Raw genomic sequence first — 72,089 nt, 5'->3', positions numbered from 1 at the left:
GTTCACCAGATTACGAGTCTACCGCTCTTAACCACTACACCACACTGGCTCTGAGCACCACACTGGTAAGAGCCACATCTATTGATCCACCCATCTTGACCTCTGGCTCCAACAACCACCAGCATGCAACCCCTGCAAGTTTGACCATGAGGATTTAAAAAGAGCGTTCACTTTTTATCTGAAGAAGTGTGCATGCACACAAAAGCTCGTACCAATAACAAACTTAGTTGGTCTCTAGGGTGCTACTGGAAGGTTTTTTTAATTATTATTTTGGTTCTCACACCTGTTTTTCTCATACCTTTCACAGCAGCCTTTGCCCAAGATGCTTGGTCTTAATTTCATGTTGATATGTTTTGTTTTCCTTCCGTGACTATTATATATATATGCCTTTGTGATTATGACCTGATTTAAGGATGTGAATTACAAAAATAAATCTATTTCAGTCGCCAAAATCCATCTGTCATACTGTTTCAAGGTGTACGTGACAGTCCAGAGGATCATCACAGGACGTCCACTTCTAAGAGAGAAGCAATTATAACAACTATAATTACCATTTTCCTGGTATTATCATTATTATAACAAAACTGGGAGGTGTAACTGACAGGCTGCCAAAAGAAGATGTACAATTAGACGTGAAATATCTATGGAACCTGCAGCAAGTTGCCACATCACAGAGGGTAATGTAAGGACAATGCTGATTGAGACAAGCTCATATTTGAGGTTACTTTGATCAGCGATCGCCAAACAAATGACTTGAGGGAAACTAACAAAAACGCAAAAATAAGTAGGGCTGTCAAACAATTAAAGAATTATTAAATCACTTGCCTTTTAACCAGATCAATTTATTTTATGTAAATAATTTTGCATATTAGCTTTGAAGTGACTTTGAGATACTGAAGACAGAAGGAAATAATGCATCACTTGAAGTCACCATTCAATTAGAAGAAAAGTCTATGCCCCCCCCCATTTCCTATTAAAGTAATGAGGCTTAAGAAGGAAAAAACTTGCTCCCTTAACACCCAGCCTCCCTGATTAAAATTGGCTCCCATTTATAAATTAGCTGAAGCTTGCACCAATTAAGCTACCAATTTCTCACAGGAGAGTTCTGGTCAGTGATCACACAGTTAAAATATGGACTTAGCTCTTTATTACCAAAAACATGACCACCACAGACTTGGTTGAGTGTCATGCCTAATGAGCAGAGCAGCTCATTCCCAGTTGTCTTCTTCCATGAAAATTAGTTGACAAGACAGAAGAAGAAGAAGAAGAAGAAGAAGAAGAAGAAGAAGAAGAAGAAGAGGAGTTTGGATTTGATATCCCGCTTTATCACTACCCGAAGGAGTCTCAAAGCGGCTAACAATCTCCTTTCCCTTCCTCCCCCACAACAAACACTCTGTGAGGTGATTGAGGCTGAGAGACTTCTGAGAAGTGTGACTAGCCCAAAGTCACCCAGCAGCTGCATGTGCAGGAGCAGGGAAGCGAACCCGGTTCCCCAGATTACATGGTACCTCAGGTTAAGTACTTAATTATTTCCAGAGGTCCATACTTAACCTGAAACTGTTCTTAACCTGAAGCACCACTTTAGCTCATGGGGCCTCCTGCTGCCACCACGCCGCCGGAGCACAATTTCTGTTCTCATCCTGAAGCACTATTTCTGGGTTAGCGGAGTCTGTGACCTGAAGCGTATGTAACCCGAGGTACCACTGTATGAGTCTACTGCTCTTAACCACTACACCACACTGGAAAGTTCTCGCCTCTGCATCAGGGCTTTCCCCTGGCAATTGGAGACTGTGCCTGCATGCCACCAACCTATTCTCTGCCCTTTTTATACCTCTTCCGGCTCTGGGAGACAAGGGGGGGGGGGAGAGAGCTTGTCACAGCAGGAGGAGGAGACAACCGTGTCTTTTCACCAGCCTGACTCATCTCTGCCTCTTGGCCTCTCTCTTCTCCTTCAGCTTCTGCCTCTGATTCTGGACTGCTCTCTGCCACAAACTCTCCCTGCTCACTAAGCCCTGTTACCCCTTCAGCTTCCAACACCTCCTTTTCCCAGTCTTCTCCCTCTTCTCCTTCTGCCCAGTCATCATCATCGTCCCACCACCCCTCCCTGGGCCCTGAGCCTTCTTCCCTTGGGGTTTCCCCAGCTGGTTCTTCCCATCATTCCTCTGCATCCAACCAGTCCATGACAAATTAAACCCTTTAAAATCCGAAGCCTTAAAACACAGTATTGTCAGATGGAGCATGTGGAAGGGATGACAGCTGTTTCGGTAATTCTCAAATGTTACTTAAATATACAATATATGGAATCAAATACTAATGATGGACAAGATGAAGTCCATTGTGTTCTAAACAAAAAGAAGGGGGAATGTGTTTTCCAGTTGCAAACATCTGTGCCTATTCCAGATATCCAATTTTTTAAAAAAAAATGCTTTATTGAACTTAGAAAAAAACATAACACAAAATCAAAATTATCCATATCCCATGTGATCTTAGATGGGTTAGGATGGGCATATAATTAAGCCAAGTGGTCACATGCATCAGTTTGGATACTGGCTACTGAAGTAAAGTGAAGCTACCCAGTTCTCACTTCTCAAACCAATATATGAAGCCAAACACAGCTGCCTTTGACATTTGCATTTTTCTGAATTTTGCGGTGCAGTTCTTGAATCAGACCATGTGTAGGAAAATGCACATTTTAGAGGAAAGTGTTCATAAAAATGCATGCATTTAGTAAAAATAACATACCAAAATACTTTGTATTAGAGAAACTCAGTTGCAAAATGTTCATGCAAGTCAAAGCTGCATTCAAAAATATGTATATTAGGAAAAAATTGCACAAAAATGCTGACTCCTTGTTTCTGGTTTCCCTGAGTATTTTTTAGCTTGTGGAACAAATTGCAAGAGACTTGTATTTATTTTGCTGTTGTAGTTGCTGTTTAGATTGTACAAAATTCAAGAAATTACTTTTTTAAAAAAAATGCAGAATGCTGAAGAACCATGGAGAACTGAATTTAAGATTGGAAAATATGAGAAACTGAAATCGGGAAGTTTGTATTCCCCTAACTATAGAGTACTAACAACATAAGACATGTATTGCCTGCGGGGATCATGTATAGAAAGAAAACAAAGCAATTCATAATAGAAATATTTTGGCAACAAAATCACTATAGAACAAGAATTCAGATCAGTAAAACATGTAGCAAGCTAAGTCTCTGAAAGTGCAGACATATTTCTTTTAGGGACCCTGTAAGTGGTATATAGTTGATGGATTACTGGTCAACATGTCTGTCTCAAGGAATCTTCACCAGAAGCCAAATTCCACACAAAACCTCAGCGACCAACATCAAAAGCCAAATGTCATATAATGCATCAAAGATACATACATATTAAATTTCATGTGCTGATATGTATCAGCACCCGCTCTGCAGTGTCCTGACACAATTTATTGGCGAGTAACCAAACAACATCTCTGTGATTTCACTCTATATGTAAACCTTTTTTTAAAAAAAAAAACTGTTTGAGAGCCCCAAGAGCACAGCTTCTTCAAGGAGCGACAGCAAAAAAAAGGCAGCTAGCATCCAAAGTCAATAACCACAATCCCTGCTCCATGCCTCTCTGTAAAGCAAGTTTTAGGGGTGGAGCAGGAATGCCGACTTGACAGTGTTTCTGGCAAGCTCTCGGCATTTTAGCACTTTTGCAAAGGCATCTGGTAAACAAACAATAAGCCGTCAACGGCTGTGAGATGTAAAGCGCTGGGAGTGCAAAGGAGGCAGAATCCCACTTGAGTGATGCCTCCGAAGATTGTCCAAATATAACTCTCCGCAGTTGAAGTCTAATGTAAGCAAGAGCATTAGAGAACATTTGCTTTTGTAGTTGGGGGACCCACTTTTGGACTCATTGTAGTGTTATCACTCAGCTGTTTTGGATTACAATAAAATGGAGCAGTACCCAGTGCCAGGCCCAGCTAACAGGTGGGGCATATTTATTATTCCTTCCTTAAAAGAGAAATCCTGTTTGGAATGGGAATGCAAACTTCGCTCAAGCCTTTCACCCACAGTGACTTAAATAGTTTGATTTGGAAATGAGCCCCTCTTGAGTGTTTATAAAGATCTACGTGGAAAAAGAACAGCTCTGTCATGGGGAATTATCAGTTTAGGCAGGTCTACAACATTAAGATGATGAATCAGGCAAGTTTCGTGGTTTCAAAAGCTAGTGCTGTGTTAAAATAAATTCGCGTGCATTTCCCCAAAGCCATTCACTACCAATTAACGAGAGGCAAAACTGCATTTCAAAATCATCAAAGTGTGGTTTTGGCATGCTTAATTTATCTTTTTGAGGTGATTGAGGTGTGTTTGTGAGTGTCCTTCCCTTCATTCTACAAATGATCTCGCCGATGGTTAAGGATCCCCCCCCCCCATGACACAAATTAAATAGGGTGATCGCCCAAGGTTGCCATTTTAGGGTGTTCTATGGCCCATTAGTTCCTGTCTGGGCTTTTGGACATATCCCTACTCCTGGACTCATTTATCGAGTTACTCTGAATTTGATCCCACCCACCCCTAGCTTAAACTAAAGATCCAACCCAATGCCCTTTTTCCACCCAAATTTGGGACAATTGCTATCAGGGACAGAAAAGCCTGGCAGCCCAAATTCACCTGCTGGCAAATTCCTCCCTGGCTCTATATATGGCACCCAATTAATTCCACAGCTATACAAATGCACTGTCTGCTTAGCTCCAGGCAGGGCCAACAACATAAAGGGTGAGAAGGTCCAATTTCCACTGTGCCACATGCCTGCAGTGCAGGAAACTTTTATGCTGTGGCAGCAGGCCTGATGGAAGACTGGCTGCAACAGGTCTGCCGCCAGAACAGTTCTCCCCCCACAAAGGCCATGACTGCCCTGTTTGAATTTTACAGTTTTGGTGGGCAATCCTGCCCTCAGCTGAGGCCGACAGTGATGTCAACTGGCCATGTGGGCAAGACTTTCTCCACACAGATCCAGTTCCCCCACATCTGTGCCGGGCCACAATTGCCGTCTGCAAATGAGAAGCAGTCTTTAGCAGTTCTGGCAGAATGTTATTAGATCTCATAAGGCCTGATTTACATAGTCAGGAAAGTACAAAGCACCGCCTTCCTATAAGTGCACCTGAGGAACACAGACAATAAAGTGCCAAATATTGATTACAGTCAACTATCAGACATTGATAAGATGCATAGTTATAGCTGATTGTATGGAGATAGATATTGTATCTGCAATGAAGAATTTGCAGAGGGTTTAGGGAGGCAACTCTGTTTCGGTTCTCCCCTGAACAGCACAATTTGATCCAAGAATCTAATCTTTCTCCAACTTCATTGTGATTCAATACTTGGCACAAAATAAGAAAAATAGAGCCAAACCAGTTTGGGGTCTTTGCAATTTCGGGAGGGAAATGATTATTTATTCAGATGAAAAGTTCTTTTCTTCAAAAACTCTATGATTTGATAAAAAGAATAACCATACCTAGTAATAATTCAGGACTGCTCTAATTCAGCCTCAATAACCTAAACCTGTCAGTCTTTAGCATTTGGTACTTGGATCTCCATTCTTCCAACAATAATGTCATTAAGAATTACGCTAGGAATGTGATTAGGTACATTGCTATCCTCCTTTGAGGAACAACTTGACCTTTTTACTTAAGTAATAGGTCTTCAAATCAGAACAACATGCTCAAAGTTTAAACAAAAGCTGGATTTCATCCAGGGTTATCTTCCAGTTGTCTCAGCATTGCATCTTTTTCTTGGAAACCCAATTCTGTGAAGAATATAGTGAATACTTTCACACCATGAAAGATGGGATTGGGAATGGCATGGAACAGAGGCTCCCAAGGCTGATTTCTTACTGTTAATTCTATTAACATGGGGCATGATGGCTGAGTAGCAGATGGACAACAAAATAGGGGGACCTGTGTCCCTCCAGATGGACCACAACTCCCATCATTCCCAACCGTGGGAATGCTTGTCTGGGGCTGATTGGAACTGAAGTTCAACAACAGCTAGAAGGTCATGAGTTTTTCACTGGGTAAAGGGACTTTATTGGCTGAGGGAGCCAGTGTACAGCTTCCGGGTCATGTGGCCAGCATGACTAAGCCGCTTCTGGTGAACCAGAGCAGTTCACGGAAACGCCGTTTACCTTCCCACCGGAGCAGTACCTATTTATCTACTTGCACTTGACGTGCTTTCGAACTGCTAGGTTGGCAGGAGCTGGGACCGAGCAACGGGAGCTCACCCCGTCGCAGGGATTTGAACCGCTGACCTTCTGATCGGCAAGTCCTAGGCTCTGTGGTTTAACCCACAGTGCCACCAGCGTCCCAAGTTTTTCACTACAGGTATGTAAATAAGTCCAGATTCCCTTCTTACGTCAACTTTCCATAGAATAATAGAATTGAAGAGTTGGAAAGAACCCCGAGAATAATCTAGTCCAACCCCCCGCAATGCAGGAATCTTTTGCCCAACATGGGGCTTGAACCCATGTCTTATGCTCTACTGACTGAGCTATCCCAGAAATTCCCTTACCAACTCAAGTACTTTCTGATATTAGCACAAATTCGCCTGAGACAGCAAAAGCACAGGGGTTGTCAAATGCAAGCCTGTGTTTGGTCAGGTCACAGATTGTGCAGACTTGCTTTAGCATTTTCAGTGTCCAGGCTTGAAAGGGAGAGTGGAAGAAGGGCAGTAATTTGAGTCCGCTCCATATTCTGTTTGTAAAATGAATCAGGCTTTTCTTAACTGTTTCTCTGAAGATAGGGAGCTGCAACCACATTTTACGTGAGGACAAGGATTCAAAACCTGCGTAGAAAATTCTTTGATTCAGGACTATTTGTGTTTCCTAAAAGTAAATAAGTGTTGCCCCTTCCCCATCTCAGCTCACAAAAAGTACAAGGTGGTAATTTGTATTACTGGCTTATGGGGGGAGGGCCTTGAATGTATGCCAACAGCAAGGAGCCAATATTCATTTGCCATATTTCTTTACAAGTTTACAGCTGAGTTTAGCAGTTAGCAGAGTGCAGATAAAAGGGGAAAGATTAATGATGGGGACCACATGGCCTTTAAAGACTGGAATATATGGCTCTTGGCTCCACACAACATGGCATTTACACAGACTCTTGACATGGGTTTTGATTCAGAGACATTTCAACAAGTTGGTTTTCTCAGTACAGGTCAGGTTGGCAAGGAAGAATCCAATGTATAATTTATACACGCCCATTAAAATGTGGCAACTTGTGAGGAGCAAAACATGATTTTACCACCTAATTTATGGGGGTACCATAAGAGCCTTCTTTCACTAATGAGTTACTAATGAATTGTTTTCAATTTGTATATATTTTTTTATATTTTAAGCCATATTGTGTGTCGCCTAGTGCCTCATTACATGATTACATATAACAAACACAACTCTTGTTCTTCACTTGGTTTACTGTACAGTGGTACCTCGGGTTAAGAACTTAATTTGTTCCGGAGGTCTGTTCTTAACCTGAAACTGTTCTTAACCTGAGGTACCACTTTAGCCTCCTGCTGCCGCTGCACCACCGCCGTGTGATTTCTGTTCTCATCCTGAAGTAAAGTTCTTAACCCGAGGTACTATTTCTGGGTTAGCGGAGTCTGTAACCTGAAGCGTCTGTAACCCGAGGTACTTCTGTATGTCCCTTTACTCTACACAGCCCACCCTGAACTGCCTGCCTCCAAGAAGCTCAGACCATCTCTCATATGCTTTCAAGCAGTTTCCCATCCCGGGAACCTAGGAAGCTAGGCCTGCCTGATCAGCTGCAGCTGCATCAAACTACAGTGGGACCTGCGGTGTACGGTGCTCCCACCAGCCCATCATATCCTTTTCCAGGATATTCCATTCCATTCCACCTTAGTGGCGTAGCATGGACAGGGGTGGGCACAGGGGTGGTTGCCCTGGATGCCAAATTGTTAGAGGCACAAAAGCTCAACACTTGGTGCTGTCTCAGTACAGCTGTTCACTTCCTTTGCTGGGCTCTGTTGAAAACAGCTTCTCCATGCGAACCAGGAAGTGGCCTCTCCAGACAACAGAACAACTCTTCTTTTCTTATCTCTGAGGCTGTGATCGACCATCTCTCTACTCCCTTCCTCTGAGATGGATGTGTGTCAACCTTCCAAGTTCTGATGGATATCCCCTTCAGACCACAGAAGAGAGACACCCATTATCAGGAGATGACCACGTACGCATTGATGGAACATCACATTGATCAACCAGAAGAACTGACTAACTGATTAACATCTGCATGATAAAGGAATGATTGTCCAGCAGCCATGATAATATCTAAAATTATCATTTATTTAATTGTTTTATTTATTTATTTTTTGCTTCAGACATCTTTTTGAATTCATCTGTTCAGCAGTATGGTGACAGGAGATCATACCCTATTGAAAAACACACTGTGACAGAAATTTATCTCCAGCCATGTTGTTCTAGGTATGGGAAACCTGTGGGCCCTCAGATGCTATTAAATTCCAAGTCCCATGAGCCCCAGAGAGCTTGGCCAATGGGTCAGGGATGATGGTAGCTGCAGCATCTGGAGAGCTACAGGTTCCCCATCCCTGCTGCGTCCTGAGATCAGTTGACCACACACTTGAATGGGCATTGCATCTGCCATGACTTCATCTGTTTGGCCAGTCACTGCCCATTCCTTAGTTTACAATATTCCTTAAATAATGATAATAATAAAAACCCAACCCTCTTAAGGAACACCAAAACGCTTGGATAATACAGTAGAGAGCTTTGTGAATGTTTCATACACCATCAAATTCAAATCTTATTGCCTTCCTTTGTTTGTTTTTATAGTATTCTACTATTTCAGAAATACTCATAAATTGTCCTATGTTATTGCGCCAGGAACGAGCCACCCCCCCCCCCCTTTTTAAAAAAAGTCCTGTGGCTTCTTCCAACCACAAAACAGAAAAAGACACTTCCCAAAACACACAAACAAGATATAGGATTATTTTTTTTAGGAACACTTCTGATTTTTATGAGATTAGAGGGTAGCACAGAATGGTTTGGAGGGGAAAGAGAGGCCATTTATCATAGGAAAGTGGACTGAAAATATTGGGGAAAAATTCATAATGGTGACGCCACATGTCCTTCCTGATTTATCACTAACATAATATCCTGCTCTTACTTTTGAATTTAAGATTTAAAGATCTTAAACACAGGCTAGTCAAGCTTGCTCTGAATGCATGCTGATCAATGAGACTTACTCCTAAGACTGCAACTCCATGCAGATATAATTTTGAGTCTTCATCTTTGGCGACCACTCGTAGCTGAGTAAGATTGTCTTCCATAAACACGGTTTTAACAATGAGTCCATAAGTGACTGTGGAGGCCAATTCTGGACCCACACATCCTTCCACAGTGGGGACATTGCTTTCCAGGTGGGAGTTGATCATGGTGTGGATTTGCCAAGCATGCCTTCCTCTTAGCACATTTCTCCCTTGTGTCCTGAGTTCAAGTGTTTTCAAAGCTCATGACACCTTTGGTAAAGGCTGTTCTCCAGTTCAAGCACTCGCAGGCAAGTGTTTCCTAATTGTTGGCGTTTCTACTACATTTTTTTTAGATTTGCCTTGAGACAGTCTTTAAACCTCTTTTGTTGACCACCAGCATTGCGCTTTCCATTTTTAAGTTCGGAATAGAGTAGTTGCTTTGGAAGATGATAATCAGGCACCCGCACAACATGACCAGTCCAACAAAGCTGATGTTGAAGAATCATTGCTTTGGCAATGGTGATCTTTGCTTCTTCCAATACATTAGTTCACCTGCCTTCCCAAGTGATGTGTAATTTTTTTTGGAGTCACCGTTGATGGAATCTTTCGAGGAGTTGGAGATGGTGTTTATAAGTGGTCCATGTTTCACAAGCGTACAGTAAGATGAGTAAGCCCCAGTCAAAGCTGTGAGACCTACAGCTAACTCACATGGCTTGGTGCAGAAGCCAATCCCAGCTGAGTTCAGTTATGCTTACTCCCAAGTAAGCATGCTGGCTGGGGCTGATTAGAATTATGGTCGAAAACATGTGGAGAGCACCGGGTTGTGGAAAGCTGATCTAAGTACTAGTAGCATCAAGCACAGCTTTACATCTCTGTTTCAAAAGTACTTTTGAAATTCATGTTATCTGGAGGGCTGGTGAACATTCATCACTTGATGGCTGCTGGTGAACATTCATCACTTGATGGCTGCTTCATCATCAAGTGATGACTTGCCTACGGCGAACAAAGAACTTCTATATCACCCACTGCCATCTTAAGCCCTTTGTTTCCAATAGAGTTTATCTTTAATAGAGTTAATTCAGCTTTAGTTTAAGAAATGTATAGTAATCAAGGGCAGAGCAGTCAGGCACATTCATAATACGGACAGTTCTGACGAGAAGGAGATGAAGACAAAATGAACAAACAAACATGGGACATCAACAGCTTTGGGGTTCATATATAAAATTCCATTTAAATGAGGTTCTGTTTAAATGAGAGTTCAGAAATTAGAATGTTTTGGCCTTTGAATGCCTCAGCAGTGCTCATCAACCCTCTTCTGAATGCTCAGTTTGTTTGCCTCCTGTTGACCTCAGTTATTTAAATCATCTCTGTGTGTCTAAAATTATAAAACATGATCGCCGTGACATACGGTTCAGTGGGAGCCACATGTCTGCAGTTCAAGGCCTCTTTGTTGTTAAAACTTTCAGCACATGCATTTTCTGAATCAGAGAGAGCAAAAAAGCAGTATAAAACCGCAGAACCTACACAAACCTATTCTGAGTTTCCACAAGGACCTTTAATTCAATATTACATATAAAGAAATGGCTAGGCCCATACAGTCTCAGAACTGCAGAAGAAAAACCCTGCTAAATTTCCCCACTTTCTCATCAAACCATAAAGCAGCTTAGTGAAAATAAGCGTTTCCATAAGACTGGTTGTCAATATACACACACATACATATATAATATACATCTACATGGAGTCTTGTAGCTAATGTGCTGCATTTTGGCACAGAATCAAAATAAACTTTGCAGCAGTTTTGCCTGCTGTGCTTGATTTTCTCCAGTGCTGAAAATACTGTATTTGTATTCTTTTTCACTCAGTTGTGGTCTGAGCTTCCTTTGCCCAATTAAATCAAACATTCAGCGATTCAAGCATTCTAGAACACATTGAAGCCTGACTTGTGGTGGCTTAGATTACACCGTTTTAATTATCCACATTGGTTCATCTAGCATGGAAAACAACAGTATTGGAGAAGAACAATCAAATGTGAAACCCAAGGTAGAATTGAAACCCAAGAGGTGAGAGGGGGTTGTACAGTCCTAAATTGGTAAAAGAAGAAGTTGTGTGTGCAATCTGTTTATGAAAAATATGGGCATAAGGGTTTTATTTCATTTGTCAAAGGAGGTTTCATTACCCAAAGGAGTGCTTCTCCTCTTTCTTCTTTGACTAAGGCAGTGTGCACACTAAAATACACGCTATGTAATTTTTCTCAGTCTGGAAACATTTTTGCTTGTCCTCAACATGCTGCTTTCAATCTAGATTGATTCTAGAACCTTCTGTCCACAAAAGAGGGGTTGGGTAATTAATTGGGTTAGCCATATCTTTTCCTCCCTGCAAATGCTCCAGGTGAATGAAGAAGTAAGTTGCGATTGCCATATTGATGTACGCCCATGCACAACATCTCTGGACAAGAGTGGATACCCATTCCCTGGGCTGTGTACATCTGTCTAGAAAAGGAGACACTGCAAGGTAATGCAAAACCAATCAGGAATGAGCTTATGTTTTCAGAATGAAAACAGTAGATGACACTTAATCAATATAATTGATGGTGTGGAGATCTGCTAGAGGGTCTGGTCCCCTTGCTACTCATCTGAGGAAACCTCAGGTTTGTGATCTGGGAAGAGTTGAACTCTGATACAGGCATAATATGCTGGCTCACTGAAGCAATTAACATAACTAATAATAATGATTGCCAAACATTTCATTTGCAGCCCTGAACTCAAGGTGAGTTACTTCTTACCATTTTCTATCCATCAAATTCCCTTTGTTGCATTGTCCATCCTGCAAGGTATTTACGTTTTTTCACCCTGGGGTTCAGAGATATAGCTTGGTGTTTGCAACTGTTAGTCTGTAAGGATATTGATTTCTTTAAAATAAGCGATAAGGTGCTTTCAAACTGCCATGGCAAAGCACTTTCTCCTTAGGGTCAAATCCCTATGGCCACTTACAGAGCTTTGAAAGCTTTTAGACAGCTGAGAAATTGGCAGCTTTTTCCATGGACTATTCCACCATTTTCAGCTAATGGCATACAAGGTTTTGGATTCCTCTGTCCTCTCAGCACTCACATAATGGCGCTTTTCTTTACCTCACCAGACCTTCTCTTTCTCGGCCTTCTATTAAAATTGAACAAATTTATAATTTTCATTTAGATATATCACATAAATTTGACTTTAAAAGGTGGTGCAAAACAGATCTAAAAATGCTGGTCCATGCATTAGGGGTGGGGGTGGGGATATGTTGATTGCAATTCCAAATTTACTTACCTGGAAGAAGACCTCATTGGACACAGTCAGACCTACTTCAGAGTAAACATGCACAGGATTCTCTGCTAGCATTCAACTTTAACACAGCCTCCAAGTGTCCCTATTTATATATATATTTAAATCATTTTTTAAAAAATAAAATGAACTTATATTGAATTCAGAAATTTTAAGAAAGCAACTTTAATGCTTATTTCCCTTAACAGCTGGACTCCCCACCCTTACCTCTATGATGTTTTTATTCCCACCTTATTTCTGCTGCATTATGTAGCATATTTATATCTCGTTTTCATTTCCTCTATTACAATTGCTGTCATTTCCCTTCTGCTGCTGGAATTTTGATGCATATTCCTTTTTCATCTCTTTATCGGATAAACAAAACCCATTCAAAAGAAGAGAGGATAAATTCACCTGAAATTTTCAAGGAGGGCACACTATTTACTTTATGAATAATAAAAAATAAAGGTTGTGGCTGAGGGTTTACTATGTTTCGCTCACTTTTATAGAAAATGTCCCATGCCTGTAGCTATGGCACACAGCTCTCTCCACAGTTTCCTGCTGGATGCATTTCCTGGAATGCCTTTGGCATGATGCCACATCACATCAGATCACTCCCAAGGCATTCTAGGAAGTATAGTCGTGTGGGAAGTGGCACAAGACTCTCACCACAGTTTCCCACTAGCTGCACTTCTCAAAAGGCCTTCAGAATGACATATCCCAACTAAGGTGCTCCAGGAAGCACAGCCAGTGGGAAGCTGGGGAGAGAGCTTTATAGCAAGTTAAGTACCATATTTTTCCGTGTATAAGATGAGGAATTTATTTGTTGTTATTTAGTCATTTAATCATGTCTGACTCTTCGTGACCCCATGGACCAGAGCACGCCAGGAACCTCTGTCCTCCACTGCCTCCCACAGTTTGGTCAAACTCATGCTGGTAGCTTCAAGAACACTGTCCAACCATCTCGTCCTCTGTCGTCCCCTTCTCCTTGTACCCTCCATCTTTTCCCAACATCAGGGTCTTTTCCAGGGAGTCTTCTCTTCTCATGAGGTGGCCAAAGTACTGGAGCCTCAGCTTCACGATCTGTCCTTCCAGTGAGCACTCAGGGCTGATTTCCTTCAGAATGGATAGGTTTGATCTTCTTGCAGTCCATGGGACTCTCAACAGTCTCCTCCAGCACCATAATTCAAAAGCATCAATTCTTCGGCGATCAGCCTTCTTTATTGTCCAGCTTTCACTTCCATACTGAGAAGAAGAGTTTGGATTTGATATCCCGCCTTTCACTCCCCTTCAGGAGTCTCAAAGCGGCTAACAATCTCCTTTCCCTTCCTCCCCCACAACAAACACTCTGTGAGGTGAGTGGGGCTGAGAGACTTCAGACAAGTGTGACTAGCCCAAGGTCACCCAGCAGCTGCATGTGGAGGAGCGGAGACGCGAACCCGGTTCCCCAGATTAGGAGACTACAGCTCTTAACCACTACACCACACTGGCTCTCACACTGAGGAATTTATACTGAGGAATTTATACTATAGAAAAATGATAGTGCAGAGGGGGGAGGGCAATTGGTGTCAGCAGGAGATTGTCAGCAGTGATTGGGCTGGTGATTGGTGTCTGAGGAAAGGACTGCCGTGGATTGGCTCCTGCTACGGCTATTGGGTGGGCATATGGCGGCTGCTGGTGGTGAGCGGGCAGAAGATTGGTGTCATCGGTGAGGCATGCGATTGTCAGCAATCCCCCGCCCCCTGAAGAAGCTTTAGAACTCTGGGCAACCCCCCCCCCATTTCCTTTATTTCGAGTCCCCCCAAATAGGGGTTGTCTTATACATGGGGGAATGTTATACACAGAAAACTATGGTAAGTGGCAATGCCTTGCTCAAAAATGCCAGAGAAATGTATTCCTCCTTTTAGGAAAGCAACGTAAACTTGCCTCCCCTCTCCATTTTCATAGAAGTTGTTTTTGTTTTTTTTTTCCTCCTGAAATCTGGGAGGGATGAATTTCTGGCCCAGCTTCAGTAATTTCTATAGTCACTGTGGATAATTGTCTCTCAAGCAGCACTGCTGCTCAGTGCCATCTTTTCCTCACCACCTCAGAGACCCGAATGCACCTTCTGTGTACAGCGGTAAGGTAACTTAGTTCCTGAATGGCTTAGCTGCCGAACAAATAGGCTCCTGAACGCCACAAGCCTGGAAGTATGTGTTCCACTTTGCGAATGTTTTTCAGAAGCTGAACACCCGACGTGGCTTCCGCTTGAGTGCAGGAAGCTCCTGCAGCCTATCAGAAGCCGCGCCTTGGTTTCCAAATGGTTTTGGGAGTCGAACGGACTCCCAGAATGGATTAAGTCCAAGAACCAAGGTACCGCTGTATCTCTTTCCATATTGTGTCACTGTGAGATATCATGGTTACAACCACATCACACATTCAAAGCAAATTTAAAGTATATTTGTTGTTGTTGTTTAGTCGTTTAGTCGTGTCCGACTCTTCGTGACCCCATGGACCAGAGAACGCCAGGCACTCCTGTCCTCCACTGCCCCCCGCAGCTTGGTCAGACTCATGCTGGTAACCTCGAAAACACTATCCAACCATCTCCTCCTCTGTCGCCCCCTTCTCCTTGTGCCCTCCATCTTTCCCAACATCAGGGTCTTCTCCAGGGAGTCTTCTCTTCTCATGAGGTGGCCAAAGTACTGGAGCCTCAGCTTCACAATCTGTCCTTCCAGTGAGCACTCAGGGCTGATTTCCTTCAGAATGGAGTGGTTTGATCTTCTTGCAGTCCATGGGACTCTCAAGAGTCTCCTCCAGCACCATAATTCAAAAGCATCAATTCTTCGGCGATCAGCCTTCTTTATGGTCCAGCTCTCACTTCCATACATCACTACTGGGAAAACCATAGCTTTAACTATACGGACCTTTGTTGGCAAGGTGATGTCTCTACTTCTCAAGATGCTGTCTAGGCCTGTCATTGCCCTTCTCCCAAGAAGCAGGCGTCTTTTAATTTCGTGGCTGCTGTCACCATCTGCAGTGATCATGGAGCCCAAGAAAGTAAAATCTCTCACTGCCTCCATTTCTTCCCCTTCTATTTGCCAGGAGGTGATGGGACCAGTAGCCATGATCTTCGTTTTTTTGATGTTGAGCTTCAGACCATATTTTGCACTCTCCTCTTTCACCTTCAATAAAAGGTTCTTTAATTCCTCCTCACTTTCTGCCATCAAGGTTGTGTCCCCTAAAGAATACTGGGAACTGTAGTTTGTTAAGGGTGCTGTAAATCAGACCTCTTTGAGAGGAAAACTGTAGCTCTCAGGATTCTTTGTGAGGAAGCCATGTTTTCAATGTCTTTTAAATACCTGATGTGGCTGTGACTCATAAGGACATACAGAATAATCCTACAGTTTTGTTATATCCCTTTAAACTGGGATTCTGTATAGATTTGGAGACGTTTAAATTCTGTTTCCTTCATCTACCCTAGAAGTACTCCTATGATACAAACACCCCATGCTGAAATCTCTCACCGTGTACCCAGGAAACATTTTGGTCCAGGAGATGCCAGGACTATTAGCTTGTTTGTCCTAGAAGACAAGCAGCCACAAAGTTTGTCCACTGTGACCACAGGTTCAGTTCAGATTTTTACTTGTGAGTAACTCAGCCATGTGTCATATCCTTCTGTTTAATTTGAAACATAAGAATATGAACCAGCCACAGTTAAGCATTTTATGGACCATTTTACAGCATGGATAGCTTCAACTCTCCTATTTCTGGAGTTTACAGGGGACCTGCAAACATAGCTGGACCAACAAGGGAGCAAGCACTGAGGCATTGGAAACCAAGCTGGGAACAATATATGAAAAGTGGGCATAGATGAGGGTTGTTGGGAAATTCAGGTGAAAAAGGAAGTGGGAGCAGAACTGATGTTTACATATTCACCCCATGTCTGGAAGGGAAATCAAGTCAGTGAGTGCCATCAGTATTTTAGCCCACAAACAGTATGTAATTGGTAACATTCCCCTCCCTCATTCGCACTGAAATGAATGCAGTGGAATGACATGATGACATTTAGAGGATTTACACCAGTGCTTTTTTTCCCTTTAAAAATGTTTAGGGGTACTCTCATTTTGACTCAAGAAAATCACTATTTTATCGTTCAAATCGGGAAAAATAAATACAGTAAATGGACAAATGGACAAAGATTCACAAAATGTTTAGGGATATGTGTACCACTGCATACCCCCCGGGGGGGAGCACTGATTTACACAGTTAATGAGATAAATTATGAAAGTTACATAATTTCACCACAGCGGAACTAATAACATAGTTTTGGGTGGAAGATGAACTGCAGTGGAACAGAAACTACGCTGCTTGCAGCAAATGCAAGGCAGAATAGAAAGTGATGCCTTCTTACATCTTTAGTCTACATCCCATTATTTTCCGTGGTAGAGTTTTAAGCACATAAGTCACTTTTCTACTGAAAACTGTTCTTAACTTTATTTTATTTTAACAATTTGTATACCACTCAATCATAGTGTCTCTAAGCAGGGTGCAGGAGACTAAATATAAGAAGGCTAAAAATTATTCATTATAGCTGGACTGTGCTGAGTGACCGGGAAAACAAGCCTTTCAACTCACAATGTACCTCCAATCATTCAAAGGATATATTGAGCACAAAAGGCATTGGACACTGTAGACATTACTTGCCACGTTAATCTGTCTTTATGGATCAAATGCTACAGCTATGAGGAGCAAGGCATACAAGAAGGGAAAATGTAACACAGAGATATGGTTTACTGCCTTGTTTTATAAGCACAAGTTGGTAGAGGTTGGCGGGGAGCAGAGAAGGGAAGAGGAAGAACAAAAGGCAAATATGTACAGTACCGTATCTACACACACAAAAAAATCACCCAGCGGGATATAAAATTCCTCCATGGTATGTGAGTAGGGTGAGGCCAGAATCAATATTGACATTAAAAAGGAACTGAATTAGCAGTCCACAGAAATGTATTTTAATCAGTTTTGGTACTGACAAATGGCACAGAGTCTATGAAACACTTTGTTGGTACTATGTAAGTTCTCTCCTTCCTGCCTTAAAATTGCAGCCCCTTTCCTACATGGCACACACAGAAAGGTTAGACGATTTGCCCTTCTTAGTCCTCCTCCTGCCCACAATGAGTGAAGGGCTGCATACAAATTTAATTAATAAGAATAAGTACAATAAACAAGCACAATTTGTGATTGCACAACATCATTACTGATCACAGAGCATGTATGTTAAAGCATCAGCCTTGGATTCCATTGTCTCGGCTTTGTGGAGGCTGAGCCAACATGAGCCTTAACGCTGGTCTTAAACCAGCAGAGTTCTTAAATCATTAAATATACCTATACATTCACTGCAGCAAAAATTACCAGGTGGAGTTTATCCTACTGAATTTACCTGATACTGTAAACACTATCCTGTCACTGTACTGCGCGGTGTTGTCTACTTGGAAATTCAAAGCAGACCTTCCCCATTCTGGCACCTTATGACAGAGTCTGCTCTTCGCTGTGTCGGTACTACAAGTTATCCAAGTGAAGCAAACTGAACATAAGTGGCATGTAAGGAAGAGTGGGGAACTTTTGGCCCTCCAGAAGTTGCTGAACTAAAACTCCCATCAGCCCTAGCAAGCATGGCCATTGGCTAGGGGTGGTTGGAGTTCACCAACATCTGGAGAAACCAAGGTTCCCCACACCTGATGTAGAAGAAGAAGAGTTTGGATTTGATATCCCGCTTTATCACTACCTGAAGGAGTCTCAAAGCGGCAAACATTCTCCTTTCCCTTTCTCCCCCACAACAAACACTCTGTGAGGTGAGTGGGGCTGAGAGACTTCAGAGAAGTGTGACTAGCCCAAGGTCACCCAGCAGCTGCATGTGGAGGAGCAGAGACACAAATCCGGTTCCCCAGATTACGAATCCACCACTCTTAACCACTACACCACACTGTAGGGTATAAGTTTTTACTCTAATATAGCCTTTGCCAACCTGGTGTCAAACTTCATTTGTTTCGGACTGCAACTCCCATCAGCCTGAGTTTGCATGGTTGTGCTGACATGGTCAAAGGAAATTTTTGTCCAAAACCTCTAAAGGACACCAGGTTGGTGAAGATGGCTCTAATACAACCAGGGGGATATGTGAGAAAACTTTGTTTGTGGAACACCTTTGCGGAAGCATTATGCCAGGTTCCACTATGTCAAAAATGAAGTGCCTATTTTTATTTTTACAGTTCCAAAGGGAGAGTTAAGTGGTATTGCAAAACTGAAAGCCACTATTTTTTCCCAATTAAAAATTATTATGCATACATACATACATAAATTAATTTGTATGCTGCATATCCATAGTTAAAGGGACGCGGGTGGCGCTGTAGGTTAAACCACAGAGCCTAGGACTTGCCGATCAGAAGGTCAGCGGTATGAATCCCTGTGACGGGATGAGCTCCCGTTGCTCAGTCCCTGCTCCTGCCAACCTAGCAGTTCAAAAGCACATCAAAGTGCAAGTACATAAATAGGTACCGCTCCGGCGGGAAGGTAAATGGCGTTTCTGTGCACTGCTCTGGTTCACCAGAAACGGCTTAGTCATGCTGGCCACATGACCTGGAAGCTGTACGCCAGCTCCCTCAGCCAATAAAGCGAGATGAGCACTGCAACCCCAGAGTCAGCCATGACTGGACCTAATGGTCAGGGGTCCCTTTACCTTACATCCATAGTTGAAACCATGCTCAAGGCAGCTTACAACATTACAAAAATAACTACAAACAAAGCAAAAATAGTCATTTACAATAAATAAAACATCAAAATGTACACAACCAAATTAAGCCATTTCCACATAAATAATAAGATCTAAAATAAAGATACAAAAAATTATCAAAAACAGCAACAATTCCCCCCTCAACAAAAACCCCTAAACAATGTCCCAACTGAAGAGTCTGTTCAGCAGCCTCATGCAGCATTTTGTAGCTGGAGTCAGTCCGAGCCCTGCCCTTCCAGGCCAGATGGGAAAAGACCTGCAAGTCAGGAAGCAGGTCTTTCAGGACTCACAACCAAAATGACAAAAGTTATTTTCTCTATTTTCATAAATTTCCCCAAGAGAATGTGTGTTGCCATTTAAACAAAACAGCTGAATGAAACAGGCACAGTAAGCTGTGTGACTGAAGTGGGGAGGCCAGGCATAAAATATACAATCTGTAATTGGTTGATCTTATCACATGTCCAGGTCGCTTTCCAAATTCTCACGATCAAAGTAGGGGAAGCAAAGTAAGACGGCTGACTTGAGCTCCTTGCCTAAATGGAAAGAAACAACATATACTCCTCAAAGCAATCCTACACTCACTGAGCTCAACTTACTTAGGAGCTGTGCGTAAGAATGCACTGTCAATTTCAGCAATTTCACACAATTAAAATTACAGCACTGTAAGCATGAGAAAAAGAAAACAATAAGCAAGAGGTTATCAGTTGGTGTTACTAAAATGTTACTTCCCTCAAGGCTTTGAACACAGCCAGTGTGGTGTAGTGGTTAAGAGCGGTAGTCTTGTAATCTGGGGAACCGGGTTCAAGTCTCCGCTCCTCCACATGCAGCTGCTGGGTGACCTTGGGCCAGTCACACTTCTCTGAAGTCTCTCAGCCCCACTCACCTCACAGAGTGTTTGTTGTGGGGGAGGAAGGGAAAGGAGAATGTTAGCCACTTTGAGACTCCTGAAGGGGAGTGAAAGGCGGGATATCAAATCCAAACTCCTCTCCTCCTCCTCCTCCTCCTCCTTCTTCTTCTTGATGCTTTGATATTTTTTCTCTTCCATTGCTGCCTCTAAGCTCCTGTTAACATTGATTCATTCGCATGAATATTTCATAAGAAGCAATAAAGCTTTTCCAAGCCTCACCAGAAATGGATATTTGCTTTTTTTTATTTCTTAAAGAACATCCATTATTTCTGAACTTGCGTGATCTATTGAACAGCTTTTAAATTACATCTCTCACTCTCTCGCTTCATGTTTGTTCGATCTCCCGCGCCCTTCGTTCTTTGGGAAAGTTTAGAAGCCTTTAGTAACGGTTCGAGCAGAACAGGTTTGCTCACAAAACTTAATTCTATTCCTGTTTAAACTCTGAGTAACTCCTATGATAGAGGTGGTGATAATCTGTCTAACTCTATTGTTTTGCTCATTGCCCGAGTTAAAAATGCCCCAGATGTTCAAACAAATATACATGCCAAGCTTCATAGCTCGGGGGGGGGGGGGAGATCTTATCACATATGCCACAAATGTTTAAGTAGTAAGTCAACATAAATACATTCCTTGTTTTCTCAAACTTGTTTTTCACAGCTTCTGGCCCCTTCTGTAGCAGAGTGCAAACAGAAAGCCTATTTGCTTGCTGTAGCTTATCATAATATACTCATTCATGGGAGAAACCATTTATAACAACTGTTGAAAGTACATGAAATAGCCTTTTATTATTGAATGCATCCATGGGGATACATGCCTCTCGCTACCAAAAATATCCGTTGGGCAGAGCTATGTGTTGATGGCAGCGGTATAGGTGCCTTCGACTTACCAATGAACTCTTGGTAAGGAATCGTCTATCGACTTGAATGGGGAGGGAGGGGAGTAACCAAGGAAGGCAACCACAATTTCCTGCTCCTGCTTTTTTGGTAGGATGAAGGGGGGGTGGCAAAAAATGGAAATGTGCATGTCTCGAGGATCAGAGAAAGAGGAAAAAATAACTGCTTCATATATGGCAGTTAACCTTTATCGCACCTTTTTAACCATGCTAATATGATAGTTAAAAACACGGCATTCACTTTATACAGAAATCCTATCATTGCCCCTATATTTGAGATAGCATCTATATGTAAACATTGTGAATTATCTCTAGTTTATGACAGGCAGGGAAATTATCTTGTGGAATTACATAACAATTCCCCAGCCTGTCACCTCCATTCCACAGTGTAATTAAACAGCCCGTGGCCACACCCCTCCAGCAGCAGATTGGTTGGGGATGCCGCCAGCACTGATGATGCAGCCAGCAGTGACGCAAGAAGGAAGGCAAGTGTCTTGCTTTACACTGGAAGGCTATTGAGGCTCAGCTGATTGGCTGCAACTCTGTACACCAGGTAAAAGGTGAATGGTCTTCTTTCAATGGCAAACTCAGGCACTGAGTGCTGAGGGAATAGCCCCAATCAAGCCAATAGAAATCAAGAGGGATATATTGTCATGACCAGTAAATTTGAAGTTTGCAGAAGTGCCAAACAAATCTTAAACAGAAAAAAAAATGAAGGCAGCAAGTCTCCCAAAAAACGAGAAAGAAAACACAGATCAATGAGAGGTGTAGCCACCGAATGTAGAGTGACAGCTGAAAAAGAAAAGCATAACTTGGATATGACAGGGAAGATGACCCTGTCTGGAGTGAACAGTTGGATGGAATCCTGCAAAACAGCACTCTTTTTAGGAAGAAGGATACACTGCAATATTTTGGTCCAGGTTCCACTGTTACCATAAGGCCCATTTGTTTGTAGCTATCTTGCTTTTAAGCAGCTGCTTGTAATATTAGAAACCCCTTTACTATTAATGCTTCAGCACTCTTTTCAAGCAAATAGCTGGGTGCAGCTTCCATCAGTAATTGTTCTTTCCACTGTGTGCTCGCTCTCTCTCTCTCTCTCTCTCTCACACACACACAGACACACACACACACAAACACACTTACTTTCTGCAGCGACCTTAGATTTATCCACAACCATGGTAAAAACCCATCCACTTTGCATCCTAACTTCTTATTTGACCATCCAAGTATGGGGTGGGGGCTAAAAATAAGACAATGGCAGCACCACAGCTGTAACATGTAACATGCATGCTATATCAGGTCATAAGCCATTGTTTGAAGAAGACCAATGGTAAATAAAGAGATTCCGTAGATCACAGTGTTGGGTCATTGCTAAACATTGAACTGTTTCCTGGGTAGTTTTAAGCAGGTTCTGGACAGTGTCAAGAGGCCCTGTTTATTTTTTAAAACATTTGTTTTCGTGAACGTATGAAAAAGGTGAAGATGTTAGTGTTTCTCCCTTTTCATCCAAAATGGAAATGTATAGTACTTAGGGCCTTGAGTCAGTGTTGCTGATTTATACCAGGTATCTTTAAGACCAAAGGTTGACTGAGGTTGGTGTAGTTAAGGCCCACCGATTATCTAACTGGGGATTTGGCTCAATAAAACACATTGCACTCAGTTTTTTCCTCTCCAAGTGTGATTAAGGAATGAGTCAACCATGCCAGGACTTGGATTGTGGTTCTATGGAATCTCAGTATTTTGACTGTGATGGGAGACCACTAAGCTGGTCTTTCTTCCTAATGGCTTCTTAAATTTCATTTTATTAAAAATGTGGCTTATGCACTCTAGTAAACAATTCTGTGCTAGAAGGAAGAATTCTAGCACAGCCCATGTTGCTGTAGTTATCACTGATGGCACTTTATAGCGAGTAGAGAGGGCAAGACTGCGGTACAAACTGTAGCTCTTAAGCCCCAGAGAAAACACATAATCAGTAAATGTTCCCCTTCAAGCAACTTTATACTAGCATATAAGTCTCCAAAAATAGGGAGATGTATAAGACAGATGTTGATAGTAGGCTTCTGGGACCAACAATTCTGAACATAGGCTTCATTTTGCTAACATGTCAGCTTCGTTAAGAAGAGGGGAAATACTGATGCAATTTATATAGGGATAATAACTAGGATAGATGGGTACTGGGAATGAAGATTGGGAAATATTGCACAATGCAAATTCTTGTTATTGAAAACAGTGTTTCATTTGCAGCCTAATAATTTGCGACACGTAATAGGTACATGGTCTTACGCCTTCTGAGATATTGTTCTATTATTGTCAACTGTATTAATCGCAAGTGCTATGTTTTAATATTTAGGGCAGATGCAACAGTTCATAGAATCATCAAATTGTAGAGATGGAAGGGACCCCAAGGGTCATCGAGTCCAACCCCCTGCAATGCAAGAAACTCAGCTGAAGCATCCATGACAGATAGCCACCCAACCTCCAAGAAGTAATAAATAATAAATAAATTTTTATTTATACCCTGCCCTTCCCAGTTCAGAAAATCGGGCTCAGGGTGGCTAACAACAAATTTAAAACACTTAATTGATGCAACAAAAAACAGCATAAAACAGCAAAAAAAAGTATAAAACGTGAATAACAATAAATTCAGAATTCAAAAATCAATTTAGGGGGGAAATCCATCCAATAAACATTAGATGATCACCAGGGCTAGCTGGCTAAATTAGTCCTATTTGGGCCAACGAGGAGACCAGCGGAGAATTAGCTGTGGGATCCCAGAGCGGGTAATCTTCATAAAAAGGGGAGGGGAATGGAAGGAAAGGAAGGGGAATAAAAGATCAGCTAAGTTCAAATTGAAAGCCAGGCGGAATAGCTCTGTCTTACAGGCCCTGTGGAAGGAAGTTAAATCCTGGAAGGAGAGTCCACAACCTCCTGAGGGAGACCATTCCACTGTCAGAAAGTTTTTCCTGATGTTTAGTCGGAATCTCCTTTCTTGTAACTTTTGTGAAGTACAAAATATGAAGAAGTACAAAATCATAGCCTCAGTAGAACCAATTTTTGTTAATGGTGACAGGCTAGGAATTAACAATAACAGTAAATCTAGAGATGCTACAACATTCAGATTGCTGCCTTTACTAGACCCCCAAAGAAAGACATTCAAAAGGGTCTCTTAACCAAGAAACAGCCTCATAAGGAGATAAATTATCCATCCACCAACCATTTGATAAACTGTACAGTAGAAAAACACATGAAATGCTGTTTCCAGCTCTAAATGCTTACCAGGACAGCACTTGTCCTTCAAGGGAACTCTGGCAAATCTGCTGTCAAGGAACCTAGAGGGTAAAACATGAAAGCATGCCAAGAAAACTGCTCTCTTGTACTTCAGTATTGCTAATGAACATAGATATGACATTCATTTGTTGGAGGCAGATCAAATCATGTAGGGTGCATGACTCTAACTTGGGTGAGCCTTTAAGCAAGCAACCCCCCTGACATGAAATCTAAGGTGAGGCAGTAATGCGAGAGCTTAGAATAGCTACTAGAAGCTCAGAATGTCCAGCGTGTTGTTTTTGAAATGTTACTTCTTCATATGCTGGGCCAACTAGACTGGCAGTGTTACTACGAGGTAGTGGGAGAAAGAGGCAGAGATGGAGAATACAGGTATTCTCAGGGTCCATTTCCCACTGGAGAGTATGTGTACCCTATTCCCACAGTTTTGTTTCCTCACTGGGTAGGATAGGAACCAGCACGATTCCTGTGGCCACAAGTATGCCAACCAATATTTGCTATGGCACCTGCAAAGGGTTTCAGTAAATACAGTATTCTCAAAAATCCATTTCATTCGATGCCAGGTCTGGACACTCATTCCACCTTCCCTTGTGGACTCACATACAGAAAGCTTCCCTCTCTGAGCAGGCATAGCTGTGGCCGATGTAAGAGCCTTTTCCCCACTAATGGGAGGCTGGTGAGCATGCCCACATTACTTTGTCCCCTTAGCCTTTTTTTCTGCTCTTTTAAAAATGGCGGCCATTTTGTGTTCTGACATGTCCCACAGAAGCCATTTGTGACTGGTAGTCGTGGCACTTGGTCAAAATTCCATGTGCAGCTGTTGGCCCCAAAAGTTTAGGAACATGTAGAATGCTGTGTACACAGTGCCCACTGAGATACAATCATGGGGGCACTGAAGCTACAACTGCTGCCTCAGTCTCCTTCCTCCCTCAAGGAAAATTGCCAGGGAGCCTTGGAAGCAGAGAAATGGCAGCAACTAACAGGATTGCAGTGAACATAGCTCTATACAATGATACTTCAGGTTACAGACATTTCAGGTTACAGATTCCACTAACCCAGAAATAGTACCTCGGGTTAAGAACTTTGCTTCAGGATGAGAACAGAAATTGTGCAGCAGTGGTGCAGCGGCGGTGGGAGGCCTCATTAGCTAAAGTGGTACCTAAGTGAGGCATCTGATCAAGGCCTGTATTTTAAAATGAGGTTAAAGATATATTTGCAAATGTTTGTATGTTTCATGCCAGGCAGAAACCAGCTGGCTAAGTACTTTGGCAGTTGTTTATCTTCCTGCTCTCCTGAACAAGGGCCCCCCTGATTTATAGCAGTAGCAGGAGACAAGTTTCTCAAAGTTGTAAAAGGGAATTACAGGCCGGGAGCAAAGGTTACACTGACCCTACATATTCACAATCAAGCTGCAAAAACACTAATTAAGAGTTGGTAAATAGTAAGATTTATTGTTTAACAGAAAATAATACCATGTGCCTCTCATTAGACTCTAGCCATATTTTCCTAAGGTTTAAGGTATACTGAGAGAGTTAAAGGGCAATAAATTTTGGGAAGAGCTAATGGGGAAAGCAGCTGGCTGGGAAAAGGGGGTGTAAACTGAAGAGGCTTCTTTTGAAGCTGTTTTTTACTGAGTTCCTTTTTACTTTGCAAAGGCCTTTTCTTCTAAAAAGCTATCTATGTTATGTATGAGATTTGTTGGCTTAATGTAATTAGGCAAAGGATTTAGAAAGTAAGAAATGTTAGATTCTTATTTCATTGATGGTGTGTGAGAATGTGAACCCAAGATCTCTGTTTAGATAGAATTTAATACCACGAGCCATTTGTTTTAGCCATTTGTTTTGGAATGCAGGGGCAACAGGGGCAAAAGGTGATCCGGTAATTAAGGTGCCTTGTCGAGGCAAATGTAAGATATATGGCTACTTGTCTGCCATTTATGGATAGAAGGAAATATAGCTCTTTGTCTCCCATAAAAGGTAATAGGAAATGGGTGTATCTTTTATGATTGGTTCTAGCAAACAGCCAATAGGAATTTCAACCAGGCTGATTGGACAGAGGCAGCCAAAGGAGGAGCAAGGGGGCTGGGCTGAGGAAATATAAGTGCTGGCCATCAGGGCTGGAAGGGGCAGGGCTTTGGTAACCATATACCACTGTGCCTATCATTTATTTGTCTGACAAATAAATTTTTATTTTTATTTCTCTATTGCTGCGTTGAATATTTCATTCCAGCTAAGCGTTAACCACAAGCAGGGTGCTACATAAGGTTAAGAACAGTTTCAGGTTAAGAAAGGACCTCCAGAATGAATTAAGTTCTTAACCCAAGGTACCACTGTATACTGTATTGGCCTGAATATCAGCCACACGTTGTTGTTTTTTCCAAATTCTGATTGTGAAAAGTGAAAGTGTGGCTTATATTCACGACCTTACGGTATCGCTGCTGAAATAGCTGCCCACGAGGGCTGCTGCGGGTGTGGGACAATGGGGCCTGTGCTGACCGCAGCTCCCAAGCCTCCCCCGAGCCACTGGAAAGAAGGGGGGAGGGGAGAGGCTGTCGGAAAAGTGCCGTGGTTTCCTGCCTCCAGGAAGCAGGCTGGGAGCGCAGGGCAATGGCACGCAGCCCACCCGCCACTCCCAAGTCTCCCCTGAGCCATTGTAAGGAAGGGGGGAGGCCACAGGCAAAGTGGTACAGCTCCCCCTCCCCAGAGGCAAAGCAACACAGCTCTCCCCCCCCCCAGGAAGCAGCCCAGGTATTATCTTTTTTTCTTTTGCCCCCTTTAATTTCAAAGGTGCGGCTTATATTCGGGTCAATACAGTACAGTGGTACCTTGGGTTACATACGCTTCAGGTTACAGACTCTGCTAAGCCAGAAATAGTGCTTCAGGTTAAGAACTTTGCTTCAGGATAAGAACAGAAATCGGGCTCTGGCGGTGTGGCGGCAGCAGGAGGCCCCATTTGCTAAAGTGGTCTTCAGGTTAAGAACAGTTTCAGGTTAAGAACGGACCTCCGGAACGAATTAAGTACTTAACCTGAGGTACCACTGTACTCTGTTCAGAGCAGGCTGTGATTAGGGCCCACAGCCTAGCCAAGGGTGTGCATTTGCCTTTTGGAGCACCTCTTTTCGAATGCCTACAACAGTCTTATTTCTAAGAGTAGCCAGCCATATGTATCTAGGAAGCCCACAGTGAGGCATTAGACAAACATTTATTTCCTTCAGGACAGTAGCTGCAGGCACTTCATGTCGCGTCCAGCGGCTTCCACAATGCTCATGATCCCCCCCCCCCCGATGCTTTGCACAAATTTGCTTGGAATGTGCACAAAGCCACACACCCCTTTGGGGCCAGGTAGGAACTGGACACTTGACTAGATGTGGGTCCAGGATCTGACCCAGCAGGGCTCATCTTCTGCTTTCATTCCAGACTAAAATGCCCAGTGTAAAACTTCCCCTAAAAAAAAAAAAAAAAAAAAAAAACAAGAAGCATATGGTAGCTTTTTAACATAGCCAGAGACGGTCTTTGCTGTCATCACATCAATCTTTTCCATCATCGGTAAACACCAAGTCCCCCCCCCCCCAACACACATAAAATTCATCTCATATTGCAGATAGGCTTCCTGTGCACATATCCTTTTCCAAACCAAACATGCAATTATGGTTGCAGAACTTTAAATATTGCTGCTTTCATCTCCTCGCACAAGCGATTGAGGGAGAGTGTTCTGACAGAAGCATGCAAGGGCTGGATGCTATTCAAAGAGGCCCTCTTATTGATTTTATCTCATCTCCATTAAGATAGAATAAGGGGGAGCAGGGAAACCTGAGGTAACCACTGGGTTTTTTAGCAGCTCCCTTGCTTAGCCTCACGTCCAACAAGCAGCTGTGGCAAAGCAGCTTAAAATTGGCTTAATATATTGGCTTAAAATATGGCTTAAAATTGACATACGTTCAGGCAATTTCTTGAGATTCCAGATGAAGGAGCTCTGAAAACCATCATAAGAAACTGATTGAGCCTTTGTCCTAAAGCAGGGTTGGAGAACTACTTGCCTTCTAGATCAGGGTTTCCCTAGCTGTTTTTGGACTGCAACTCCCATTATCTCTAGCTAGCAGGACCAGTGATCAGGGATGATGGGAACTGTAGTCCAAAAAGAGCTTGAGACCCAAGTTTGGGAAACCCTGCTCTAGATGGTGCTGAACAACAACTTCCATTATTTCCAACAAGTATGGCCAATACTCACCATGAAGTTGTTACAGCAGGCATAGGCAAACTTGGCCTTCCAGATGTTTTTTGAGACTACAATTCCCATCATCCCTGACCACTGGTCCTGCTAGCTAGGGATGATGGGAGTTGTAGTCCCAAAACATCTGGAGGGCTGAGTTTGCCTATGCCAGTGTTACAGTAAGTGCCACACTCTGTATCAACAAAAAAGAGGTGCCAGTACTGCATACTCTTGAGTAGCCCCTGAAAAAGAAAAGGTTGTAGTTCAGCAAAATCTGGAGAGCCAAAAATTCCTCCCACCAGCCATAAAGGAAAGCTTTATTTAGGGTCCCCTGCAGCATCTCTATTCAACAACTTTCTTAGGACCTCAATACCTCAAGGACCGCCTCTTTCCATATCAACCTCCCCAGAATTTGAGATCATCTTCTGAGGCCCTTCCTCGTGTGCCTCCTCCTTGGGAGGTCTGGAGGGTGGCAACACGAGAACGGGGTCTTCTCTGCAGTGGCTCCCCGTCTGTGGAATGCTCTCCCCACGGACGTTCACCTGGTGCCTTCATTATACCACCTCCATCGTTCTGCCCAGACACTGAGGTCCAGCACCGAGGGCCTTCTGGCGGTTCCCTCACTGCGAGAAGCAAAGCTACAGGGAACCAGGAAGAGGGCCTTCTCAGTAGTGGTGCCCGCCCTGTGGAATGCCCTCCCATCAGATGTCAAAGAGATAAACAATTACCTGACATTTAGAAGACATCTGAAGGCAGCCCTGTTCAGGGAAGTTTTTAATGTGTGACATTTTAATGTATTTTTAGTCTTCGTTGGAGGCTGCCTAGAGTGGCTGGAGAGGCCCGGCCAGATGGGCGGGGTACAAATGGTAGATGATGATGATTATTATTATTATTCACCTTTAGGCACCAGGCAAAAATGTTCCTTTTTAACTAGAACTTTGGTTTATTTGATTGACCTCCTATGCCCTTTTAAAAGGTGGGGTTTTGAGGGGATGGGGGTGATTGAGTTGTATTTATGATGAGTATGTATTTTGTGGTTTTGTGTTTTGATTTTGTTCTGTGAGCTGCCCTGAGGCCTCTGGGTATAGGGCGGTATATAAATTTAATAAATAAATAAATACTATGGAATTAAAATATTCCAGAAGAAAGATCAACATCAGAAATGGGCAGATCAGCTTCTCTCCAGTCCCTGTAAGTTTCATGTAGGCATTCATAAGTCCGTTCCACCCACTTTTGACATTAATTACATTGCACAATTAAGCCTGTAAATATCTATAGCCTCCTCTCAAGGACACTGCCCGCCCCTGCTCCCTATGACCTTTTCCCTTCTCCAAAAACATACCTCACAAGGGGTAAAGAGTAAGAAAGCCTGTTCAGGGGTGTTAAGATTGAGACAGCTTCCAATAGGTGCTAGAATGCTGAAGCTATATAATCTCTAACCTGGAACGTCTGAGCTAATAACTGCAGAGATTTGTACTTTGAATTCCCCAGTCCCAAAATTCAACAGCGTCTCTTAGATACTAAGAGCTGAAATGCTGGGAAGAGGTCAAGCATCCAATTTCATCCCATTCCCCTTGCCTTACAGGTATGGAACATGCATTTCTGTTAGGAACAGCTTATTCTGCCTGTTTGTGAGTCACCAGAGAGAGGCAAAGAAAATATGTGTAGAGTCATCGTTACTCTTAGTTCTTAGCATCAGATTTGTCATCAGTCAATCAGCCCCTCAACATTTTTTCAAAAAAATAAGTTTTGTTTAGTCATGGATGAGGCTCAAAATGTTCAGTGATTCATTCTGAACAATTATCCCAAAGATCAAATGCATAAGATGGCCTAAAAACCACAGTCTTCCCTGGCCCATTTCAGAGCGTGTGGCATTAAGGAGCCATGCGTAAAGTGTGTCGCACTTTAAGGTTTTTTTCTTTTTTTAAAAGTTGTGTCAACTTTAACCTTTCTAAACAATACAAAATCTGTTATTTCTCATAACTTTGCTCTCTTGGTGAATCAGATAGGGATGCTTCTATGGTGTGAGTACGACCTTTGTTAGTGGTTCTTAAAAAGCCCAAATGTGTGGCTCTTACCCAATGCTTTTTTTTTGGGGGGGGGTGGTACTTGAGGATATGCAGTCCCGGAAACATTTTTTCTAGAAGAAAAGCATTGCTTCTACCCGCCAGAGGCCATGCATTCAATATTGTGGGCCTGACTTTGTAGAACTCCTTCCCGGCTGAGATTCACGCCCCACTGACTGAACTTCAAGCAGCTGACACAGACTGCAAGCATTTTAAGCAAGCTGCGCTATGCCTATTTATTGAGCTCATTTATTTATTTTTAACCTTTGTTTTTAGCTTGTTTGAAACACCATTTTTTATTGATTGTTTTATTGATAGCTGTGTAACCCACTTTGTGATACTCTACAGTGAACATCAGTCTATAAAAATTGGCAATAAATATATACCATATTGGCCCGAATATTGGCTTTTGTACGATATCGCTGCTGAAACAGGCATACGGTAAAATGGAACAGGTGTGAGTGCCTGTGGAATTTTAAGGGAGCGGCTCATATTCGGGTATTCTCTCCCCCCCCCCAGTAAATTTTAAAGGTGTGGCTTATATTTGGGCCAATACAGTACTTTAAAAAGGGGGGGTGGCCCTCCATTGAGCTTTTTTCTTAAAAAAACAAACCTAAAATGAAGTTAACACAAGTTTGGAGGGGAAAACAGATGAAAGGACTTAGAGGGAGACTGTAATGCTGTACACTTTCTGGCCAGGCTGAGTTCTGTTTCTTTCCAGACAACAGCTAGAGATCAAGGCTTGCGCTCCTGGTTTTCAGCAGAACTGAGGGGTTTGTGCTTCTGCCATTGCTACTGCTACTGATCTTACAGAAGTGTTGCAAAATTGCAGCAGTCAGATATCTGGCACAAAGACAGACCAACATCCTTTGATTGAATATTTTTCAGAAAGAGAGAATTATATTTCTGCTCTATGCTGGGGTGATGCAGCAGCAACAAAAATAAAAAATGGGAGGGGTTGGGGGGTAACCCATTGTTTTGGGGATTTCATTCCCCAAAATGGAAAAAAAAAAGATTGTCCCCTGCTACGTCACATGCTCTTCTTTTCAGCACACAACACCAAGCCTTTCCCCTTTTCCATTTAACTTTGAGAGAGGAAACATCTTGGCAGAATATGTTCATACTGGATGCCGCAAGACATTCTTTATCATTCCTATGAAAAATGCTTCTCCATGGCAGCCACAGATTGTTTGATTTGACCGTCGACTTTACCCACATAAACCAGCCCACAAGGGAATTTCAACATGCACACAACACTGCTCACAGTGAATATAATAAAAATCTGCAGCACAGAAGACTTTGCCAGATAGAGGATGATAAAGGAACATCTGTTTTGTTAGATGTTGCTGCATGGAGCACCTTGAAAGTGGAGTTTCAAATATACTCCAGCATTGATGAATGAGACAAAGAGGAAATGCTTTGCGATGAAGATACGGGGAGAAATGCTAGGGACTTGGGTGGCTAAGAGGAATGGCACCATGCAGCATTAATGTATGTACAGTTGAAATGTGAGCTAACATTTGTACATGTTCATGTGGGATGGGTGGGAGGGGAAGGGGAAGACACATCCGCCCCTTGATAAATCATGTGATGATGCACCCAAGATGTTGGTTGTTTACTCTCAGTGGTTGAACAGACATTCTTTTAATCTTCTGATAATGAGATGGTGGTTTGCCACCAAGGCTGTTTCCAACCACAGAAGTGTTCCTGGAGGGTATTTGAGAACGCAATTGGGCAGTCGCCCAAGGATACCCATGTGTTTTGGCAGATCTCGCCATTTCTCCGTGATGACTTGGGAGGACGAGACATTAGAAGTGTGGCCAAAAAACAAGCACACAGAGACATGTGCTAGTGTTCACCATGTAGCTGCAAAGTGAGATGCGTGCTTCTTTCAAATATTGATTTGTCAACCCATCTGCAAAGAAATTCCCCTGGTCTTACCAAAGCTTTCTTCTCCTCCTCTTTCTTCTCTCAGTTACATTGCATATTTTCCCAAAGTGTGACAGTGAATGCTACATTAGGTTCAATATTAAAGATACACAAGTGGATCTCCCTGATATCTTTTACTGGAAAACAGTTGAGGGGGTGGGGGCTTTGAACTGGGACTGTGGCAGAGGGATCTATCTGTGTTCTCCATCCTCCGTGCTAATTCCCTGACCCAGTCCAATCCTGGCCTCTTTTAGCATGCAAAAATGTGGCCTGGAGATCAAATCTCCTGACCTTCTGTATCTCATAGTCCTGCCTTGAATTCCATGTTGTATGAATAACTCCTTAATTTTGCCCTGAATTTACTGTTTCAGGGTGACCCTGAATTCCATGCGAGAAGAAGGGGGACGACGACGACCTTCTCACCATTAATAACATTATAGCTTTCATCAGACCCCAGCTATCTTTTTGTTATAACTTGTTCAATTCCATATGCCCCAAGTCTTTTATTTCAGAACAGCTTTTCTTCATCTCAGTATCTCTTATTTTAATTTTTGAAACTCTATTGCCATTGTTCCAAACATTCCAGAGTGGACAGGTGAAATCAGGGCTCCTGTAGCTTTAATGCTGTGGAGCAGCCTCTGAAAATCCATATTCTACCCAGATGTTAAAGATGCAGGAGGCCTGTCCTGTTTTTCACCCAACTACCCTACTTATACGATATTGGGCTTGCTATGGTAGCAGCAGCAAGGAATTCTGCATTCCAGTTGCAAGAGCATGAATTATATCATGTTGAAGAGTCAAAAGCTACCTGATACCAGAGCCACAGGTCGGGCTGTTACACTAAACTATTTCGAACAGATTGGCTTACTTGTTTTTAATGCTAATTAATTTATAGTTTAAGATTTTCAAGACGAGTACAATAATTGACAGCTCAAAACAACAACAACAACAACAACACACAACCAAATGCTTTTGGCAGAAAATGAACCTGAAACCAAGAAATTGTGCAGACTGTTTACAATCATGTCATGAAGACTTAACATTGGCACAGGGAGCAGTTTTAATTAAAATTTACTTACTAATTAGTGGCTTTGAGAAACAGCAGGTTGGAGCCAGAGGTTTGCTTCTGTATGCAAGAAGTGTCTTCTGCTTACAGAAAGAGGTTTTTTTTTAAAAAAAAATTGCACTACAAGAAAAATGAAACTAAGTCCAGGGGTGTGCTTTTACTTGAACAAGAATTTATCTTGCCTCTGACTGAAGCATGAGAACTAACTTATTATAGCACTCCACAACTCCTGCTGTTGTCTCATCAACAAAGCAGCACCTTCTGTTTCCTGTACTTTAAGCTCTAGCTTATCCAACTCCCAATTAAGCCACTTAGTTCTGTGATCTTGAACTGGAGACACACATGAACCAACCTAGATTAGGGTCCATCCATCTAGAGGCCCAGCTTGGCTCTGAGCAGTGAAAGCTTTTATGGTTTCCACATGCTGCAGATGACTAGACTTTTGACCTCTCCCCAGTATGGCTGTAGGAAATGCAGTGCATCCAAAACCCAGAGCAAATATTTTGATGAATGTGCTTATTCAGTGCTTCCAATGCTGTATTTTCAGGAACTATCAGCTGGTACCCAATGTACATAAATCAGTAGGCCAGATTGTCACTGGAAGCTGGAATCCAATAAAAAATAATCACTGTACTGTAGCCATTCTCTGTTGACAATTTGTAGTCTTACTTCTACCTGACAAATCAGAGGTAGATGAACTATTTTCTCTTGACGGTCATAGTTGTTCAGTTGTTATATTAATACAGCAGGCACTCACGTGTAACAAAACATTTGCAGACAGATTGTATACATGCAGTAATGGGAAAATCCATGAATCTTTGTACCTTACTTGCTTCACTGTTGAGGTCTCAGCAATATCAGATCTCTTAATATCATATTCCAGTGTTAATACAGTGGTACCTCAGTTTTCGAACGTCTTGGAAGTCGAACATTTTGGTTTCGGAATGCCAAAAACCTGAAAGTAACTGCTTTGGTTTTCGAATGGTTTTTGGAAGTGGAACGTGCCACGTGGCTTCCATTTTGAGTTTTCGATAAGTAAATGCTTCCAGAAATGCATGCTTCAGTTTTGAACATTTCAGACATTGAACAGTCTTCCGGAATGGATTACGTTCGAAAACCAAGGTACCACTGTACCTAACTGAACACGCCACAAATTGATCCATGGCTCTGCCTCATCACTAGTCCAGTGTAAAGATGAGGTGCAGCGTTCACTAGTAGTTATTTACTTATGTAGCAATGGAGGCAGAAGAAAAACTCAAATCAAATGTTATCCAACAAAACAGTTACAGAAGGTGAACATTGCACGAATTGTGAACATTGCATTAATTGCAGATCACCAAGACCTCAAAACACTTTATGTATGTCACTGTGTGTGCATGAATAACTGAAGTATGTGCTTCATTTGTCATAGGTTGTGGCAACACAACATCAAATGGCTTTAGGAGTTCATAGCCTAAACAGAGGGCTTCTCATCACCTTCATGGTCCTTGCTCCGTAATGCAAAAAAGAAATAAAAATAAATTAAAAAATGCAGGTCATTTGTGGGACACTGCAGTGAAAGGAAAGTTTAGCACTCATGCTAAACTCAATTCCTAAGTGCGGCCAAAGTTCTGCAGCTATGCTGAATATTTGTCCTGAGATCATCATTATAGTAAACAGAGTGTAAAAGCTGAACAGCCAAAGGGCATCATTCCTTTCCTATTCAATAGGCAATTAATCCTTGCCAGTGAATGTGTTCTATCTCTCATAACCATCACTGTTCACTACCCTGGAAATTTTATGTTTACTTCTCTTTTTTTAAGCATGACAATTATAAATCAGCTACTTCCAAGAGCTGGGGCAAATTAGAGGGAATTCACAGCTCCATGGCTGAATGTGAAAAGGTCTTTGCGGCGTCACCTTATGAATCATTATTTCAGAGCTGGACTATGCAGACAGCAGGTCATGTGGCACCACTGTTTCTGTATTATACATCAGACAGTAGGGGGAGTCATGTATTCAAAGCCCATCTCCCCCTCCTCAATCCTTGCAAAGGGTAAATTAGGTAGGTTGTTTAGATATGCACAGGGAAATGGTTTGGAGTCTGATATGACACAGTTCACAGACCAGTTTTTACTGTGTGCAAACTGCAGTCATATGACCTGCTGTGTGTATAGACTAGCTCCGAGAATTTCGAACCAGTGAGAATATTATAGGAATGCATTAGCTGGCACATGTTATATCCCTCCCACACCATAAGGCTTTTGCACAAATGAGATCAGATGCAATTACCAACACAACATCGCTGAGCGTTCAGTATTTCTCAGGTGAAAACAAGGTAATTTGTACTTGTTTATCTAAAAGCTGCTCCTCGTGATAGGGAAAGATTTGGTAATGACAAGATGCTTGACAGCTGAAGTGCCCTGCTAAAAGAGTTGAATCTTATGGTTGTATCCAACACTGTTCCTACTCAGAATACTTCCACTGACATTAATAGACGTGAATAACTTAGGCCCATTACCTTCAGTGGGTTTGCACTGAGTAAAACTTAGCTATAACTTATTATCTTCAAAACATGCATCTGCTACCTCCTAGAAAGCTTTCATGTTTAGCTTCATAAAGATGTAGATGTTTGTTTTTATCATACTCAGTTATGGCTGTGATCCAAAGGCCTACCAGAGATAGCGAGAAATAGCAGGGCTTCTGATCCACCATTTCAATAGCAGCCAAGGAAGGTCATTGGGTCATTTGGACCTCTGGTGGGCTCAGCTGCCAATTGCCCTTAATTCTCTAGACTGGACTTGTAAGCTTCCAGATCAATTTGTCTTGGACCTCTCATCCTGGCATTCACCAGTGATGGCCAAACTTGGCCCTCCAGCTGTTTTGGGACTACAATTCCCATCATCCTTGACCACTGGTCCTGTTAGCTATGGATGATGGGAGTTGTAGTCCCAAAACAGCTGGAGGGCCAAGTTTGGCCTTCACTGATTGGTCCTTCTGTCTTCACAGATACATTGACTCCTCTGCCTATAGGCAGTTCTTGCAGCTAGTTTCCAATTTTGTGGTCTCTTGCCTAAGCAGAAAGCTAAGCAACCCCTGTTACTATTTAATCAAGCTTGTTATTTGATTGAAATAAAAGGTATACTTGTGATAAGAGATGAGAGAGAGATGTGATTCAGTTTGAAATAAAGGTGAACCTACCTAATCCAAGCTTTCTGAAATATTAACAATTCGAATCGGTGATCCTTCAAAATTCACACTCCTCTGAATTTTTTCCAAAGCAGTTCTCCTATACAGAAAAGGCAAATTTTGCATATAAATGCACATATTAATGAAAATAATATTTTAAATGCATTATATAAGGGGAAATTAAGCAAAACTACATTAAATGGGCACATTTAGCAGATGTTAAATAAATAAAAGCTAACTATTGTGGAAACATGGGGAACTGAATTTAGAATAGGAAAAAAATGAGAAACCAAAATGACATATTCAGCCATTCCCTATCTGTAATCTATTATTTGGGAACCCTGGTAATGAGAACCCCAGATAGAATCACCTGGCTATTTGTCTCTCAGAGGTTCCATACTTGGGCAGTAGTAAACTGCAAGTCTCAGGTTTTGCTTTTCTGTTGTTATTAATATTATTCATATTAATAAATTTCTTCCTGTGGATCATCTCAAAGTCATTATACAATACAACATATATGAAACAAGTGCAAAAAATAAAAACAGGTTTTTTAAAAAATTACATATATAAAGCCAAAGCCAACTAAAACTCAGAGTTTTAATTGGTTTTCAATGACACCATGTCTGTGTTAACCTTCGGTCCATTTCAGAATCTCTTGAGTTGTGCAGAAAATGAGAACTTGCCAGGAAAGAGTAAAATGCAGAAGTATTCTCAGTTGCTCTTCTTGACTAAAATAATCGGAAGATTCTGGAGAGAGAGAACTGGCCGTGACAACTGAAACCTGCACAGAGTTCCTCCAACAATAAGGCACACTGATCAGTTTAATATGGCAAAACCTCTCTTTTATCTGTCAGGGAGGAAGAAAACAGACACAGATAACTAGATGCAAATGCATAAGAAATCATTCCCGTGGCAATGCAAAGGTTAGGCCACACACCACTTCCTTCTCTTTTGAAAGTACAATTAAAGAAATAAATTAAGAATACAGCAACCCACATCTGACTACAATTTGACTCACAAATTATTACCTTTGCTGACTTGTCATTATGCTTGGAGAAATGTCAGGTGAAGAGGCCAAATGGGCCTAATGCTGTTTCAGTTCAGGGTTTAAAAGCAACATAAAATGTCAAAGTATGATGGGGAAATCCTGGGCTTTTTGCTACAAGTGCTTTGGTCTGAGGCTTAGTGGTATCAAAATATGCCAAGCAAAAAAGGTCTTCACGTATATAAGCAGTGCTCCATCCATTGGAACTTGTGGTTACAGAAATATTTTTTCTTATTATGCTTCTGTTTATCCTCAGTTTCTCTAATTTTCTCCAGAAACTTCAGTCCCTCTTCATTCTCCTCCTCTATTTAAATGTGAATTGTCATCTTCTTGGGGCAGGGAATTCTCTTTTTTTGGCTTAAGGCATTGTGTAAAATGCCATGTAAGAAAAAGAAAATGACAAAAAATATTTCACCCTAAGCAGAACTAACTTGAGTTTGCATTTACGCCAAGAAATGCCCAGCCATCACTCATACAGGTGCATGAATAAGAATAAATACATAAATAGCCAGGCAAAGAAGTGCAATATATTTATATTACAATTTGTCACATGCTTCAGCACAACAATTAGGGAGGGTGTACAGTGGTACCTTGGGTTACAGACTCCGCTAACCCAGAAATAGTACCTCTGGTTAAGAACTTTGCTTCAGGTTGAGGACAGAAATTGTGCTCTGGCGGCACAGCAGCAGCGGGAGGGCCCCATTAGCTAAAGTGGTGCTTCGGGTTAAGAACAGTTTCAGGTTAAGAACGGACCTCCAGAATGAATTAAGTTCTTAACCTGAGGTACCACTGTAATATATTTATTTTTGAGTCACATCACATATCACATTTGTAGGTGTATACCCAAGCTGTTTTAAAAGGTACATCTTAAAAAAGTGTGAGTCTCACACACAAACTTGCAATCACAGACCCTCCAAGTGTCCCTATTTCCCAGGGACACCCCTGATTTAGAGAAGACATCCTGGCTTCTGATTCGATCCTGGAATATCCCACTTTTCCTTAGGATATCCCTATTTTCATTGGAGAGATGCTGGAGGGTATGGAGTTATCCGACCCCCAAGCCGTCTGAAGATAATCCTGTATAGAGGAGTTGTTTAATGTTTAATGTTGGAAGCTGCCCAGAGTAGCTGGGGCAACCCAGTAAGATGTGTGGGGTATAAATAGTAAAATTACCATTATGGAATGGGACGCCCCTATTTTCATGGGAGAAATGTTAGAGGGTATGCAATCACTTTGATTGAACAAGTAATTATTTGTGATTGACTGCAGTTTCCTGTTGTCAGCACTCTCGTTTGGCAGACCTGGGCTTCTGTTTAATGTGTGAAATTGTGCTTCGACTGGGTGCTGCATTGCTTCAACATGGAGAGAAGGAACACACAAAGAGAAAACCTTTGCAAAGCCCTCCCTCTCACTCACTCAATTCCCAATGGTCAGTGGTGTAGAGATTTTCCACTGTCTGACCTTGTCTAAGTCCCAATCTCTTTATTTATTTTGCATTCATCACAGCAGACAAGTCTTGGAAAGCTCTTATGATATGATCATTTTTCATTGTTTGCAGTAATAAACGGCAAAATATTAATCTGGTCATAAGATAAATATTTTTGAAGAGTCTCAGCTGAGCTTCTAAAAGGACCTCCACGTGTAATGAAAATGTTCTTGAACAGCACCATGTGTTCGGTTTTAACTGCCTTGTCTGCTCGACCCGAAACCTGGGACATTTTGTGTAAGCGGCCCCCTCCCCGTTTTTCCTGATGACAATCATCAGATGCAACCAAGGCCGCTAGGGAGGGACATGTGCTAACCTTCTCTAAACACAGGGAGTTTGATTCCATATTACATTTGTTTAACCTCTGGCATTCAATGACATGCTCATTTGTCTGAGAAAATCATGGAATCTTCAAAGATAGGTTCATGACCTGGATCTTCTGCTCACGTGAACTGGCCCTTCTTTGGGCTAATAGTGACCTTCATGTGGCATGTCTCTATGTAGGAGTGGATGATTTTTGCCAATTTGCGTGGACAGGCGGAGTCCCCAGATCCCAAGTGGTCCCCCCCGTCATGTGGAATAACGACTCTAGACAACGTGCTATGAGATTAAATTGGCCACAACTTTATTAAATTTCAAATGTGGGTAGACCTTGGCTCAGGCATTGGGCGTTCTCCCTCCCTAGTCCCCAGCCGGGGACCTAGGGAGCATCAGGGTTATCCAGTGTGTGGGGGGGGGATGGGCCGGCTCTGGAGAACATATGTTCAAGCAGAGATAGCCGCCCCCGTTACGCCGCCGCAGGGGAGAGCAATGACGACCTTTCGGCGTACGGCCAAAGCCTCCCTTCAAAACCCCTTTAACGGGGAACCCTGGTATCGCCGCCGCAAAGAGGAAGATGGACTAAAGGATTCCGCCCAAGGCCTGATACCGCCAAAGTTGTGACGTTTTGCTACGGGAAAGGCGAAACCTGCCAATGCAGGGAAATTCCTTTCCGGCCCTTTAACAGCGACCTTATCGTAGCAGCGCCCGCATACCTGTGGAGACAGGTTAACCTGCAAAACCTATGAAGAAAAGTTAACCTGCAAAAGAAGACATTAACTGAGGGTGGGTAGGGTGGGAGAAGCTCTGGAGCCAAGTGAGGATTAACAATTAAGATCCACCCTCTATTGTGTGGGCAGGTAATCCCTCCCTTACCTGGCCTGGTTTCCCTGGCAACGCTTCCCCCAGGTGGGATTGGACAACTCACTGGGGTAGGCGGGGACCTCCAGGTATCCCACCTGAGGGAAGGCAAAGCCTATGCTGATGGGGCCACTCCAGATCCAGGGCTGCACACGTCCACGCAAAAGGCGCCCCCCGTTTTAAGTGGGCAGCGGTCATTTCCCAGCTGTGCTGCATTTGATATGGTCGGCACAGTGGGAGGGTACAAGCAATCCTACTTCTTCACCACTACAGGCATAGAGGAGCAGATTTTATAAAACATGTAATCCAAGTCACTGCCCAATTTCATTGTCAAATTGGGACAGTTATCAGTTACTCCCCAACATTTAGGGACGCAGGTGGCGCTGTGGGTTAAACCACAGAGCCTAGGACTTGCCGATCAGAAGGTCGGTGGTTCGAATCCCCATAATGGGGTGAGCTCCTGTTGCTTGGTCCCTGCTCCTGCCAACCTAGCAGTTCGAAAGCACATCAAAGTGCAAGTAGATAAATAGGTACCGCTCCAGCAGGAAGGTAAACGGCGTTTCCGTGCACTGCTCTGGTTCACCAGAAGTGGCTTAATCATGCTGGCCACATGACCTGGAAGCTGTCCACTGGCTCCCTCGGCCAATAAAGCGAGATGAGCGCTGCAACCCCAGAGTCAGCCATGACTGGACCTAATGGTCAGGGTTCCCTTTACTTTTACCTTTTCCCATCATTTATTAAGGATTTTGCCACACCAGAGCAAAATGTAGATTTGCACTGGCCTCCCTCCTCATTAATACGCAGGAATCCACATGACTTCCTCCCCATCCCAGTGTTGTCCAGGGCCATCCTGGGATGGTGTCTACTTTTTGCTCCAGTGAGGACAGGCCTAAAGACACCTGAAACTAGTGTTGTGCACAAACGGCCTCTCAAAATTTTCCACTTTTATTTTTTGGGCAGAGGAACTGAAGGTGGGGAGAAGGAATCATTTCATCCAACTTCTCCAGGGAGGTGATAAATTCTCCAGCAGTTTCTCAGGGGTGGGGTTTATCATTAGCAGTTACAGTAGAACAGCTTCTTTCTTTTCCACAAAGGTCCCAACTGTGCTTGTAGTCTGGCCGCCATTTTGCAACTTCCACAATGCCTCTGACCTAGAGTCATTCCAGGGCATTCAAATGTGGTGTGAGGAGAAGAATGACTTGTAAAAATGGATTAGGAATATTTGGAGATACATCTGCGAAGTTGTCATCTTTTTGATGGAGGCTTGAGAAAAAGAAAAGCATGTCAGAATCTTATTTATATACAGTGGTACCTTGGGTTTCAAACACCTTGGGTTACAAACACCTCGGGTTACAGACTCCGCTAACCCAGAAGTAATACCTCGGGTTAAGAACCTTACCTCAGGATGAGAACAGAAATTGTGTGGCGGTGCTAGCAGGAGGCCCCATTAGCTAAAGTGGTACCTCAGGTTAAGAACGGACCTCCAGAACGAATTAAGTTCATAACCAGAGGTACCACTGTATTTTCAAGCATGATGCCTCTTAAGAGATTCTAGCTCAGCTTTACCTAGCATCTCATTGTGAGAAACCATTATTATTTTCACTCTCCAGGAAACGTTCAAGAAGCCAAAGGAAGGCACCTGTTGCAACCAGATGCTACGCCACTGACTAGGCTCTTGCATCATTGATACATAAACTCACCAAACAGGCTTTTGACATTATTCATGATGCATTTCTGAAGGCGTTATAATTTTATTTTCCCGCGGACTGTCTCGCCAGAGTGGTGCATGCTCTGGTTATCTCACGCTTGGACTACTGCAACGCGCTCTACGTGGGGCTACCTTTGAAGGTGACCCGGAAACTGCAATTAATCCAGAATGCGGCAGCTAGACTGGTGACTGGGAGTGGCCGCCGGGACCACATAACACCGGTTCTGAGAGATCTGCACTGGCTCCCAGTACGTTTCCGAGCACGATTCAAAGTGTTGGTGCTGACCTTTAAAGCCCTAAACGGCCTCGGTCCTGTATACCTGAAGGAGCATCTCCACCCCCATCGTTCAGCCCGGACACTGAGATCCAGCGCCGAGGGCCTTCTGGCGGTTCCCTCATTGCGAGAAGTGAGGCTACAGGGAACCAGGCAGAGGGCCTTCTCGGTAGTGGCGCCCGACCTGTGGAACACCCTCCCATCAGATGTCAAAGAGATAAAGAATTACCTGACATTCAGAAGACATCTTAAGGCAGCCCTGTTCAGGGAAGTTTTTAATATGTAATGCTGTATTGTTTTTAACACTGATTGGGAGCCGCCCAGAGTGGCTGGGGAAACTCAGCCAGATGGGCGGGGTATAAATAATAAATTATTATTATTATTATTATTATTATTATTATTATTATTATTATTTTATTTTATTTAAAAAATAATAATCTAGAAGTATAAAATGGTTCCAGAAGCACTGCCAATGGCAGGAATGGCAGAAACCAGGAACCGGCAATCTCTGAGAGCTGCTCTCCTCCCACACCCCCAATTATTTTTATTAAATTATTACAAATCAAACAAAATTAATTTAATACAATTTCTTAAAATCAGATTTCATGGTCCTGTTGCAAGCATATGTTGATCATTTCCTCCATAGCCGCATCATCTCTTATTTAATATCCAGTTATCATTCTTCACTTGCTGTTAGTCCATCTGAGAGCTGCTCTCTTTTCCAGTGGGCAGGCATATATTTTGCCGCTCATTCAAAACCCTTCTCTATGGTCAGGCTATTTAATAAAGTCTACGCTAACCAGTTGTAAAATTCTTACTAGTCTGGAGCACTTGCATTTAAGTCAGGGCCAGATTTAGGTTTGATGAGGCCCTAAGCTACTGAAGGTCATGGGGCCCTTTATATGCCCAGCTGTCCTTTGTCAACAACAAATTGTCACTGTTTTTTGTGCTGAATGTATGCTAAATGGTAATTTATGGACATAATAGGTATCTAAAGCCATTTGCACATAACAAAATATGTATTTTACCAGTGATATTTTAGGGAGCAGGCTAGCAGGCGGGGCCCATTATTTACATCATAGTGTTGGCTTCTTTTTTGTCTTCCCTCCACAACACAAAACACTGCTGCTGTATGTAGGTTTTATTTTATTGGCAAAGGAGTGGGAGGAGCAGGGGCGTGCGGTCAGTGAACTAAGGGGACTAGGCTTATCCTCTAAATGTTCCTGGTAAAGTAGAGTAATATTATTTATTTTTTACATATAAACAGAATACAGTATAACTTTAATTTTAAAACCGAACATTCTGCTTTATACAAGCAGCCCTCTTCTAAAGTATCTCCAAACTTGAACTCAAACATCCATGTGCAAGAATAATCAATTTGAAAGAATACAGATATGTGCTCAAAGGCATATCACACTTGTTCCATGATCACCAGAAGGGAATCTGGGTTTGTTGCTTCAGTTCTAAAAACAGAAACTTCTTTTTCAAACCAAGACAAAACCTCTTGGCAGTTGCCACCTCAACACTGTTCACAAATAGAAAAGTTTGTCGGCGAGTGCCAGGCTAGGCTCTCTGTGGATACTCTGGCCCACCAAGAAAGTCAGCTTGCTGGCATACTGGCATGGTGCTGGCACTCTGATTAGGCCAGGCCAGTTGTAGTACAGGTGGCACATCTTATACGTAAGATGCTGCATGTGGTCTGGCTTGAATCTATCATAAACCACATTGTAGTACAGTGGTGCCCCGCAAGACAAACACCTCGCAAGACGGAAAACCCGCTAGACGAAAGGGTTTTCCGTTTTGGAGGCGCTTCGCAAAACGAATTTCCCTATGGGCTTGCTTCGCAAGACGAAAATGTCTTGTGAGTTCCTGCAGGGTTTTTTCCCTTTTTTCTCCCTTTTCCTAAGCCCTAAGCCGCTTATCAGCTGATCTGCTGATAAGCCGCTTAACAGCTGATCGCTAAAAGCCGCTAAACCGCTAATAGCGCTAATCTGCTAAGCTGTCAATGGGCTTGCTTCGCAAGACGAAAAAACCGCTATACGAAGAGCCTCACGGAACGGATTAATTTCGTCTTGTGAGGCACCACTGTATGTGGGATTGACAGTGCCCTGGTGAGCAAGTTGGCTACTTAAGAAGAAGTCGTACCATTCAGGTCGAGTAGCCTCTGTGTCAATAACTGTCCCAATGGGAGGGTTTTGCAGGTTTCTGTTGGTCTCGAAGAAACGATGAAGGGATTTCTTCCTGACCACAACCACCTATAGTTTGGCTCTTCTGAAGCCACCATTGCACTCATCGGGGGCACTTAGTATCTGTGGGACTTCAAAGTTCACCACCACCTTCAGCTGTCCATCTCCAGTGCTGTCACAGTACGCTATTATGTGTGCAGGCAGCTGCCCATTACATGCTTGCAATTTACTTACAGAATCTTTCATGCAGACCTTTAAACAAACTGCGATGTTTGATCCTGAATTTTTCAGTGTGCAACGAGAATACCACCTAGTCAGTTGGAAATTAGAGCTGGCCACAAACCCAATGGTCAAAGCATCTTTGTTGACACCAATGCCAACCACCATGACAGATTTCAGTGGTATCTCAACTGCTCACAGTGCCCCTCCAAGCTTAAACTATTAAAGCCTGGCACCTGCTTCCCAATACTTCTGCCTACCTTATGGAGGCGGCACGATGCTCCGACAGGGTCCAAGAGCCCTCCTTCCCAAAGCCCACCTGGCTTTGGGAAGGAGGAAGCAGGCCTGGTGCTTCTTCTCCAAAGCCTGGGAAACTTCTGCCCAGGTTAGGCAATGGAGAAGAAAGCAATAGGAAGGTAAAGGGAAATGACTGGTGTGCATCACTGAACACTCTTGCAGTGAAAAGAGCAACTCAGGCTGCAAAACAAATGAGCAACAGAAAATATGAAATGCTGGGATGCGATAAATACAAATTATTATCAAACAGCTCTTTCCAGAATTTATATGAAACACAGATGCATTCAGCATTTCCTCTGGGTATTTCCACTCCTGCGTTAAGCACTGGGCTTAATCCAACCCGCCTCCCCTTTGTACCTGTTGCAATCAAACCACAAAGTAGCAGGCAAAGCCTATTAGGCAGCTTCAAACAGCAGTCAGGGAGGACTTATCAGCTTCTGTGCAATGATAGTCTGGCAGTATCGTATTCCAAACTTCTCAATGAACCATGACACCAAAACATAAACAAGGTCGAACAATCGGTTTAAGCTCTTTGCGCAGTGATGCAGCAATGCATCCTTGCCTGAAATGGCTGGTATCCATATTCTAGTTTAGGGATTGCCAACACGGTGCTCATGGGCTCCAGGTTGGTGGCTCCTGCAAATTTTGTGGAGAGGTGAAAGAATATGATTTTTTAAAAAAAAAAAACACCACAGCAACTGTGCAAACTTCCTTCACCTAGAAGCTGCCCAGAGTGACTAGGGAAACCCAGCCAGATGAGAGGTGTATAAATTGTTGTTGTTGAATAGGATGTCCCTATTTTCATTGGAGAAATGTGGGAGGGTGTGCCATCTTGATTTGAATCAAGTGTGCAGGAGCTTTCCCCAATTCCCCAATTAACATGCATTGGCAATGGTTACATGTAACCCCAAGCAGGAGGTTCCTTTGTTGTTTCAAACACAAGGTAACAGGGGGCAGTAGACAGGCATATGCTACCCTGCAGCCTGATTCTTAATATGCAGTTAACTTTACATCTGCATAGGCCACAATCTCTCTGGAAGCAATGTAGGAAGTTTCTTCTTCCCTCGAGGCAGAACATTCTGCTAAGAGGAACCACCGAGTTAAAGCTACGGCTGTCAGGAGGCATGGCCACAATATTTTCCATCTGCCTCATCTGTAAGCAACTGTCCTTAAAACAAAAAAGGAAACAAACAGATTTATAGAGGACTAATAAAAACGATTGCATTATGCACTCTCTCACTCCATCTTGAATCAGCAGTTCCAGAAGGTCCTCTGGGAGGAGAGTAAATAACAGCATACTCACAATGTTCCTTTTTCTCTCTCCCTGAGCTTGGCAAAACCAATGCATATAAACACAAATTAGAAGGGAAACAGAAAACAAATCTAATGCATGGTAGCCAGGCAAACTCCGGTGTGGAATGATAGCCTGAAGTGTGACAGCAACAGATGCACATTTAGACATCTGTGGTGAGGATCATCTGCGTACCTATCACCCCGTTACGTGCTTGTGCAAATGTACAAACGCAGAGAACATGATACAAACTCTACTAAACACATCTACTTGAAATGCATTATTTTTCTGGTTGTTTTTGGTGCAGTGTGTGCTTTTGCTGATGAGACTGAATTAAGTATCTCATCATACATGACGCCTGTGAACACAGAAGAAAAATGCACCCACTTTAAGCCTGTGAATAAATGTGAAGAGGGTGAATAATCTGCTTCAACAACAATTAGACTTGGAATCAACAGGTACCTCTCAGCAATACGTTGTTCAGTGTCTCCCAAGATATTATAATTCAGACCTGCACACCTTGTGGCGTACCAAACTGACCAAACAGGTTCCTAGAGTCCTCCCACCTCCTTCCCAAAGCCTAATTAGTCCTTTCCCAGCTTTGGGAAGGAAATGGGGTATAGACCCTGTCAGCAGGTGACTGTAATCTGTTGAGAACTACCTGGACAAGAGCTTTCCCCACAGTACTCAGAAGGGAAATTCCATGGTAGTTGTTACAGTAAGATCTTTAGATATCTAAAGAACATTATCACTCCCCACACTTCCTTCCCTTTTGCAGACCAAATATGCTCAATACTTTAAACTGTCCCTGATTGCAGATGGGTGAATCTGTCAGTTCTGCTTTCCCCCAGTTTCTTATTTTTCCAAACTTAAGTTCAGTCTTCTACATTTCCACGTGAATTTGAGATTTCCTTTTTTAAAGCCCTCATTAAAAACCACCAGCATCTTAATGCAAATTTCTGCTGATATACACATTTGTATGCCATTTTGTATCATATAGACTTTTCCCCCCAAAGCTGTTTTATTGAAAATAATGCACCTTGTATGTTATTTTCACTAGTATTGACATTTTTAATTGATATTTTACTCCAGAATATGCATTTTTGTACACATCACTTGACTTTAGAACTCTACTGCAAAATTCAGAAAAGTGTGAATTTCAATGGATGGCTGTGTTTCAGTTCTTGCACTGTTTTAAAAAGTTTGAGTTAGTTCAGTTCACCTTTAGATGTGAACTGATTTGAATTTCTCCTGTCTCCATATTCCTTATCAATGTAAATCATAACTGAGTGTGCTGCCTTTGGATTCTCTGAAAATCCAAGACATAGACATCTTAAAATACCACAATTATGATCCTGGAAAACACCTACATAACTGTGACCTCAACAAACAACAACTACTTATTTATAATCCAAGACACAACAAGCCTGCAGTTAAATACCATCCTTCTCATTGTTAAGATGCTCAGAGCACTATTAAATTGAGATGCTAGCTAGAGGCTTGCATTAGTGTTTAGATTAGAAGCGTCAGGATAATTACTGCCTATAATAATAGAAGTGGAACCTGAATCTTAATCGCTATGGCATGACTTCACTGACAAAGCATCCACACAAGCCCACAATCAGCAAAATAAAGACATTAATTAGTTATTGGCCCACTACAGTTAATCTTGTGGTTCTTTTGAAAAATGATTGGATTTTAAAATTCCAGGAGTGTCTTGGCAGATGCAAGTCAGCAATGCTTCAGTGAGATCCTTTTGTTTTATATTTACCAAAGATCTTGGCTCTGTTTAATTAAGAAGAACAAAGAAGTGAGAAGGGAATTATACTGGGATTCAAGATGCCATCTGTTTGTAAAATAGCTGAGAGTAGAGTTGTTTTCCTGGTTTAGAACGGCATTTGTGAACTGGCAAATATATATATAGAGAGAGAGAGTTCTACTCATTCAATGCATTCTGTTTAAAGCTGGTTTATGCACACTGTAAATTAATTCATGTGGTTTTAAACCGATCAGAAGGATGGCATCCACTGTTAACCACTATTACGGAGTCTACAGTAAAGTGAAACAAATATTATTGTGGTGGCGAAGTTTTACAACTGGGATATTTGTCAATGGAAGGAAATGCTAAAAAATGAAAATCTGATAGATTTTAGCATCGACCCTATCTGCCTGTGGACTGTCTCACCAGAGTAGTGCATGCTCTGGTTATCTTCTGCTTGGTCTACTGCAATGCGCTCTATGTGGGGCTACCTTTGAAGGTGACCCGGAAACTACAAATAATCCAGAATGCGGCAGCTAGACTGCTGACTGGGAGCGGCCGCTGAGACCACATAACACCGGTCTTGAAAGACCTGCACTGGCTCCCGGTATGTTTCCGAGCACAATTCAAAGTGTTGGTGCTGACCTTTAAAGCCCTAACGGCCTCAAAGGCCCATAGACCTGAAGGAGCATCTCTACCCCCATCTTTCTGCCTGGACACTGAGGTCCAGCGCCAAGGGCCTTCTGGCAGTTCCCTCAATGCAAGAAGCCAAGTTACAGGGAACCAGGCAGAGGGCCTTCACGGTAGTGGCACCCGCCCTGTGGAATGCCCTCCCACCAGATGTCAAAGAGAAAAACAACTACCAGACTTTTAGAAGACATCTGAAGGCAGCCCTGTTTAGGGAAGCTTTCAATGTTTAACAGACTATTTTATTTTAATATTCTGTTGGAAGCCGCCCTGAGTGGCTGGGGAAACCCAGCCAGATGGGCAGGGTATAGATAATAAATAATAATAATAATAATAATAATAATAATAATAATAATAATTTGGAAGTATTCCAATCAGACTAGGAAGTGAATAAGCAGCCAAGAGGGTGAGTGGGAATAAACTGTCAAAAGGCCAAAAATACCTGTTATATCAGATAATCTGAATTATTATTATTATTAATCAATCACCTTCTACACAATCATCTCAAAGCAATGTATAATAAATTATGATAAATGTTAGATATGTTTAAAACCAAATTAATACAAATACATAATAAATATTCACAGAAATACAAAATAAGCACCTATTTGTCCTGCTGGGAAAACCTATCAGAACAAAACTGTCTTCAGTTATTTTTGGAAACTGCAGCTAATGGGTGCCTGTTGTGTATTGGCAGGAATGCTGTACCACAGAAAAGGGGCAACCACATGAAAAGCCCTGCTCCAAGTGACTGCAGAGTGGATTTCTCAGATCAGCTGTGGCCATGAATCCCTCATTGTGCATCAGCGCCCAACTAAACTGGATAGCTGAGGTTTGTGTGGTCTTAGGCCTAACCAACGCATTCACTGCACAGTCAGAAACTTTATTGGACTAAGGGAGCAATCCTAAGTATGGGAAGCCAGCATAATTTTCCCCAGTTTAAGTTAAGGAACCATAAGGTATGTCAGATCCAAATTCTGTTCAAGAGCAGAGCTAAAGCAGACTGAGATACCCTAAGCCAGCAGAGAGAAAACAATAGTGTTCGACACCACCCTAAGTTCCACAAGACGTGGGTGGCGCTGTGGGTTAAACCACAGAGCCTAGGGCTTGCCGATCAGAAGGTCGGCAGTTCAAATCCCCGCGACAGGGTGAGCTCCCATTGCTCGGTCCCTGTTCCTGCCAACCCAGCAGTTCGAAAGCATGTCAAAGTGCAAGTAGATAAATAGGTACCATTGTGGCAGGAAGGTAAACTGCATTTCCGTGCGCTGCTCTGGTTTGTCAGAAGCGGCTTAGTCATGCTGGCCACATGACCCAGAAGCTGTATGCTGGCTCCCTCGGCCAATAAAGCAAGATGAGCACCGCAACCCCAGAGTCGGTCACGACTGGACCTAATGGTCAGGGGTCCCTTTACCTTTACCTTAAGTTCCACAAGGCTGCCAGGTCAACGTAATCAAGCTGAACCGAGTTAGGATCCAGCATAAGCCCCCCCACCCACACAAACACCAGTCCTGCCCCCACAACATATTGAGCAACATTCACATTGAGCAACTCCGACAAGCTCTGTACTATCACACAAGTGGATGATAACAAAAGCAGCAGAGCGATCAGGTGTTTCAGCCCAATTTACAGCATCTCAGAACGTGACTGGAAGTATTTAAAGAGGCACATTAAAGTGTTGGTACAGACACAGAAGTATCATTAAAATTTCTCAAATGCCACAGAATCAAAGGCCTTGTGGATGACTGCAAGTGATTTATTAGGCAGCAGAGGTATTTTAATCAATGTACTCCATTGGGAAGCTAGAGAAACTGCAATCCTATCATGGGAGGAGAGAAGAATTTCCTAACTTATCTGCAAACTTTGCTGGGGGCCTATCAGTGTCAAACCCTTTACCTCTTTTCTTCTGCTCTGTTTGCTGCTCCTTCTGGTCTGGAGAAAGAAGCCACAACCACCCAACTATGTTTAACAGATACTGTAGTCGTCCGAAGTCCACAGAACTGAGGCAATGGAAACTTCGCCAATGCAAAGGCACTGGGTTGCATCTGGCTGGTCATTCAACCATGGCAGTTCCATTCCCAATTGCAGTCAGATGGATCAGCACTTCAGCTTAATGTAGCCATTTAGGTAATGATGAGTGCAAGAGGAAAATAAGGTCTCCAAGTAGTTTGTTCCATAGAAAGGTGGCAGACATACTCTTGCCATTCAAAGTGCTGCTTTGAAATAGGCACTAGGAATGAGCCATTTGCCTTTTATCTCTTTTCCTCTGTCTTTATGTACTCAAAGGTCCCTTTCTGGTAAGTAGTTAGGGTGCCCCCCAAAAAAACAAAAGAGAGGAAACACACCATCAAAGCAGAGACCAAAAGTGGACACTGATCCACATAAAATGTATAGCTGCAAATTTAGAAAGAATGACTCTAATTGAAATAGGAATGCTCTACATATCATCACAGTGGGGAGGACTGCTGTGGTGGCTGCACTTACCTGTTCACTACTGGGAACAGGTTTGCAGCCAATGCAGGGTTTAACTCTATCCTCCCACTCATTAGCTGTCATCATGAGTGATATGAGTTGATGGACAGGTGGGTGTAGTTTAAGGAAAATTACCTGGCGAGCCAAATTGTACCCCCGGCATGCCAAGACTCGCCCACCAGCCAGAAGTTTCCTGCTAAGTTATGCTTAGGCAGTGGCGTAGTGTGGGTTGTCAGCACCCGGGGCAAGGCAAGTAATTTGCGCCCCCTAACCCGTGGATTTGTGCCCCCTAACCCTAACCCCCAGATGTTGTGCCCGGTGCAGCCGGGCCCCCCTGCACCCCCCACGCTACGCCACTGTGCTTAGGGTAGACATGCTGAAATCAAAGGTTCTAAGTTAGTTATATCCATTGATTTCAATAGGTCAGTGTTGAGTAGAGCCAACAATGGATACAACCATGTTGTTGTTTCCATCTGTTTCAAGAGACAATGGAGTGCACCTCTGGGGTGAAGTCTAACTGCTGCATTAGCAGAACTAAAGTGACCTTTCTGGGGTACAAGCCTGGGAAGCATGTATGGAGGTCCTAGGCTCACCAGGTTACAAGGCCCCTCTCCTGGCCTTGCTGATGTGGTCCAAAAGAAAGCAGAGCAATACGTTTTGCACCAGCTTGACTCCACTCTGGATTTGTTTAGGGTTTACTCCTTAGCCCTTTCTTCACCCAAAGATATGTTGCAAGGCAGCAGAAGTTTAGGATCAGAGTTTTCCTTCTAGATGGGCTTGCTTCCCAGGTAGACAAACCCATCTGCCCCTCACTTGCCTTTATAGCATGTGCAGAAACCAAAGGTGGACAAACATGTCCCCCACCAGAGGTACTACCCCTCCCCTAACACTCCATGCAACCATAAGCTTATTGTTATCACAATAGCTGTGCAAAACATTTCTAGGATACAATTTCCCAGTGAGATTTGTGCAAGCAATTTGCCAGGCATGTGTAGGCACAGACAAAATCACCTGAGGTGGCATGCTATAGCTTGTAAAATGGAGTATTCGGTAGACCTCAGATTTAATCAGTGCCTACACCACTACCAGCTTCAAACATCAGAAGAAACACAGCAACTGAGAGGCCCACAAGCCCACAGGAGGCCAGCCTGTGCCATTGGAAGCACAGGCAATGGTAGTTTGTGGCATAGAAAAACAGGTGCGAAAGAGCCTTAAAGCTGGTTATAACAATGAGCAAGACCTACACTCCTGCCAGCCTGGTGTTGCTCCTACTCACTGGTTCAGTAAACTAGAAGAAAACCACACCAGAACTGTTCAGCTTGAATTGTGGAACATTGGGCAAAAGGGTTTGCCACCATTCAAACAACTCATTACATAGTCCAACAGCCTGAACATGTTCAGTCTTGTCTGATCTCAGAAGCTAAGCAAGGTTGGGCATGATTGGTCTATGGTCAAACTGTTCCCATGCTGCAGGGATGAAGAACCTTTTTTGGCTTGAGGACCACACTCACTTCTGAGTGGCCAACATGCCAGTGGCGAATGGGGCCAGAGTCAAAAGTGAGCAGAACAACAGGTGCATATTTTAGGCTAGTTTCTTCACACACATCCTGTCTATACTCCATCCAGAGAAACAAGAGTTTAAAGGCACATTCCACCAAGGCAAAAACATTCAAGGAAGATGAGAAACTAGATTGGTGAGGGGTAAGCTTTGGGGAGAGGGGCCATACTGTTGAATATAAGGATAGCAAAAACACAGCTAAGAAGCTCATATATATGACTGAAACCCTTCTTTGGAAATTAAACCCACGTCCAGACCTTAAAAAACTTTACTTGCAGAAACTTATAGTTATAGATGAATTAAAATATGATATTTACAGTCACATGCTTCTCCAAGCATGGGCCTACAGTCTCTTATTCTAACTTCCAAACAACTGTTTTTTCCTTTCTTTCCAGAGCTCAGCACTTTCAGTCTTCTGTATCTCAGTTAGGCCATGCCTTGCAGCTCCTTTGAGGGATTTCCACTTTAACCTTCTCCTGAAACTTTGTTCTTTATTTCTTTCTTTCAAGCAGAGAAGCACTCCAAACACTCTATTTAACTTAGCAGTGTTCACAGTGGATTCAAAAACACAGTCATCTTGCTTCATATAAAATGGAGCCTATCCTTCACTAGATACCCCCATGTGACCAAACGTTAGCCAATCACATGAGAACTACTAGAGAATTCTCTATAATTCCAGTTACCAACCGATCAAATTTCAACACATAGGAATGCATGCCAGCATTTACAATTTCAGTGAATTAAATTACTATACTTAACAGTAGCTGGGTATGAGCCTGAGCTGTATCTCAAGGGACAGGTAGAGAGCTCTGGAGAGATATACTTGCCCCCAAGTCTGAGGTCCGTCCCCCCCACCATATTGTATCAGTTCCGAAAGGTGTGAGACTGTATGCTTCAAAACACAAACATACACACATCAAACTAATCCATGAGGAGAAGGCATGGTGGCATCTAGTTCTCCATAATCAGGGTGATGATTGAATGTTCCACCCCACACACTGATCTTGAAGATTCTCCTCCTCACGGTCTGGCACAACACCTTCTATGAACAGCCTGAGCAAATGATGAAATTATCTATCACTTCCGAAAAGCTCTTAGTGGAGGACTAATACCGAATAGAAGTTTTTTGAGTGCAGAAAAAGAATGAAAATATATCACTGCTTAACCAGTAAAATGTGTTCTGCAGAACACTCAGTTGCAATCCAATACCAATGGGACTGTAAATGCTTTGCCTTGAAGTGAAGCACTCTGGCATGAAATAAAATTGCTATTATGGAAGAGTTATTTCATTGCATGACAATTGAAACGCATGTTGTGGAAGCATTTACATATGTTCTTTTGGATGCTACAATTCGCTTCACTTTGATAGAACACAGATAACATTTTTTGCAATCTTAAAAATTGCTTTTCACTTATTTTTTAATACTCCCCAAGAAAATTGAAAGTACACTCTCCACCCGAGAACATTTTTCCTACCAATACGTTCCCCTCCAGAGACAGAGTGTCGCCATTTGAGAATCACGCATCGTCCTAGTTCTCCCAAACAGGGGATGAAGTGGTAAATCTGCTTCTGTCTGGATTCCTAAGAGTCAGTGTTTCTGCCTCACAACTATATACCCTGAACAGAGGAATTAGCATGTTGGGGAGTCAGCAAAGTTAGACATAGTGGTAACTACTGACTTCAATGGTTTTAAAGGAGGATTAAACTAATTCATGGTCAGTAAACAGGAAGTTCTGTTGTGACAGTGACACTAGAGCTTTGGATCTAGCCCATTACTTTTTATAAGTGTTAAAGGTACAGTATGAGAAGAAGAAGAAGATGAAGAAAAAGAAGAAATAATAATGGCTATACCCATTCTGCTATTCACACTTTACTTCAGGTGGTCAGAGAAGAATACTCAACTCTGTCAGACATGTCATTCACACACGCACACAAAACACCATTTTGCTAGTGCCATCATAACTTGTTAACATTTGTATCATGCTCTTTTTACATTGAACTGGTGCTCAGTGATCACCGATCCCCAGTGAGCTTATCAATCTAGCAAGACTAGGAACCTACCTAAATACTCTAGCCAAAGCACTCCATTTCCAATCCTGGTACAGAACCATTGCACAAACATTCAAAGTTGCCTCCGCCTAGCTTCCAATTATGGTAATATATTTCAAAACTGAAACAGTCGTCTTCTCTAATTATTCATCTGGCCAGAATAAATTGTTCACAATAATGTTTGTGGAAAAACAGAAAAGGTCAGGATATCTTAAAAATCAAATCCCTGTCATTAAACAACTGTGCGCACATTGTTTTGCCGAGTAGCTGTTCTGTTCTGTTTACCTCGATCTGGGCGTAAGTTCTGGCCAATCCAAAGCACATGGGCCAATTTAAATCAATGGGGAGACCTCCATTGACTTCACTTGAATATTGAACCAGAGCCTTAGGCATCTGGAGCTGGAAGAAGCCATCTGTCTTGCTTGCCAGTTCTGACAAAATCCATTTGAGTAAAGCACTTTTCATCGCAATGGATAGCACATATCTGATAGAGAGGGGCGGGGAAATGGGTGGGGGGACTGTGTGTTTCCATTTAAACTGTATTGCTTAGGTCGTCTCTCTTGATTTACGTCGCAGAGCAGGATGCCAAGTTGGCATTCACATTATTGGAATGAAGAAAGCATTCAGTTGCAAGTTCCGAAAGAATTAGAAACAGACTGCTCTTGAAAAAAATATTTGGGAATTTGAAAAACCCAAAGACGTCACTGACCGAACATTTGATCTCCTTTTCTCTTACTTATTTAACAACAGTTGTAACATTTTGTTTGATGACAATAACTCTGGCATTATTATTTTTTGTCCTGCAGTGGCATGTGGGAACTTGAGACTGGCTCACAAGAAGAAATGGGTGGAATATTAAAATACATGTTCCAGGAGATCAATGCCATTTATTTTTATTTGCTGAGGGCCTTTAATGGAGAAATTCATCGTCCAGGGTTGGGACTTAGCTTAGTAAGCTGCTGAGGACTATGTGTGCAGTCAGGCCTCAGAGACCTTTTCAGTGTCCAGAAAGAAATAGATGTGTTCAACAACAGTGCACCATATTAGCCATGCCTAATATGAATACCAGGAGTCCTGACTGGCTATACCAAAGAAGAATGCTAAGAGACTGACCTTGTTTTATCAACTTCAGGTTTCAGCGACTGCCCTTGTGGATTCCAAGCTAACCACAGCTTCCAAGACCAAATTGGGGTATGGCCATCTCCCACTCCAACAAGGCCTGTGCTTAGTTTTCTTGTAACAAAAAATTATAATACTCACAAAAGAAAGGAATTGTGGTGCTATTTTGCTTTCAAGATTAAAGCAGGTGAGGAAAGTAGGTTTCATACAGTGCTGAGCTTAGTTTTAAGCAGAAAGCAAACAACAAAAATGGCATACTAATCATACTAATCATATTAATCCCAACCTATATTTGCTGCTTGGATTTCAAATGTAAAAACTGGAAAGAATGAACATGGAAAAATTTGCTCTCACGAGGATGCAAAAACTTCCTGCTTTAGCTCGAGCCAGAAATAGTCTGAGGACAGAGTCACTCACAACAACTTTTGCGTCTTCTGAGCAAAATTCACTGAAAATATCTGGTTCATGTTCTGGGCACCAATTCAGGGAGAAAGAAGAAAGTTATGGGCTTGTTTGTGTTTTTTTTTAAAAAAAGGATCCAAACTGAATTCTTCACACACACCCTCCCGGAAAAAAAAATCTACAGGAATGTATGCTATTTAGGATTGTTAGTTCAAATTTAAACCTCAAAAACTATATAAAAAAACTCATGGGTTGCCAGCCTTGAAGAACTATAAAAATCTCATGAATTGCCAGCCTTGAAGCATTCAAGATACAAAGCAGTATACTGCACTCTTGAAACATTCTGGAAACACAGCAATCCAACTTGGACACCTTTTCCTTTTCCAACATGTGACTGTAAATCAAACACAGTTCTTTTCAAACACTGAAACTGATCTTCCAATAAAACATGTAGTCAAATCTATCCTGGAGGTATTGAAAAGATCTAGGGCACACTGACACCTCTTGCCGTTGCTGACCAACCAAGTCAAAGGCAGTCTACCAACCTTATATGGCAGCCCAAAGGAGATTAAACAGCCCTCTTCTTCTTTTTGCTGGTGCATGAGATTTCTGAGGACTGCACTGGATAATATTGCAAAAGTTCTATCTGTGCTGGTAGAAGTGTGGTGCTGGAACTTCCCCTAGTGGGAGCCATTGCTTGATGTTCATCACATAATGAACCAGCCCACTTTCTGGAATTACATTCTCCTGTCTAAAACAGTTTCAGACCTCTGATCTGAGAGGAAAGAAGCAGATTTGACTTTGGGCAAAGAGAAAAGTTGGACAAATACTTTTGAGTATTAGAACTGTCTGGCAAGCAGCAGCCTTCTGGGCCTTCAGACATGACCTGTGGCTTTGGGAAGGTTTCTTCCTACTTTGGGAGTTAAGTTGTTCCTGCACTGGGTTTTCCACCTGCTCTAACAGTATATTAGTGGACAAATACCAGAAGTCTTCGACAATTTTTCTGCACAACAAAATGATCTTGAAAATTCATCTGGAGACTTCTAAATAGGGCTAAATGAAAATGGCCTCCAATGTTATTTGCGCATAGCAAAATTGGGGAGGGGTTACATGGGGGAGGGGCATAAGAAGGAATTTTTCCAGCAGATTTTCTCAAAAATTATCTTTGGAGGAATTTCAGCTCAGTGTTGAGTGGAACTCTTGTTGATATTGGTGGATGGAGGAAGTGTTGGGGCTAAAAGAGATGGGCTGGAAGGTGCAGTAGCCAAGCCCATTTCTACTTCAATCATATTAAAATAATATTAAATGATATCACAACTAGATATCATTTAACTTCTGCCCAATGTTCAGGATTGCTGAAATTGGGAAGGCAATTCCACTGAACATGTACTCCAGCGAACAAAAGAAGTTCTCCAACACTTCAAGGGCAGCATGAAAGGCCATAAAATTACTTTTAGAAATTTCAGCACATATCTACTACCTACTTTGGGGTGAAGTTTGCAAATCTAATTTCTATAGGTAAGTGAAGGAGAAGAAAAATTGCAGTTCAGAAAAGCTTTCCTTATGCCACTATCCTAGATTAGGGGTAGAGAACCTGTGGCCCTACAGATGCGTCTGGAATCAGAACTCAAATCATTGGCCACAACCATTGGTCATGCTGGCTGGGGCCAATGGGAGTTGGGGTCCAGGAATATCTGGAGACCCCCAGGTTCTCCACCCCAGTCCAAAGCAGATATGGGCTTGTGGGAGCTAAATCTCAACTCTCAAAATGCTGGAGGAACGGATACAGGTCCAAATGATGTACTGTGTTAACCATCTGTGTGGAACTTTGCATTTGTGAAGTCCCAGCAGATGAACTGCCACTGACATAGGAATGATATCATAAAAACTCCTTTGCTAAGTGTGATTCAAATTCTAGATCACATTGGACAGCTGAACTTTGGCATCTGAGTGACAGCTGGCATGAGGTCTCAGCATAAATAGGGGTGGCTAATTCTAACCATAAACACATGCAGGCTGCATTGCATGAATGAACAAGCGTTAAACAAGAATTTTTCTTTTCCATCACAGAAGCCAAAGCTAGCTCCACCTTCTTACCAAAGAGGGGAGTTTATGTTTCCTTGGCTAAGATGCATTTGTGTGGTAGTAAAAAGACTACCATCGTCAGAAGGATGGTTGGCAGCTTTTCTCTCTAGTTTGTACTCCGTTCAGCTATGTCTACTGCTAGGGAGAGTCTGATGGCTGAGAGTAACCCATGCTGGAAACGTATTCAGCAAATAGCAGGAATCTAATGAGCGTGATGGCATTAGCTGCTGTGAAACAGTGCGAGACAGCACGTTTCCTTCCATAGCATCAGCAGGAGAACTGCAAAATCTCCAAGGGTGAGCAGCAGCACAATTGATCTATCACGTCCCCATACTTTGAGCTTCTGCAGCCAATGAGATTAAGCATTACCCAGCTTGATTACTATAATGTGCTAAGTATGGAGCAATCCTTGGATACAGGTTGAAGAATGCAGTGGGCCGGGGATGCAAATGTCTAGTATTGGCTAGGATTACTTGCAGAGAGCACATTATCGCTGTATCAAAGGTGCTCATCCAACAAGGTTCCTGCCAAAATGCATTGGCCTTTAGAACTCTGAAAGATCCAAAGCACAAAGGAGCTCAGAGAATGCTCTCTTCCACGTGAACATTCACTTGTGCTGCCATCATCCAAGATGACATGAGATAACCCTTTAAAATCCCACATGGAGAAAAGTCAATTTAGTTATTCCAGGTCCTCTATGGAACCTGTTGCCCTGACTCTCTGAAAAGAACACAGGAGTGATAAATTCATACCTTTGGTGGTGAAAAAGAAATTGAGACTAAATTCAATTTGTACTAAATTGTGTTGTTTGATGGATGTGTTCTGCATCTTATTTATATGCTATCATGCTTTGGATACAATTATACTGATTGTTGGATAATTTTTAAAGTTGTTATTATTGTGAGATGCTTTGTCAAAGGAAGAATGGATAGAAAAACTTATGGAATATGCAGAAATGGCGAAACTTACTGGAAGAATAAGAAATCAAGATAACAAACTTTTAATAAAAGAATGGAAATGGTTTATTGAATATTTACAGATAAATTGCAAACAGATAAAAACATTGGGAGGATTATTGTAATAACTTGCAGTTTCATAAGAGTATGTATTTAAAGTAGATAATTAAATGAGCAAATTTAATGAATTTGGATATACAGAAGATATTAAAAAATAAATTTAAGGGACCACAGAAAGAGGGGGAAGGAAGTCAAACCTTGAAATGTTAAAATGATTGTAAAATTAATGAAAAGTATAAATAAAAACTTTGCTTTGAGCTCAACAACAACAACAACCTAGAACCCCGACTGTGTTCTAGGACATCCCATAGCTGTTGCATGAGACTTTACTCTCTGTGATAGTAGCAATATGTGGGGAACAACTTACTGTTGGACTACAACTCCCATCATCATTAGCTAGCAGGATCAGTGGCCAGGGATGATGGGAACTGTAGTCTAAAAACAGCTGGAGACCCAAGTTTGGGAAATCGTGGTGTACACTGACTGAAAGCGGTTCCTCGGGGTTTCAGGTTGAAGTCTCTCCCAGCTGTACCTGGAAATACTGGGGACTGAACCTGGAACATCTTGCATGCAAAGCAGATCCTTTACCACGGAGCTATGACCCTGTCCCCTATTTTTAAAGCAAGAAATGCACACATGGAGGCTAATAATAATAATAATAATAATAATAATAATAATAATAATAATTTATATCCCGCCCTCCCTGGCCAGAGCCAGGCTCAGGGCAGCTAACACCAATAAAATTACAATAAAAACATAATGGGGGGGAACCAATTTAAAATACAGGTTGAAAATACAATTTAAAATGCAGCCTCATTTTAATAGTAGCCCATAGATCAAAACCATAAGGGGAGGGAAAGATAAGGGTCAGACTGAGTCCAAACCAAAGGCCAGGTGGAACAACTCTGTCTTGCAGGCCCTGCAGAAAGATGTCAAGTCCCACAGGGCCCTAGTCTCTTGTGACAGAGCGTTCCACCAAGTTGGGGCCAGTACTGAAAAGGCCCTGGCCCTAACTGAGACCAATCTAACCACCTTTCTACTTGGGACTTCCAAAGTGTTGTCATTTGTGGACCTTAAGGTCCTTCGCGGGGCCTGCCAGGAGAGGTAGTCCCATAGCTGCGTGGGTCCTAGGCCACATTTAAAGGATAGGCCTCTAGGCCTGAGATCCAGTGAAAGTAGCCTTCAGACCCAATATCTTCTGGGGGTCCACTGAGAGCTCTGAATTATTTGGAGATGGGTCCTGAAGATCTTATGGGAGTTCCATGGAATCGAAAGGGCTCAGTATGTGCTGGGCAGTTAGTGGCGGTGGCAGACAATCAAATACCACCCATGCTTTCCAATGGCCCGCCCTGCTGTCCCAAGTGCAATCGCACGGAAACAAAAAATGTGCACTGAACATCAAATAACAAGAATGTTGTAAAGCATTTGAGCCAAAACTGCACTAGATATTATCAGGAAACAGTCCCAGCTCCCATTTGGGTTGAATGTCACACACATCATTGCTTCTTTTCATGCCCCCATTCTCTCACATGTTCTCTCTCACATACACAGCAACACAACTAAGGCTTAGGTTGGCCATGTAAAAATGCAATTCATAGAGAAAGCAGAGGGCTGGTGGGGGCGGGTGGGGGACAAGAAAGCCCAACATTTCTTGGCAAGCCCTGCCTTGGGTTGCCTAGAAACCTGCTTTGAAAACAAACACTATATTTGTTTCTTTTTAAGCCGACAATGTAAAGTGAACCATACAGAAATGGCTATGAGACACGTCCCTTGGCCACTCACCAGGGTGAAATATTCCTTCTTGTGAAGCTGGAAATATTAATGCCAGGTGTTCCAAGCGCTGAAATACGAGAAAGTTAGCAAAGCATTTCACTTTTCTGCAGAGACGATAAAGGATAGCTCCCCATATTTCCTTGAAGCACCTTGAAGCTCCTCTTTCACACTGTACACATCCACACTATATATTTAAAGCACTATTATACCACCATAACAGTCATGGCTTCTCTCAAAGAATGCTGGGATCTGTAGTTTGTTAATAATTTTTAGCTGTTTTGTTTGCTGAGAGTTGGAGGAACCTCCTTTTCCACTGCTAGTGATACAATTCTCAGAGGTGTTTAACTGTCAGTCCCTTTTCCCAGGGAACTCTGGGAATTGTAGCTCCATGAGGTGAATGGGGGTCTCCTAACAACCCTCAGCAAACCAAATATCATGTCATGTCAGGCTCCAATTTGGAAATACAAAAAAGCCACAGCTAAAAGGTTATAGAGCGATACAGTATACTAATACCGAATGTTGCAGTATCATAGTTAACAATCACCCACAAGGATTCATGATCAAAATTTCTACACATCCAAACATTTATTTATTTTGCAAAACTTTCAGGCTAATTTCCCTCAGTGTTTAACAACAAAAATAAGTCAGGTCACTTAAGATAAAGAATAGAAGGTATTCCCAATGAGACAAACTTTGACTGGTTGCAGACATAGGATCCTCGCTGGTAACTTTTAGTCAATTGTTATTTTTGTTATTTTACTTCTTAGCCTGTGTTTAAATGTTATATTTGTATGCTTTTATCATTGCAAGTTGCTTTGAGACATTCAACAGGTGGAATGAACAATAAGTGTGATCCAGTCATGTCAATAACCATATTAAATAACCATGTATGCCATTATACACAATGCATCTTGGCAATGATACTATAGAGCTGGAAAATATATCCAAAAAGAGGCAACTAAAATGACTATGAGAAAGGTGAATATTTTTTGCATAATGACGTGTGTGTGTTATGGCTTATCCAGATTATTTGGCAAAATATGTCACAAAAGGTTACAGTGCTCTGCCTGTTCTGGTTGAAGGTATTCTACTTAGTTTTCTATTGATGCAAAATAAACACATAAAAATTAAACTCTCGGTTATAGAACCATAGAACTGTTGAATTGGAAGGAACCCTGACTTCATCTAGTCCAACCCTCTGCACTGCAGGAATCAAGCCTAAATTAAGATTTATGCCCTAACCCATGCATGCACATAGAAATTATCCCAAAGATTTAGGGTTGCCATATTTTGAAGAGCAAAAAAGAGGGCACATTTGCCAACTTCTGCCTTTAACTATGCATCACTGTGACAACGCTACTCATGAAAAGGAGGACGTGTCCTGAAAAAAGAGGACACATGGCAACTCATTCCTCCAGTGCAAATATCTGACCCCTGTACAGACACCTAAGTGCAGAGAGAATGTATTTGGAGGAGAGGGAAAGGGCTTTGCAGTGGTTGTCTCTATTGCAGAAGTGAGGAAACTGACATTCTTTTGTGGGGAACCTTCTGAGAGGGGCATACAAATGGTAGGTGGAGCCAGAAGCAAGCATAGGTGCAGCAATAGATGTGGCTCTTCCTTTGTGCAGCAGGCAACTTTGAAGCCATGCAAAATCCCATGGTTTCTATGCAGACAGACATTTCTCTCCATCCAGGCAACCAGAAGGCATTGTCACAGTTCAAGGACCCATTCCAGCCAAGAAAAAGCACTTTGGGAACACACAGATCAGGGCCGGTGACAGATGGTTGCTCTGGGACAGCCCAACATTCCCCACCTCTGCTCTACTCTAATCTAAGTGCATTAATGTCAGTATCTGAAATGATGCTACATAAGTCAGGGGCAGAGCATGCCTTTGCAATGTTGCTCTACCACCTGATACTCACTTTCCAAACAAATATAATATTTGTACAGAGTTCTGACAGTGCAATCCTATACATGTCTACTCAAAAGTCCAGCTGAGTTACAAGTATGTATAGGATTGCAGCCTAAATTACTTAGGTGCTTTGGATACCAAGAGCTCATATAAAAGATGGTTTCCTAGGAAATAGCAGGCCTTGTAAACAGCAGACCAAATTTACTCAATGGAGCTGTTATCCATTTCTTTTAGGAAAAGTTGACCCTGTGTTGGACGGATACCAGAAATTGCATCCAGACTAATCAATAAACTCTAGCCTGTTGTTTGTTGCAACATCTTCCTTGGAAACTACTTGGCAAAATTAAGTCAGTATGTTCAATTAAAAAGGAAAAGAAGAAGCCAGCCAGTGCTGCCAATATCCTGGATATCAACCACTTGTAATTTACTACACTTAAAATCTTAAAAAACTAAAAAAAAACAACCCCATAACTTTTAACTTACTTGTGTTCCACAAAGGACAAGGCAGTTTTCAGATCCAATCTTACAACAGTTCAGAGCAGTAAGTGGATAACTTCTTTAATTTGACAGTTTTAATCTGAGAACTGCTATCAGTGTTATAAAGCAATGATTTTTCTACAAAAAGAAATGCTGTAATGAAGAAGTAATGGGATAGATGTAGCCAACTTTTTTAACAATTATGGCATGAGACAAGTTCAAAAACATGAAGAGCTATACTTCACTGGTAAAGGACAAGGTTTGCATGCAGAGGGACCCAGATTCAGTTACTGACATCACTAAATCAGGGGCTAATTTATTTCAGAGTGTGAGCCTGCAGACTGGACCTGTTTGTTTGTTTGTTTGTTTGTTTGTTTGTTTGTTTTCTATTTAAAGCACAGTGTGTCTCTGTGTTTAAACCCACTGTATCTCACACCATTATTATTTCCCGGACAGCAGCTTATTTCTTGGGAATTCAGAAGGAAACCTCCAATTCTCTCTCCCCAACTCAGAAGTGATAGTGTCCAAATGTGGACAATTACAATTTAATCTGCGTCTCCGTGAAACATGGGTTCCTTTTAAAAAAAAATCCCAGAATGATAACTCCAATCCTTGATGCTCCATCGCTGTCATGTTGGTTTGCCAAAAATCCTCAATCGACACCCAGCTACCAGTCTGGTTCATTAGACATTTTCAATCACTATTCTAGTGTAACTCTTGATTTTGTGGGAAATGTATTGTTATGATTTGTTTTAATATTAAATAAATGTGTTTATTTTTTTTTAAAAAAATAATCATAGAAATATTTTTTGGTTCAGATTTAAACTGAATTTTAAAAAGAACTCAGTATTCTCAGATAAAGCCAATATAGTTGCAAAATCATTCATATAGATCGTAGGAAAGGAAAAACAACAACACCACTATTACTAAATTCAAGTTTACAGACCCCCTGTTGGCTCTGGCCCCCTATGTGTGTTCCCTCCCTTTAGTTGGCCCTCCTTATTGCCAGAAAAGCTGGTGGAAAATCTTTTTCATTGAATAAAAGCTTCCAGCGCTGCCCCTGGAACATCCAGCTCTGTGAGGGGTGCCCTAAGAACTCTCATCACCCTTAAGAAAACCTAATTCCCAGGATTCTTTGGGGCAAGTGATGATCATTAAAGGGGCATAAGAGTGTTTCTACATACAAGGTGTGGCTATGACTACAGTCTCTCTATCTTTCACCAGCAGCTGAGCTAGCACTCTAAGAACACACACTGGAATTCCTACAACAACAACAACAACAACAACAACTCCTGAGATTTAGACAGTTTGAAAAACAGAGTCAAAGCCATCAGCCGAAACCATCCCTCCTCTGCACTGACATATATTGTGAAACCTTGATCCTTGACTTAAGATACCAAAAAAGAATCAGATTAAATTCAATGAGACCTTAGTGAAGCAATAAGCATTCTTAGATACTTTCTCAACTACATTATTTATTCCACTTACCATGGACTGAACATGTTCAATGGGTACCGCTTCCAAGAAACTAATATGCTAAAGCTTCTTTTAGAAAACCACACAGTCATAAACAAATCAAAAAAGATGTAGGGCAAAAGACTCAGGTCTGAAGTGAAGCTATGCTGGGAAAAGAAAAAGAAGATCAAAACTTGCTGCGAGTGTTTATTCAAATCATTTTTTAAGCTGTTAGCATGGACGTGGGTTACTTCTGAGCACAACTAATTAAAGCGAGTTCCCTGATAAAACAAGAACAGAAGCAGGGAGATAATGATGGCAGTTAAGGGTACGGACTGAGGGACACGGAGTGTCAGAAGGAATCCCCTGAAGAGAAATCTGGTTGGCAACTGCCACAACCTGAAGAGAAATCTGGCTGGCAACTGTCACAATCAAATTCTGGACTAGATGGTCTTTTGGCCTGAAAAAAAAAGCTTTGCTCAGGTTCTTATACTCTGGTATCCTTAAAGCAGGGCTGAAGAACACATGGACCTCCAGATATTGCTCCCATAATCCATGGTCATTGGCCAAGCTGGCTGGAGCTGATGGGAGTTGGAGTCCCACAACATCAGTAGGGCCACAGATTCCCCACCCCTGCCCTAAAGCAACATCAGGGGAAAACACTCTCCAAAGCACATGATGAGGAGCTTAGTCCCACAGCTCAAGTGAGTGGAAAGAGTGGAAATAAGACATCCTATGTCACCAGCCACTTACAATATTTTTTTAAAAAAAATTGCTGGCCTGTTGAATAGGAAACCCTACATCTGTAAGGTTTCAACTCATCTTGCATGTCTTGTATCCAGTGGAGCAGCATATGGATACTGGAGCTGTAGTTTAAGGTTTATGGTCAGATGGAAACTCCAGTTAAAAGCGATTGGTTAGATGCTAATGGTTCCACTGACACATCTCCTAAAAAATGTAGGCGGGAGGAGGAAGGGAATGGATAGTCAAAACTAGATCAATGCCAGGCACACTTGGATGGCTATCTTCTGGAAACAATGAGAGCCCAATAAAAGCCAGCTGGGCAGTTTATAAGGAATCCTCAAATCCCCTAACAGGAATCGAGTTTAGCTTAAACAAGTATCAATTTCCAAGCAATAATTCTCCGATTAGATAAATACATGGAAAATAGGCCTATAAGCACCTAGTAGCCATAGTAGCCAAGTGAAACACCCCCGTGGTCAAGGTTGTATGATATACCTCCAACTACAACATACCAGCGAGAGAAACTGCAAGGTGATTGTGTCATTTGCCCCACAATCGTTTTCCAGTACAATAATTTGAAAATTGATCAGTCTTGTCATCAATATTCTTCTTGCCCTGAGCTCCAGTAGCAACATTTGCAGACTTTGCAATAATATGTGCTAGCTTGTCCAGGAAGGAGAATGGATTAATACTCAGTCCTTAGATGAGCTATTTGTTGTTTTCACTATAGGATTGTAGGCAGTGCTTTTTTTCTAGAGGTACCAGAACTTAGCATGAGCATCTCTCTTATAATGGCACTCACCTGAGGTTCTGGAACTGAGTTCCAACGAGTTCCAGCTGAAAAAAGCCCTGCTTATATGTCATCTGAGAGATGGTCTCAACAGGAAAGGCTTGCCTTATCAGTTTAAAAAAAAAATCAGCTGTGGCCTTCGTGTCTTTAACTCTCTCTCTACCTCACTCCACAAAGTTTTTCTGCTGTCTGAAAAGATCCTAATTTCCTTTTGCTGACAGCAACCTTCCCCCTGTACCTGTGCGAATCTCCCAAATTTAACCTCTCTTCAAATTTCTCTTCTCAGCTTGTTGCTCCACAATGTTCTCCAGAAGGTTTCATATTTCAGATCCTCAGAGAGGCATTCCATTTAAAAACAAAAAACCTTTCACTCCAGGTTTCTTTTCATATAATTGATTTAAGAAGGAAGTGTCAGTTTCTAATTTGGGTTATTTGTAGGATCATCAGCTTCCAGTCAGCTTGACTTCCACCCCCGCCCCACACTGCCCCAAAGTAACTCTAGTCATTAAATTTACGGAATAAATGGAGCTTGTCTGTGCAATTTGCAAACCCATTCCAGCCATGAAAGTTAGCCTCTGTACTGCCCCTCCTGCTTTGTTAGCATTCATTTTATATCTTTTCAGAGAAAAAGCTGGATTTACTGTGGCATCATGAAGAAAACTGACCCTGGTCTGACTTCAGTGTTTACTTGGAGGCCTGCCACCTGTGATTTGGGTGGTTATTCCAAATTAATATGTCAACATCAGCTGTCATCCTCTCTCCAAATTCTGGTTATGTTGTGTGCCTCTCCCTTCCCTGCCCATTCTTTTGCTCCCAGTTTCCCTTCCTTGGCTTCTTTTCTTCTCTGGATTCCTTCCTTCAGTTCCTTCTTTCCCCCTTCCAATCATCCTTTCCTACACCCCTGTGCTTCTCTTGTCCTGATGCTTCTTGAGGACCTTGCCTCCATCTTATTGCTCATCTGCCTGCTTAGCTCCTTTATCCAGGAAATGGGAACCGTGGCCACTGGCATGTTTTGGTCGTAGTCGGGGACCTGGGCAAGGAAATCCTCTCCCAGGAGCTCCACAATCACTGCAACAAAATCCTTTATGGACGATTGCCATGTAGGTTGTGAAAATATCTAAATGAGGTCTGGCACTTCTAGACGAAACGTTTGTGCAATCCTATCATTGCCATGCAAATATTTGCATGCAATTAACCAGCCACTGCCTGGTCCTCTTCTTCCATTGATTTCAATGTGGTGCTTGTGCAGGGACTGCCTGCAAGACCCATTGTAAACAAACAGAGTTTGCCCTTCAGCTGCGCCTAGCAGATTGTTCCAGTTGTTTCTCTCTTTCCTTCTCTCCCCCCCCCCATCTTACTCCATTTGGTCATTTCAGCAGCAGCTGCAAACATTAGCTGAGGTCAACAGTTAAGTACAGCATGCAATATTTTACATGGCTTGCTCTTATAAATAACTGAAGAATTCACTCCCTCTGTCTAATACTAAGTTGAGCAGGGACAAAGAGAGAAAATCCACCAAAGAAGCCATAACATGGTATAACAATGCTTTGAAAATCCATTTGGAGAGAGTTCTAGTGAGAGAGTTTTCCTTCCTTTCTCAAAAGCGTTGCTATCACTCAAGAGTATTGGGCAGCGGCCCAGAGATTACCAAAGAGACACCAGCTTGTTCCAATCAAAAACACACACAAGTGGTGCAAAAGACAATCTCATACCTCTTGCACACTCTCGGGTTGGCTGGCGATCAAATGCTGTGATTAGGAGCTTTTTAGGTGCGAGGCTGTTGCCAACAGAGCGACACCCTCAACGCAAATGGCAATTCTGACGCTGTAGGTGCACGCAGCCTGAAGTATGTGTATTGTTGACTACTCCCACAAACGATACTCACAAGCCTAATAAAATTCAATCGCCTTGGCAAAAAGACAAAAAAGGGGGGGAGGGGGACACTTGGTCATGTGCCAAAGATAAACTGGCTCTCGTGTATTGAAATTATTCGGTTCACTGGGGTAGGGGGATGGAATCTAGGATACACACCCAAAAGATATTTATCAGGGCCAAGCTGGATGTGTCAAAGGAGATACATGACTGTACAGTGGTGAATCGCAAGACGAAATTAATTCGTTCCGCGAGTTGCTTCGTCTTGCGATTTTTTCGTCTTGCGGAGCACGGATTCCCCGGGTATTAACGGCTTTAAGAAAAAGGAAGCAAACCCGCAAGACATTTTCGTCTTGCAAAGCAAGCCCATAGGGAAATTCGTCTTGTGAAGCAACTCAAGAAATGAAAAACCCTTTCGTCTTGCGCGTTTTTCATCTAGCGAGGCATTCGTCTTGCGGGTCACCACTGTATCTCCGTCTCTTTAACTTTTTAGTGGCATGCAGTAGAGGGTGGTCCATTAGGGCAAATGGGATGCTGCCCCACCAGCAGAAGGCAGGGATGAGAGCCAGAAGCAGCCGATGCCAAAGCCCAAAGAGGGTGGAGTTTGTGGCATTGCACAGCTCATTCATTCGTGTCTCTCATTTCTGCTGAGAAAGGTGGTTCAGAGACAGGGCTGGATTTAGGTTTGATGAGGCCCTAAGCTACTGAAGGTGATGGGGCCCTTTATATGTCCTTTGTCAACAACAGATTGTTGCTGTTTTTTGTGTTGAATATATGCTATGTGGTAATTTATGGACCTAATAGGTATCTAAAGCCATTTGAACATGCAGAATGTAGACACCCTATATATAGAAATGAGCAAACCAGTGATATTTTAGGGAGCAGGCTAGCAGGCAAGGCCCATTACTTACACCATAGGAGCCTACACAACACAAAACACTGTTGCTGTAGGTAGGTTTTATTTTATTTGTTTTTTATCTTATATTTTGGAAATGCACATCCAGGTTTTTTTCCTTTAAACTTTTTTGGGCCCCCCAAGAGAGTGGGGCCCTAAGCTGTAGCTTGTTTATCTTATACATAAATCCGGCACTGGCCCTAGGCCACAGCCTCCCCCTCCCCACTGCTGCAATGTGTTCTATAATGCTTCTTTTGAATACAGATGCTTCTGAAACAGCACAGTGTGTAGGTGCATAGCATTGGGAGGGGCAGTGGTGCAGTAGCCCCAGGCACATGATTTTGAGGAGACGCTAGGGATCCTCACCCTGTCTGCCGCTGGGAGTCTCTGGGCCCTGGAGCCCAGCCCGGCCTTGCAGCTGCGGCCCCGACCCCCTTGTTGAATGGCCCCCTGGCCAGCATTGGGGGCGGATGCACCCACCAAGGGCTGCATTGGCTGGCTGGGCTCCTCCCTGCAAGGGCAGGCAGACAGGCAGCACAGCACAGTCCTGTGAATCCTCTATGCCCTGTGCCCAACTGGCAATGGTGAGATTTTGGCTGGCATGGCAGGTTTCGTTCATCCTCCCTACCACATTTCCAGCATTATATCTTCATTATCAATCTCTTTTAGACAGTGTATTCCTGTAAAAAAAGCATATACCCGAAATGTGTCACAATGTTCTGAGGCAAGTTCTACCACACCTCCAGAAAACATGGGATTGTGGAAGTCTGTTGAAATATGCCTCATGGCATGGTTGGTCACCTGGGGCAACCAATTCTACGAATAACAATTCTATGCATATGCAGAGGGCAGGGCAACTTCCCGAACCCTCTGCATTCAATCTGATCTCTAGGTTTCGGAATTCCAAATTGTCTTGCTTTCAAGGTGGAAACTGACTCACTAAGAATTCTCTGTTGCTGTTTTATATTTCCTAGTTTTCTAGAGAGAGCTGTGCAGGTGCACTCAGGGCCGTCTTACCCATAGGCGTTAGTGATGCAGGGCAGCTGGGCACCGGGCTCTCAGGGGCGCCAGGCTGAGAGTCCAGGGCCCTAGAGTTGGAGTCCGGGGAAGAGCCCACCCATCGGTCAGAGCGCCGTGGTGGGTTCTTCTACTGTGGCGTGAGTTCAGGGGCGACCGAGCCAGTGAGACACTGAGGCAGCCGGCCAGCTCTGCCCTCCTGCATGCCTGGGACTGGGCAACCGGGGGGGGGGCAGGTGAATCTTTGCACCTTGGCGCCGCATATGCTTAAGACAGCCCTGGGTGCACTGCTTAGTTCATACATGCATTTTCCTCATAGCTTTACATGTGTGGACAGATAAAACAATGGGGACAATCTGAATGGGATTGTATGTGTGACTGCATCGACACATTCTTTTGTACACTGTTTTACCATTTTGAAGAAGTGCATGTGTGGATCAATGAAATGCTTGCACACACAAAAGAATCTTGCTGGTATTCCACATTCCGTCTTCGGAGGTTACGATGTTTCAACAGGTTACAAGACAGGGACATTGGTCACATAAATGGAAGCAGCAGGGAATGAAACAGAAGAGCCAATTCAGATGATTTCATGCTTCAATTCTGCAATTATTTGAGCAATTAATTTCCTTGTGAAAATGGGAATTCGGTAGGCAAGGAACATAGGACAGGCAAGAGGGCATACCAAACTTGTCATAGTGTAAACAGGCTTCCTATACAACGTAGATACACCATATGTGTTTGTCCTCAACACAGACCACCAAGGTACACAAAAAACGTAAATCCCTCAATGTTTGCTTGAAGTCATTTGCCTGTAAACAAAGCAGTGTTAGCTGCAGCAACACAGTTAACTTGTAACCTATATTTTGAGAAGAGAGGGGTGAATGAGTTATTATCATTTAAACCAGGGGTCGCCAACCTTTTGGGACATGTGGGCATATTCGCAATCTGTAGAAACTGCTGTGGGCACCACACACAAAAACACACAACCTTCCCCGCTGTATCCTCCCTGAAGCCTTCTCTCTCACATACATACATACATACATACATACATACATACATACATACACTGTAATGGGGCTTCAAATAAGCTGTCCATTTACTGTAGCAGAAGGCTACAGGAACAGGGAAAGAGGGTAGTGGCAGACACCAGGAATGGCCTTTGTATATGTGCCCAGATATGGCAATGCATGGTTTAAGCAAGGGAAAAGGCTGATATGTTAATAGCTTACTCTGCAAAGATCAAGACTTTTCTTTGAAAGTCAATGACTTTGCCTTACAAATAACAGCAAACAAAGTTATGAAGAAGTAGGGAAGGGAAGAAATTCGATTCAGTTTGCATTTAAAGGCAAATCTACCCAACTCACACTTTCTAAAACAGAAATAGACCGAAACACAGTCATCATCCGAAATTCGCTCTTCTCTAAACTTCACAATGAAGTTCTTCAGCCAAGTAATATGCATATTCTAGGGCAAAGTGTG

At 42.5% G+C, this 72,089-nt stretch overlaps 1 long non-coding RNA gene across 2 annotated transcripts; it reads right to left on the bottom strand.

The window, feature by feature from the left end:
• Window positions 1-27,339: 27,339 nt before the first annotated feature.
• On the bottom strand, window positions 27,340-56,284 carry LOC307206636. 2 transcript variants are annotated; one of them, XR_013834442.1, is made up of 3 exons: window positions 56,163-56,284; window positions 36,854-36,941; window positions 27,340-27,846 (listed from the first exon to the last, which is right to left on the bottom strand). It is a non-coding gene; the product is annotated as an uncharacterized lncRNA (long non-coding RNA). The 2 variants fall into 2 exon arrangements; XR_013834443.1 differs by lacking the exon at window positions 56,163-56,284 and adding an exon at window positions 55,335-55,485.
• Window positions 56,285-72,089: the final 15,805 nt, after the last annotated feature.

Source organism: Podarcis cretensis (genome assembly GCF_951804945.1).
Source record: "Podarcis cretensis genome assembly, chromosome: 17".
NCBI classification, from domain to species: Eukaryota; Metazoa; Chordata; class Lepidosauria; order Squamata; family Lacertidae; genus Podarcis; species Podarcis cretensis.
Note: the sequence above shows the minus strand (reverse complement) of the source record. Positions and strands in the feature narration are given on the sequence as shown.